The 62,405-nt window shown below is 41.5% G+C and overlaps 2 protein-coding genes and 2 gene segments (V, D, J or C); 2 read left to right on the top strand and 2 right to left on the bottom strand.

The window, feature by feature from the left end:
* Positions 1–16,281: 16,281 nt before the first annotated feature.
* Positions 16,282–26,711, top strand: LOC146552809 (uncharacterized). The gene is made up of 3 exons (XM_085255061.1): positions 16,282–16,598; positions 18,133–18,370; positions 23,506–26,711. Exons 1-3 carry the CDS (start codon positions 16,401–16,403, stop codon positions 24,330–24,332), a joined length of 1,263 nt encoding a protein of 420 aa, XP_085111187.1. The 5' UTR covers positions 16,282–16,400; the 3' UTR covers positions 24,333–26,711.
* A 2,314-nt stretch (positions 26,712–29,025) lies between these two features.
* LOC146552808 (T cell receptor alpha variable 19-like) lies at positions 29,026–29,980 on the bottom strand. The segment is given in 3 exon segments: positions 29,026–29,065; positions 29,561–29,849; positions 29,935–29,980. Coding segments are annotated over 3 exon segments (375 nt in total).
* A 578-nt stretch (positions 29,981–30,558) lies between these two features.
* LOC146552807 (uncharacterized) lies at positions 30,559–53,324 on the top strand. Of its 4 annotated transcripts, XM_085254373.1 has the most exons (5): positions 30,559–30,858; positions 36,584–36,862; positions 43,587–43,594; positions 43,702–43,798; positions 50,208–53,324. In XM_085254373.1, the coding sequence occupies exons 1-5, from the start codon at positions 30,687–30,689 to the stop codon at positions 51,263–51,265; spliced, it is 1,614 nt and encodes a 537-aa protein (XP_085110499.1). In that variant the 5' UTR covers positions 30,559–30,686; the 3' UTR covers positions 51,266–53,324. The 4 variants fall into 4 exon arrangements, with proteins under 4 accessions (XP_085110499.1, XP_085110500.1, XP_085110498.1 ...); XM_085254374.1 differs by lacking the exon at positions 43,587–43,594 and having other exon boundaries at positions 36,584–36,849; positions 43,654–43,798; XM_085254372.1 differs by lacking the exons at positions 43,587–43,594; positions 43,702–43,798; positions 50,208–53,324 and adding an exon at positions 38,385–39,347 and having other exon boundaries at positions 36,575–36,880.
* LOC146552806 (T cell receptor alpha variable 38-1-like) lies at positions 51,601–59,865 on the bottom strand. The segment is given in 4 exon segments: positions 51,601–51,691; positions 53,557–53,762; positions 59,477–59,607; positions 59,729–59,865. Coding segments are annotated over 4 exon segments (471 nt in total).
* Between the last annotated feature and the right edge of the window lie 2,540 nt (positions 59,866–62,405).

Here is a 62,405-nt window from a genome sequence, read left to right as displayed (position 1 = left end):
CTTGTGAAATGGGATGGTCTAGCCTCGGTTGCGCTGCCCAGGTTGCCTAGCAACCATGATACTAACAGCTGGAAACATTTCATACAGCTTTGTTTGACAGAAATGAAGGAGAAAACCTTTTGTTCATTTGTTTCTACATGAGCTTTGTGTGATTTTAATAAGTATCTGAGGCTGAGATCACGGGACTGTGAAAACATGATTATTGGGCTTCATTACTGCACTGAACACCCATTTTAAGATTAGCTAGTAAATAACAATTAGCTAATGTTGTTCATGAGACCAAAGTCCTCTCACTTTGGGTGAATATAATATGGCCAATATTAAAGTTATTACAGCAGTGAACTTGGACTCTGTGTCAAATACTGAGCTTCAGTAAAGATTCAAGTTGCATTTATTCAAATTTCCCATCACCTTAAATCTTCACTCAAAGATAAGTATCTTTGACAGTGTATGTCTAGATGTATTATATATAAGAGACAAATATATTGTTCATTTAATATGTTGGCATTATTACTTTTGGCTCAATGCTTACATATACAGTGGGGCAAAAAAGTATTTAGTCAGCCACCGATTGTGCAAGTTCCCCCACCTAAAATGATGACAGAGGTCAGTAATTTGCACCAGAGGTACACTTCAACTGTGAGAGACAGAATGTGAAAAAATAAATAAATAAATAAATAAAAATCCATGAATCCACATGGTAGGATTTGTAAAGAATTTATTCGTAAATCAGGGTGGAAAATAAGTATTTGGTCAATAACAAAAATACAACTCAATACTTTGTAACATAACCTTTGTTGGCAATAACAGAGGTCAAACGTTTACTATAGGTCTTTACCAGGTTTGCACACACAGTAGCTGGTATTTTGGCCCATTCCTCCATGCAGATCTTCTCGAGAGCAGTGATGTTTTGGGGCTGTCGCCGAGCAACACGGACTTTCAACTCCCGCCACAGATTCTCTATGGGGTTGAGGTCTGGAGACTGGCTAGGCCACTCCAGGACTTTCAAATGCTTCTTACGGAGCCACTCCTTTGTTGCCCGGGCGGTGTGTTTTGGATCATTGTCATGTTGGAAGACCCAGCCTCGTTTCATCTTCAAAGTTCTCACTGATGGAAGGAGGTTTTGGCTCAAAATCTCACGATACATGGCCCCATTCATTCTGTCCTTAACACGGATCAGTCGTCCTGTCCCCTTGGCAGAAAAACAGCCCCATAGCATGATGTTTCCACCCCCATGCTTCACAGTAGGTATGGTGTTCTTGGGATGCAACTCAGTATTCTTCGTCCTCCAAACACGACGAGTTGAGTTTATACCAAAAAGTTCTACTTTGGTTTCATCTGACCACATGACATTCTCCCAATCCTCTGCTGTATCATCCATGTGCTCTCTGGCAAACTTCAGACGGGCCTGGACATGCACTGGCTTCAGCAGTGGAACACGTCTGGCACTGCGGGATTTGATTCCCTGCCGTTGTAGTGTGTTACTGATGGTGACCTTTGTTACTTTGGTCCCAGCTCTCTGCAGGTCATTCACCAGGTCTCCCCGTGTGGTTCTGGGATCTTTGCTCACCGTTCTCATGATCATTTTGACCCCACGGGATGAGATCTTGCGTGGAGCCCCAGATCGAGGGAGATTATCAGTGGTCTTGTATGTCTTCCATTTTCTGATGATTGCTCCCACAGTTGATTTTTTCACACCAAGCTGCTTGCCTATTGTAGATTCACTCTTCCCAGTCTGGTGCAGGTCTACAATACTTTTCCTGGTGTCCTTCGAAAGCTCTTTGGTCTTGGCCATGGCGGAGTTTGGAGTCTGACTGTTTGAGGCTGTGGACAGGTGTCTTTTATACAGATGATGAGTTCAAACAGGTGCCATTCATACAGGTAACGAGTGGGGGACAGAAAAGCTTCTTACAGAAGACGTTACAGGTCTGTGAGAGCCAGAGATTTTCCTTGTTTGAGGTGACCAAATACTTATTTTCCACCCTGATTTACGAATAAATTCTTTACAAATCCTACCATGTGGATTCATGGATTTTTTTTTCACATTCTGTCTCTCACAGTTGAAGTGTACCTCTGGTGCAAATTACTGACCTCTGTCATCATTTTAAGTGGGGGAACTTGCACAATCGGTGGCTGACTAAATACTTTTTTGCCCCACTGTATGTGTAAAAAGAAAATGTACGAGCTGTGATAACTGTTTCTGATAGAATGAAGAGTAGACTGACATATTAAATATTCCTTTATTGGGTGAGAAAATCAGACCATGTCTTAACTAGGGATGGGTATCGTTTAGGTTTTATCCGATACCAGTACCAAACCGGTACTTTTGAAACGGTGCTGGTGCTTAAGGAATGAAGAACAAACTTTGTCCAAAAACCTCTTATAACTGTTTTTTTTTTTTTTTTTTTTGTAAAAAGAAAACAATGTTAGCCTTTTCTGCAGCTATAGGGGATTTATGGTATCACTCTTGGCTGGAAGCAATGCTTAAGCAATGGGGGGGAAACACCAACTTTGTCCAAAAACCTCTCATGTTTAGCTGTTTTCCACTTTTTCTTTGGTCATTTTAGCCTTTTTGGCAAGGGTGGCTGTGGCTATGCTGTAGCTGCCATCACCAGTGTGTGAATGTGTGTGCGAATGGGTAGATGACTGTGTATAATGTAAAGCGCTTTGGGGTCCTTAGGACCAAGTAAAGCGCTATACAAATACAGACCATTTTACCATTTATATGTAGCACTCTTTGGAAGAACTTTATTTTGGAAAAGAAAGAAAGAAATGCTTTTAATAAGAAAATGTCACATTTTATTGTTCCTGCAGTTGGTTTGTGGTTGATGTGGATTTGCTGCTCATGTGAATCCTCCCACAGTGTTTCATTAGCAGCTGTAACCACAGTGACTCTGATAAAACAGGAATTAGCAGAATCCATCTGATATGAAGCTGTGCTTTGAATACCACTTCCCTCCTCTTTGAAGAGTAGTCAGATATCTGTGTTCAGGTTTTTGTACAGCCTCTTCTACACTTTGTATCACTGTGTTTGTAGAGCACAGTAGTAGAGAGCTGTGTCTGCCAGGGTTAGGGCTGTTATGGTCAGATTAGTTGATGTAGAAGATGTTTCTGATTTATATCGATTATCAGGAATATATTCAGCACTGCCTCCTTTTCCTTGTTTCCAGAGTATAAACTGAGGAGCTTGAAGGTCAGAATGATGTCTGTACCAGTGAAGTAAAGCACCACCTGCATCTGTCTCATAGCTACATGTGAGTTTGACAGATTGTCCTTCTGTTTCAGTGACTTCAGGTTGTTGAGGAGTGATTGAGTCTCCAGCTGTTAGTCCTGGAAAAAGAAAGAAGAAAAGTAGTGAAATGCAGTCTGTATATCTGCTTAATGCAGCAGCTTCAACTAAACTTTAATCCCTGTTCTTAAACTCACCTATAATGTGAGATAGAAGCAAAAAGAGGTGCAGCAACATGTCTTTGGAGTTATTAGCTGTGAGCTGTGAGTGGTCTGATGTTCACAGCTGGAGTCAGACCGTTTTCTACAGTCAGGAGGAGGAGCTGCTTTTGTTCTCATGTGATGTGATGCTGCTCTTTAAAGTTTTCCTGCTTCAACTTTGTTCACACAGAGCATCTGGTTCTTCTCTCTGTGGTGTCTGAGCCAAAGAACATCCACTAAACACTCACGTCTGGGCTCCACTTTGAAATACAGTGCATTTCTAGGCTTTTAAAAAAACGCTATGCGTCGCCAGGTGTTTCATCAGATTCGAGGTGTTACCTCCTTTGACAGTATCACAGTATCAGCTTAAAGCACTTGTTGCAGGCTGCTGAGTTTGCATCTTTTGCTGTGAAGTACAGCCAGACTTTTGACCGCTTCGCCTTGGGCATTTTTAATCTGTAGCTCTGCTCTAAAAGAACGTACATACCTGGGCCCGCCTACTATCCTCGGAAAGGTAAAATGATTGGCTGGAATCCAAAGTGTATGACATCTCAGGGGGGGAAAAAAGCACTTAAATAAAGCACCGAAATATGCGCTGCTTTTTGGTCTGGTTACTATCGTTTATGTCAGAACCGGTGGCATAATGGCACCGGATACCGGTACCCATCCCTAGTCATAACTGCTTTAAGTCATACAGAATAGATATCAGAGCCTTAAACAGGCTGACTTCTGCTAAATGGGTCAAACTGGGCAGAAAGTCTACAAACACATAACATCCTTATAGAATATGATGTAACACTATAGATCAACTTAGCTCAGAATATATAAAGCATATAAACAGTTACAGCAATATGATGCAACAAACACAGCAGCTACTGATCCAAAATACTCAAAGCTTCATAGAACTGAAACCAACATTTATTTTAGCTCCATTCTGCTGCTGATACAGCCTTTAGGTTTCTGAACATTAAACTTGTTGCTGCCTTTCATAGTGTGTAACTTGAAGGCCCTGAGTACTCTGAGTACTTCCTCCCACACTGGAAACACTGGGATGATAACATTACGTGAACATTACCTAATAAGACTGATTCAGCACAGACAGTTATGTTAAACTTTCCTAGCAGTCCTTCACAAACAGGGAACAGTCTGTCTATCCTCTCCATCTGTCAGCTGCTGCTGGCTCTTCCTCCTCCTCTTCCTCACACACTGCTGAGTTTGTCCTGGTGGATCATCAGGGGTGCAAAGCCTCACAGATGATGTGCAGCAGTGGGTCCCTCAGTCTGTCCTCACTCTGGACACTTGCAGTCGTCACACATGGACATCAAATGTGTGATAAGCTGCAGGATTCAAACACAAGTGTAACTTATAAACACATGTTCATACTTTTATTCCACAATCAGAGAGAAAGAAACAGAGAGAGAGTGCAGGACAGACAGACAGGTGACAGTCTCAGGTGTACACACTGCTACACAACAGCACAGAGAAGCAGGATTTAGTGTTTGTGTTATTACGAGTGTAAACAAGAAGAGTTCCAGATGGTGCAGTGGACACATGTGTGACTGCTGTGATTAAAGCATCTTTCTTTCAGCTTAACGAGTGAACCGTCAGCTCGTTCAAACACACGTTAAAGTCAGTTTGGCTCGACGCCACCAGCCTTTGAATTGGGACAGCCTTCGTTGCGTCGCTGTGATGTAATCGGCCTTAAAATGCGGCCTTTAAGGCTGCAGACCCTGAATTGGGATACAGCCTGTAAGTTTTTCTGGTGAGCCTCATACACATCTTGAGCGAAATCCAAGCGTTTCCAGAAAGCTGGGCAGGGAGGCAGGCAAGTAAGTGCAGCGGTGAAGCAGCACAACAAACCAGCGACTTAATGGAGGTTAGTTATGGCAGGATGGAGAATTACTGTGAGCAGAGAGGTAAAGCAGGTGGGAACGAGCAATACTATGATACATTAACTTCAGCTATGACGTCCGACACTAAACATGGTTAGCAGGCAATCTGGCGGGGAGTGATTGTGAGCGCTGGTCTTAAAAGCCAGCAGCCAAATTACTCACAGGGGCCGTGGCACGTGGAGATGCGGCAACTCCACCTAGGGAATGAGATCACTGGCACAATGGAAAACTCTAGCACTCACCGTGACCATGACACACACACTGTTAAACTTCTCTGCAGCAGGATTACAGTCTACTTTGCTTTCACTTGTGTGACCGCCTTGATGAAGATCTTTAAGGCCCTTCATGTTTAAGTCTTCCTCTTTCTTCTGCTCTTAGTTTTCATTTCAGTGTCAAATCAAAGCAACCTTTATCTAACTTCCCATGTCCACTTTTCATCAGGACCATAGTCTGTGGGTTCTTTCAATATTTGTCTGTTTGTTTTTTTAATTTATTTCAATCATGTAAACAATATACAAAGTACATTTAGCAAAGAAAAGTAGAGAAAAATATATTCTGTGTTCTGTTGTCTTTCCTCCATAAGGTTTTGGTGTTTGGTAATGTCCTGTCAAGTTCGACATCAAATCTGTTTTGAGAGCTCTTTGGCATTACCCCTGTGACAAAGTGGGTGAGAATACCATTTGTCCATATTAGTTAACATTCTTGTTTTGATTGAACCATATTTCATATGTAGTCTGCAATAGGCAAACATCTACTATCCCGGGTTTGTTTATGTTTTGCACTTTTACAGATTATATAATATAACATCTTTGTTTAAATCAATTCCTACAAGTTTTTTAAGTTAACATGTTCTTTATTTCAACTGTTAATTTGTACTGTTTAAACTTACCCTACCTACCTGTCTTCCAGAAACAAAAGGAGGAAATGTAGTTTTACTTCCTGCTTTATAGCTTCTGGGTCAATCTGAGGTCACAGGAAGAGACCAAGTGCAGAAGGGGAAGAACTCTTGTAATTTAATCAAGTTGATTTTAGAGGGTTTATGGAGAAATAGATTTATTGAATATGTATTGATTCCACCATAGAGTTTATGTTGCTAGTAAAGAGTGGCAGTAGAGGTTTGAATATAATCCTGTTCATCTTACGTACTGAATGGAATAGTTCAGAGGAAAAATTGTTTGGTTAAGTGGACTATTTAAGCAGAACTCAGGTGTTTGAAGAAAGGTTCAGGTCAGTGTAGCTGTGTGCATTTTGACCTTAATTTCCGTTGATTTGAGTTCAGTTATGTTTTATGTTTTTTGTTTGGGTCACAAAATGGTGAATAAATCACTTGCTACACTGGACAGCATCAGTTTCCTGCACTTCTTTGGCTGCTTAAGTCAAGTCCTACCACAGCCCCCATCTTAGCTGATACTCAAAGACCCAGTGCATCATGGCAGTCCTCCAGCAGTCTATGCCTATCTCAGCATAACTAAGGGAGGATTCAGGATCACCTGGTCCAGCTCTAACTATATGCTTTAGCAAAAAGGAAAGTTTGAAGCCTGATCTTAAAAGTAGAGATAGTGTCTGTCTCCTGAATCCAAACTGGAAGCTGGTTCTCTGTCAGTACTCTTGGTGCAGCATTTTGGATCAACTGAAAGCTTTTCAGGAGGTTTTTGGGACATGCTGAAAATAATGAATTACAGTAGTCCCACCTAAATGCATCAACTACTTTTTGAGCATCACTCTGAGACAGGATGATTCTAACATTGGAGAAACTGTAAAAATAGACCTCAGAATAAAGAAACTATGCAGTCGCTCAGCTGCAGTCCTTCTCAATGGCTGTATCCCAATCCAGGGTCTGCAGCCTTAAAGGCTGCATTTTAAGGCCGATTACGTCACAGCGGCGCGCCAAAGGCTGTCCCAATTCAAAGGCTGCTCGAAATGCAGCCCTGAAGTGCGTCCTTCATTTCCCTGAATTTTAAGGCTGTGGCAGTGTAGACTTCGTGGCCCAACATATCCCAGAATACATAGCGCGGCTGTAGGTGTGGATAAATTTGCCGAAAAAAAACAGCAGATCAGGGGCGCCCGAAGAGTAAACTTTAAGTAAGTACTGAATATTATGTCACTTATTTATGTGCAAATGTTTAATAACGAAGAACATTAAAACATTACTGTTGGCCACATGTCGGCAAAGTTATGTGACATCAGTGACGTTTGTACTAACTTGGTTTTAAAGCCTTTACTTTAAAATATACGCCGTTCAATAGCTGAGCTTAATCTCACAGAGAATGATCAAAGATCATGTAGAAACAAACAAATGAACAAAAGATTTTCTCCTTCATTTCTGTCAAACACAGCTGTATGACACGTTTCCAGCTGTTAGTATCATGGTTGCTAGGCAACCTGGGCAGCCCAACGGAGGCTAGACCGTCCCATTTCACAAGCCTCGCACTTAGCTGCGTACTTTAAGGCTGCAGACCCTGAATTGGGATACAGCCCTCATCAGGATGGTTGTGCTTTAAATCCTGCAGACAGAAATCATCTCATTGGTTGAGTTCAACATCAGTGGGTGGAGCCAAAAACATTATCAAGCCTGGAATTTAAATCTGTGTCAATGTATGTAGCACTCTTGAAAGAACAGAAATGCTTTTAATATGAAAATGTCACATTTGAACGTTCCTGCAGTTGGTTTGTGGTTGATGTGGATTTGCTGCTCATGTGAATCCTCCCACAGTGTTTCATTAGCAGCTGTAACCACAGTGACTCTGATAAAACAGGAATTAGCAGAATCCATCTGATATGAAGCTGTGCTTTGAATACCACTTCCCTCCTCTTTGAAGAGTAGTCAGATATCTGTGTTCAGGTTTTTGTACAGCCTCTTCTACACTTTGTATCACTGTGTTTCTAGAGCACAGTAGTAGAGAGCTGTGTCTGCCAGGGTTAGGGCTGCTATGGTCAGATTAGTTGTTGTAGGTGATGTTTCTGATTTATATCGATTATCAGATGTATACAGATTCTTGAATCCCTTTGCTCCTTTCTTGACAGCAAACAGAGGAGCCTGAAGTTCAGAATAATGTCTGTACCAGTGAAGGTAAATATCACTGTAACCTGTCTCATAGCTACATGTGAGTTTGACAGATTGTCCTTCTGTTTCAGTGACTTCAGGTTGTTGAGGAGTGATTGAGTCTCCAGCTGTTAGTCCTGGAAAAAGAAAGAAGAAAAGTAGTGAAATGCAGTCTGTATATCTGCTTAATGCAGCAGCTTCAACTAAACTTTAATCCCTGTTCTTAAACTCACCTATAATGTGAGATAGAAGCAAAAAGAGGTGCAGCAACATGTCTTTGGAGTTATTAAAGCCAGACAGACAGCACATGAACAATGTCCTTCCACTGCAGCACAATGACCAACAAATAATGTCATTGGATGAGCTCAACTTCAGTGGGCGGGGCCAGTTTAATCGCTGAGCCAATCAAATAGTTTTGTGCTTCCACAGCAGCTCTGTCTCTGTCTCTGATCTTTACTGCTTCATTTCTCTGTTGTCTTTGTCATCAGTCCAATGACACAAGAATCAGAGGTTTAACAGTGTGTGGCTCCCTCTAGTGGATGTTGTGGAGTATTCTGTTATCTTTGCTCCAAAGGTTTTTGTACAGAGTTTTGCTGTTTCCTGTCACTGTGGGCCTCACAGCACAGTAGTACACAGCAGAGTCAGACACTGCAGCAGAGGAGATGTTGAGATCGATTTGTTTTTGATCATCCACAACTTGAACAGACAGTCCAGAGATTTCTTGTTTCATTACACTTCCTGATCCCAAATGATAGATCAGGAACTCTGGTGGTTTTCCAGGATATTGTCGATACCAGTAAAACTCGTCACTTCCAGTTGCCTTTTTGGAGTATCTATAGGACAGAGTAGCAGTGCTGCCTTCTACACTGAACACTTCTTTGTTGGTTGGAGTGAGATCTTCACAGCTGACACCTAAAGGAACAGAAACATGTTTTATTCTTTTATAAATCATCACAGTTCAAATGTGTTTCTTTAAACACACAGATTGTAACGTACCTGTTAGAATGGTGAGAATCAGTAAAGAAAGTGCAAAATAGTCCAAAGACAACATGTTGAATGAAGGTAAAGTTTATGGTTTGTGTTGAACTCTGTTGAATGTGGAGGTTTCTCTCTCTTCTAGTTCAGTAACAGCTCAGCTCCTCCCTGAATCTCTCCTCCTCCTCTCTGATCTGGATTTGAACTTCTCTCACTTCCTCCTGCTTTACACACTAGTAGCAGCATCTTCACTTTCAGGTGGGAGGAGCTCTAATATTTTTTGTAACTTCATCTCAGCCAATCAAATGCTTTTCTGATTCCACAGCAGCTTAGTATGATAAACAGAGAGTGGTACTCGTGACCATTGATCAGTGGTTGTTGATCAATGGTTGTGACGATTTGCATATTAATGGTCATAAACTGACCTCACAGCCCAGTGTTCATTCAGTGCTGCTGGTTTCAGTCATTGTGCAAATGTCCTGTTTCTAAGGTTGGAAACCTGCAGTCAGCTAAGACTGAAGACGTCACCTGATGATGATGAAACGTTTCTCCCACTGAAAACATCCAGATGAACAGAATCAACTTTTTGGGATTTGCTTACCTGGATGACTGAGCGTGCATGTTGGTGTTCCAGGATATCGTTAATATCAGAAGATCATTTATACTCATTGAAGCTTTTTTTCTGAGGTATTCATAAACTTGTTCACGTTGCCCCTTCATGTGGCATCCCTGATATCACACCATCATCTTCACACAGGAAATATTCATATTAATTTCTCTCCACTACGATTAATACATGATTTAAATCCCTGGAGCAACCTCTCAGTGTCATGATTACAGGAATGCATCGACTCTAACGCAGCCCACATGAGGCTAAAGCTTTACATGCTTTTATTTTGAGAAGGTTCAAAGACAGGGGGGCAGGTAAGTAGGTTTCCTGCAGAGGGACAGAGCAGGGAGACACCAGAGAACTGCCCGAGAGAACAACTGCTGAGTATCAGTGCAGTCAGAATTGCTTATATAGTATTTATTAGAGTCCTTTCTTGTGTTTCACTTTTAGAGTTTCTGTGTCAGGGAGGTAAGTGAAGGCTTCAGAAGGCTGAGTGGGTGGAGAGTGGATGGGCAGGTGAGTTTTCCAGCTCTGTTACAAGTCAGTCCTTTCCAAACAGCAGACAATGAGAGAATCCTTCAGGTTTCAGGTAACTCAAGTCCACAGAGCTATGAGCAGACACAAGAGAACATGGTGAGGTAACAGAAGCTACAAGCACAAACTCATAAGTCATAAATTAAAGCTGAATTACCACCAGAATGAAGACAACAATCTGACAAAGAGTGGATGTTTCAGCTGGACCTTTCATTCCCCAAAACACGAGGAGTTAATGAGATCTGGTTAGGAGGTTAGCAACACTACAAGCACCAACCAGCTTGCAGCCAAAGCTCTGCACAGCCCCATCAGCAATGAGTCCCCAGCCTCACTCAGACTGCTGCCAAAGCTCTGCTGGAGGTGGGAGTTGAAGATCACCTGAACCACTTTGATACGCCAGGCCTGTCCAGCATTCTCCCCCACCACCTGACTCAACTCACCCCCAGATGGTGATCAGATGACAGCTCAGCTCCTCTCTTCACCAGAGTGTCCAGAACACACTGCTGCAGACCTGATGATGCAATTACAGAGTCAAGTCAAGTCAAGTTTATTTATAGAGCACATTTAAAAACAACCAAGGCTGACCAAAGTGCTGTACAGTAAATACAGATAAAAATACAATAGAACACAATTTCGTAAAACACCTCGTTGATCAAATAAAAAATAAATAAACAAATAAATTAAACCTTTCTAAAAGCCAATGAAAAGAGGTGAGTTTTAAGAGCAGTTTTAAAAGTTTCTAGGCTTTTGGAGAATCTGACGTGAGGAGGTAAACTGTTCCACAGTCTGGGTGCAGCCACAGCAAACGCCCTCTCTCCCTTTGTCTTTAATTTATACCTGGGAACATCTAAAAGCATCAGATCGGCTGACCTCAAAGATCTCCTGGGGCGATAAGTACTAAGGAGTTCTGACAGGTAAGAAGGTGCAGTGCCATTTAAAACCTTAAAAGCCAGCAATAAGATTTTAAAATCAATCCTAAAGGCAACTGGGAGCCAGTGGAGAGAGCAGAGAACCGGAGTGATGTGGTCTCTTTTTTTTGAACCGGTCAACAGGCGAGCGGCAGCGTTCTGCACCAGTTGAAGGCGATGTAGACAGGAACGATCTAGGCCAGCATAGAGGGAATTACAGTAGTCCAGCCGTGAAGTAATAAAAGCATGGACCACTCTTTCTAGATCGTTCCTGCAAAGGTAAGACTTGACTTTGGCTAAAATCCGTAAATGATAAAAAGATCCCTTAACTACAGAGCTGATTTGTTTATCAAGTTTAAAAGCATTGTCAAAAATAACTCCAAGACTCTTAATGGAAGAAGTGCAATCGGAGGTTAGGGGTCCCAAAAAGTCAAGAGAGAAGTTGGGATCTTTAGGAAGCCCAAACACAATGACTTCAGTTTTGCTTTCATTAAGGTGTAAGAAGTTAAGAGTCATCCAAGTCTTAATGTCAGACAAGCAGGAGAGTAGCGGCTGCAAAGAAACATTGCAGTTCAACCTCAGAGGGAGGTAGATCTGAATATCATCGGCAAAGATGTGGAAGGACACATTATGTTTACGGAGCACATCGCCCAGAGGGAGCAAGTACAGAATAAACAACAGGGGGCCTAGTATGGACCCCTGAGGTACGCCACAGGTTAAAGGAGCTCTGGGAGATGACAGTTCACCAAGGTGAACAGAAAAACTCCTATTATTCAAATAGGACTGGAAAAACTTTAAGACAGTGCCCTTTAAACCGACACAATGTTGAAGGCGGGCTAGCAGTATGTTGTGATCAACAGTGTCGAAGGCTGCTGTCAGGTCCAGGGTTACTAAGACAGCAGCACAACCAGAGTCAACAGTTAAAAGCAAATCATTAAAAACTCTCAGAAGGGCGGTTTCTGTGCTATGCCGAGCTCTAAAACCAGACTGGAACTTCTCATAGAGATTGTTGTTGTCAAGAAATAGCTGGAGCTGCGTGAGGGCGGCTCGTTCCAGTACTTTGGACAGAAAAGGGAGGTTGGAAATGGGCCTATAGTTAGAGAGTAGGGATGGATATAGATTAGGCTTTTTAAGGAGAGGTTGAACAACAGCGTGCTTGAAGGGTGTTGGAAAGCAACCAGAACTGAGGCAGGCATTGATCAGGACCAGAAGGAAAGGTCCGACTGAGTCCAGAACCTGCTTCAGAAGCCGAGAGGGGATAGCATCGGTGGAACAGTTGGTAGTCTTAACCTTGCAGACTATTTCATGCAGCTGAGAGAGAGAGATTGGTTCGAACTGATTAAAGGCAGAATGGCACAAAGACAAAACACAGGGATTGGAAGGTGGAGATGGAATGACAGACTGCAGGGAGGAAATCTTGTTTACAAAGAACTTTAGAAAGTCATTACAGAGGGTGGCAGAAGGTGTGAGGCTGGTGGATGTGTAAGGATTAACAATGGAATTTAAAACACGAAACAGAGTCTGAGGTTTATGGACACTACTGCTAACCAGGTTTGATATGTAAGAGGACTTGGCCTCTTTAACGGCTTTCTGATAGGTTAAAAGAGAGTCTCTGAGGATATTAAAAGAAATGTGCAGCTTGTCCTTTTTCCATTTTCTCTCAGCACACCTACAGGTGCGCCTGAGAGCACGAACAGAGTCTGTAATCCAGGGTTCAGCGTGAGCTTTGGGACGGAGTGTTTTTAGGGGAGCGATGAGGTCCAAAATAGAAGTACATGTTGAGTTGAAAAGAGCAGTTAAATCTTCTGCACACAAGGAATCAATCCAGTCCACCGTGGAGAGCTCAGAGTTGCTAAAAGCAGCAGAAAACTGAGATGGTACATGGGTATTGATGATCCGGTGACGGCGTGAGGGAGGTTTAACTGCAGCATCAGAACAATGTGCAGTGGCAGAAAATAGAACAGGAAAATGATCGGAGATACACGCACTCTCACAAATTTCAGAGATGTGGATACCCAAGCCGTGAGACATGACAAGGTCCAAAGTGTGACCCTTCTCATGTGTGGAGCCAGACACACACTGAGTAAGGTTGAAGGAATCCAACAGTGAAACAAAGTCTCTAACCAGGGGTTTAGATGGACAGCACACATGAATATTCAGGTCACCAACAATAAGAAAATGATCAAAATCTACTGAAAGCCCTGAAAGAAATTCCCCAAACTCACTGATAAAGTCCTTGTTAAATTTGGGAGGACGATATACCACTGCAATCAGTAACGGAGTGGATGAGTTTAGTTTAAAAAGCTGTAGTTCAAAGCTGGAAAAAGAGGAAAAAGAAATCTGATGGCAGTCATAAACAGATTTAAAAACACAGGCGTCAAGCATAACCTATACTGTGGTTAGCACACAAGTCCAGTAAAACAGAAACCACCATTGTGTCACTCGGACACATAAAGTCCTCAGAAGCACAATAGAGTTACCAGATGATGCAGCGTCCAGGATCCTGCTCAGAGACCTCAAGAAGGCCAGGCCCTCTGAAATGTTGTTCAGAGCAGAAGCACAGAGGAGAGTCTGGACCTGCCAGAGGGGGAACATCACAAAGTACCAGAGCAGGACAATGATGAAGGAGAGCATCATCATCTGATGTGATGAGTTCAAAGAGAATAAATGGAACAAGCATGAGATGGTCTTCCTGGTTGGACTTTTAGCTTCATGTGAGAGATTTTACCTTAAAGAGATAAACCTCTGTTACTCTGTTTATTTAGCTTCTGCTGCATTTCTGCATGTCCTCATCCACTAAATATAAAATAGTGTAAATGAGCAGCTTTTGATGTTTGACAGTTTTTATTGTGTCTGAACGTTCCTGCAGTTGGTTTGTGGTTGATGTGGATTTGCTGCTCATGTGAATCCTCCCACAGTGTTTCATTAGCAGCTGTAACCACAGTGACTCTGATAAAACAGGAATTAGCAGAATCCATCTGATATGAAGCTGTGCTTTGAATACCACTTCCCTCCTCTTTGAAGAGTAGTCAGATATCTGTGTTCAGGTTTTTGTACAGCCTCTTCTACACTTTGTATCACTGTGTTTGTAGAGCACAGTAGTAGAGAGCTGTGTCTGCCAGGGTTAGGGCTGCTATGGTCAGATTAGTTGATGTAGAAGATGTTTCTGAGTCATAACGTTTATCAGGGATATATTGACGATCACTCCGAGATCTTGCTCCTTTCCAGATTATAAACTGAGGAGCTTGAAGGTCAGAATCATGTCTGTACCAGTGAAGGTAAACTATGTCATCACTCGTCTCATAGCTACATGTGAGTTTGACAGATTCTCCTTCTGTTTCAGTGACTTCAGGTTGTTGAGGAGTGATTGAGTCTCCAGCTGTTAGTCCTGGAAAAAGAAAGAAGAAAAGTAGTGAAATGCAGTCTGTATATCTGCTTAATGCAGCAGCTTCAACTAAACTTTAATCCCTGTTCTTAAACTCACCTATAATGTGAGATAGAAGCAAAAAGAGGTGCAGCAACATGTCTTTGGAGTTATTAAAGCCAGACAGACAGCACATGAACAATGTTCTTCCACTGCAGCACAATGACCAACAAATAATGTCATTGGATGAGCTCAACTTCAGTGGGCGGGGACAGTTTAATAGCTCAGCCAATCAAATAGTTTTGTGCTTCCACAGCAGCTCTGTTTCTGTCTCTGATCTTTACTGCTTCATTTCTCTGTTGTCTTTGTCATCAGTCCAATGACACAAGAATCAGAGGTTTAACAGTGTGTGGCTCCCTCTAGTGGATGTTGTGGAGTATTCTGTTGTCTTTGCTCCAAAGGTTTTTGTACAGAGTTTTGCTGTTTCCTGTCACTGTGGGCTGCAGAGCACAGTAGTACACAGCAGAGTCAGACAGCTGAAGCTTCTGGATCTTCAGAGGAACTGATCTGATGCTGGAATCCAGTGTGGATGAAAATCTCTCCTTGAACTCGGCTGCTGTGTTTCCATCATCCCCACTATAGCGCATCAGGATGAATTTGGGGCTGTTGTTTCCATCCTGTTTGTACCAGAAGAGATAATTAGTTGTTGTACTGCTGTTATAGAGACAGTGAAGTGTCACTGTGCCTCCTGCAGCAGCAGTCTCTTCTCCTTTTGCTTGCAGCACGTTGTCTTTTTGTGCTCTGCATTCTGTAAAACACCAACAAACAGTATCAGTGTGCTGTTAAAGAATCACGTCAATGTTGATATCAAAGAAACAGAGTTGTGTTCATACCGAGGCACATAGCAGCCAGCAGCACTGAGATGAACAGAGGCGTCATATCTGCAGTGTAGAGTAACTGTGAGCTACAGCAAGTATAAAGAAGCTGTGATCTCTCTGTTTAGTCTTCATCAACACTAAGTTGGTGGATTAGAAGGAGGAGCCTGATCACAGTGACAGGACTCATTCACAGCCCTGTGTTATTCCCCCTGCTGACAGCTTCACACTCAGCACGTCTTTCTGCTGCTCTGCTTTGCTTGGAGATCTTGCAGCAGGAAGTCTATAAAGTGAAATCTATCCGTTGGTAGTTTGATCTACCTCTCCTTCAATGCACATGTTGAAGAGTCCCTGGATAAGACTGATGTTCACAGCTGTTCTTTCTGTCAGCTCCAACCTGTCTGATTGTTCTCCTCTGAGCTCTCTCATCACCAAACTAATGCTCACCGGTTTTAGTTTCACACAATGCAACAATGCTTATGGCAAAAGGATAATTTGTTTTTGATGGATCTGTTTTCTCTTCGCACTGTAGCCTTGCTGCTTAGAATCTGTTCATTTACTGCAACGGTGAGTTTAAAAATGTACACATAGGAACTAAAGGCAACACGTGTGCTCTGCCGGAAGCTCACCACGTGACACCAGGCGGAAGAAAACAAAGGAAAGGCGCTAATACCGTTAGCTTTCCACGTGTGTGTGCCTGAGCACAGGGACTGTTGTGTTGTTGTGTGAGCTGAGTGTGTGAGCTGAGTGTGTGAGCTGCGGCAGCAACGATGCCTTCAGTTCAGTATCTGAGAGAGTTCATCAACGAGCGACTAACTGCTGCTGCTGAACAAATATTCTTGGAGTTTGAAAAAACGATCGTCCAGTACGAGGAAGAGATCGACCGTCAGCGCAGACTGCTGGATATCACCTGGAAACCCCAAATCAAGCTGCACAGGACAGGTGAGTGTCCCTCTGAGGGAGGATCCTGATCACAGCTCTGCGGGACGTTTCTGATTGTGAGGACTTTTTGGAGATGTGAGCTAACAAAGAGCAAACAGAGGACAGGACTGCGCTGCGCTGCATTCAAACAGCAGGCGCTGAAATCAGCCTGGATTTCTCTCCTGATTATTTAGTGAAACAAAGTTAGGATCAGGAGATTTGTGAGTCTGGTTCAGAGGGGGGCCCATGTGCCGAAAAGCTCCCGGAAGAGTCAGGGTTGGACTCGGTCCAGGGCCGTTTCCTCCCCGCTCAGTCCCTCTCTTCCTGTTTGAAATCAGGCCGGATTTAAGCATTTTATTCAACCTGATTTATATAGCACCAACTCAAAATAGCCGCCTCAAGCCACTTTATATTGTAAAGTATGGGTCCTGCAGTAATACAAGGAAACCCCAGCAATCATATGACGCAATTTGAGTAAGCGCTTTGGTGACAGTGGGACGGAAAACCAACCTTTTAACAGGAAGAGACCTCCAGCAGAACCAGGCTCAGGGAGGGGCGGCCATGTGGGAGTGAGGGGAGGAAAACAGGACAAAGACAGCTGTGGAAGAGAGCCAGAGATTAATAATTAGTAGTTGTTGTAATAATAATCATAATGATGATAATAACGACCAATGATTGAGAAAGCTAGAGATGATGATGATGATGATGATGAAGTAAAACAGTGTTTAATTGGAAAGTGTTGGAAACATAATATGAGCTGCAATAATAAAATGTGTTTGGTGATTTATCTGCAAGCTGTTTCTCTTTTAACATCTTTAGAATTTTCTTCAGTTTACTATTTCGTCCCCATTTTTCTATTCAGCACCACAAAACTGTCAGGTGGTTCAGGCCATAAAATAAATAACGTCCCTTTGATTGTCTACAATCAAAACCCCCTCTTGACCTTTCTGGGGGAAAGGTCAAGAGGGGGTCTGTTGGGATTTAAATATATTGTCCGACTTATTGTCTGCTTATATTGTTTTATGTATGCCAGACCCACACGAGAACTATGTTAAGGGTGACAGGTTGCCCTGGCAACAGACTTTAGAAAGAGGAAGTGCAAAGCTGCACCAGAACTTGTACCATATAAGGAGTTTGTATCGAAACTGGGTCTGACGTGCTGCAAAAATATATAGCGAGACAGGCCGCTGATGCCCCAGACTTGAGCTGGCGTTTCTGTGCTAAGTCTGCATTTTCCGGAAAATGCAAAATTAAAGATCATCTTTTGAGTTAGACCACTTTGAGCGTGTCTTTCTTGGCCGTTGAAGAATACAAAGAACTGAATTTAATAATGGACAGTTATAAACATTTTTCTCTAATTATACAAAACAACGGTTTTAACAAAGGTTTTCGAACCAAAGGATATTTTGCAAACCCAGTCCTCAGTTGGACTTTTTTTATTTTATTTTACATTTTTAAATATAGCAAAAATAAAATTAATCAGTACACACAATCAGACTGAGCAGCTGCTCAACACACACATTTATTTAAAGGCACGGAGGGTGTGTGAGCCTCTGAAGGTTCCACGTGGTACTTACTTAGAATAAAAATAAGTACTTCTGTCAGCAGCGTGTCTGTGCGGAGGAGGAGGTTCTCCCTGAGCAGCAGCTCTGGAACCAGGAGAGGAGCTCCAGTGTGGAGCAGGAGGAACCAGAACCTCCACAGATTAAAGAGGAACAGGAGGAACTGTGCAGCAGTCAGGAGGGAGAGCAGCTGGGACTGAAGGAGGAGACGGATACCTTCATGGAGTTTGAGTGCAGCACCAACGATGAACACACAGGTATCGCCCAGCATGCAGCAGCAGTGTGTGATTCTCTGCTGGTTTGAATGAACTCCGCATGAACAGATCAGAACAGCATGATCAGAGCGAGCAGATATCCCTGATATGGTCGTCTAAAGTGCACAGCAGCCCCACCTGCGCTTCAGACCTGCTGTTTTCAAAAGGCGGCCAATCACAGTGAAGTTGGATTAAAGGATAAAGGAGCTAAAACATCATGTTTCAGGATGAGCTGAGGGGCTGCAGCAGGTCCAGTGTGACGGCCTCCTCGCTCACTGTGAAACATTCAGAATCCTGGACGAGCGCTTTTGCCAGTGTCATTAAAACAAAGCTCACTTTGTAACTATAAATACATATATATTATTTATTAAAGTGTAGAATATAAATGTTTTACATACTTAGGGCGGCTCGATTATGGCAAAAATGATAATCACGATTATTTTCACTGAAATTGAGATCTCGATTATTTGACGATATTTATTTAACCCTTTAAGACCTACCATAGAACCAAGTCCGCCAGAGCTTATATTATATTTTTACATGTTATAGAGCCATTTGTGAGCATTTCAAGTTGCTATACATCAATACAACTGTTATAGCCCATATTTTAATAATATGTATGCATTAAGTCCATAGTAAGTACATTAATGGCAAAAAAGTGCAATAAACTACAAAAAAATTGAAAATTGTTTTTGTTTTTTTTACATATATTTCTACTTGGAGAAATTTAAGAGGCTTATCCCTCAAAACTTTAAATACAAAAAAGTTGCAAAAAATAGTTTACAGCAACAGCAAATTTATTTTGAGTGTCTTCATAGTTTTATTTTGGAGATACACCAATTTTTATATACTGCAGGAAAAACAAAAAACAATCCTATGATGCAAATTTGCAAAGAAAACAGCAGGTGCATCAAAATAAACTATTTCCAGCAGTGCAATTTGAGTTCTAAGCATCCCAGCAACTATTCAGAAAAGTCAAACATGACTTATAAAAACACCAGTATAGTCTTTTAAGGCCTACAAGTAAAAAACTACATTTTCCGCGAAAATGACATCACTTCCGGTTTCGGACGGGAAATGACGGACATGCGATAGTTCGCGTTGACGTCTTTTTCAATGTGGGAAGTGTTACGAACAGCTGATCGGATCGGCAAAGCGTGTTTCTGGAATATTATGTTTTTGTTCCTGCAAGCGCTTTTTATGCAATTTTTGCAAAGCTTTATGTGGAAGGAAACCGTGACTTGGGACAAGCTGATGGCATAAGATGTAAGTGCAACTCCTCTGGTTTCATATGCAAACAAAATTATTGCGCTAGCTTACACGGTCCAGTTCTACAGGGATTTAAAGGGTTAACAATAACAATGTATTGAATAATGACTTTAAAAAATAATATAAAATAGTGCAAATACTGATAACAGTGCAAATGTTTGCAATATAAAAAAATTAATGAAAAATGTAAACATCTATGTTTAGTGAACTTTGCAGTGTTGCTCTGTGGTGCAGCTACGACACCGTAGCAACGTTTACACACTGTGTCTACTTGATCCACGTCTGACTCCGTGAACCCATAATGTTTCCACACCACTGAAGTTTTTTGTTTTTTTTTTTTACCTCTCTTTTCAACCAACGGCAGTCACTCTCCTCTCCAAGTAACTTCTGCTTAGCTTTCCGAGCTTCCCTCGGGTCCTCTTAATTGTTGTGATGCGTGTTCGAAATGCAGAGAGGTGCGCTTGATTTGCCACACGGAGCAGCGCGAGAGTAAAGCTTGAGGGAGGGGCTAATAATCGGCTCAGTCATTTTTAAAGATCGTTGAAAGCCCAGATCGTAATCGTGATTAAAATTCGATTAATTGAGCAGCCCTATACATACTCAGTTTTCTTTTATCGAGCTCAGTCCAGACCACACAGCTGTCATGTTGCCACCAACATCGATGACTTTCATGTGATTTCTTTGATTCTAAAGTGTTTGTAGCATTGAAGTGTGTGTCAGTGTGAGCTGTACACACGAGTCAGTGATGTGGTTTCTCTGACTTCGTTCTGATGTTTGATGTGACTCAGCGTCTTCAGTTCACTCTGTTTGTAGCAGACTGACAGCAGGTCTCAGGTCTCCAGGCTGGTTTCCAGTTAAAGTTAACATTCGATTTCTGTAACACAGTTGTGTCATGGACCCAGCTTGACTCACACCCCTGAACTCACTGCACCACCCTCCTCTGCAGCCACAGACCACACCCAGTGTTACAGTGAGTTACACAGCTGATGGAGCTGGGCTGACAGCACCTGTCACCTCCATCATAAACAGTGGGTGCATTTGTTCTGGGGAGCAAAGACAGTTTCACTGTTACGCCGATGAATCTCAAATCTACTTTCCTTTTTTTTAAAAATCTACAGACTCTTTAAAAATTGCTGGACTGCCTTGATGACATGAAATCATACTGGGAGTGCAGAATTATTAGGCAAGTTGTATTTTTGAGGAATAATTTTATTATTGAACAACAACCATGTTCTCAATGAACCCAAAAAACTCATTAATATCAAAGCTGAATGTTTTTGGAAGTAGTTTTTAGTTTGTTTTTAGTTTGAGCTATTTTAGGGGGATATCTGTGTGTGCAGGTGACTATTACTGTGCATAATTATTAGGCAACTTAACAAAAAACAAATATATACCCATTTCAATTATTTATTTTTACCAGTGAAACCAATATAACATCTCCACATTCACAAATATACATTTCTGACATTCAAAAACAAAACAAAAACAAATCAGTGACCAATATAGCCACCTTTCTTTGCAAGGACACTCAAAAGCCTGCCATCCATGGATTCTGTCAGTGTTTTGATCTGTTCACCATCAACATTGCGTGCAGCAGCAACCACAGCCTCCCAGACACTGTTCAGAGAGGTGTACTGTTGTCCCTCCTTGTAAATCTCACATTTGATGATGGACCACAGGTTCTCAATGGGGTTCAGATCAGGTGAACAAGGAGGCCATGTCATTAGTTTTTCTTCTTTTATACCCTTTCTTGCCAGCCACGCTGTGGAGTACTTGGACGCGTGTGATGGAGCATTGTCCTGCATGGAAATCATGTTTTTCTTGAAGGATGCAGACTTCTTCCTGTACCACTGCTTGAAGAAGGTGTCTTCCAGAAACTGGCAGTAGGACTGGGAGTTGAGCTTGACTCCATCCTCAACCCGAAAAGGCCCCACAAGCTCATCTTTGATGATACCAGCCCAAACCAGTACTCCACCTCCACCTTGCTGGCGTCTGAGTGGGACTGGAGCTCTCTGCCCTTTACCAATCCAGCCACGGGCCCATCCATCTGGCCCATCAAGACTCACTCTCATTTCATCAGTCCATAAAACCTTAGAAAAACCAGTCTTGAGATATTTCTTGGCCCAGTCTTGACGTTTCAGCTTGTGTGTCTTGTTCAGTGGTGGTCGTCTTTCAGCCTTTCTTACCTTGGCCATGTCTCTGAGTATTGCACACCTTGTGCTTTTGGGCACTCCAGTGATGTTGCAGCTCTGAAATATGGCCAAACTGGTGGCAAGTGGCATCTGCAGCTGCACGCTTGACTTTTCTCAGTCCATGGGCAGTTATTTTGCGCCTTGGTTTTTCCACACGCTTCTTGCGACCCTGTTGACTATTTTGAATGAAATGCTTGATTGTTCGATGATCACGCTTCAGAAGCTTTGCAATTTTGAGACTGCTGCATCCCTCTGCAAGATATCTCACTATTTTTGACTTTTCTGAGCCTGTCAAGTCCTTCTTTTGACCCATTTTGCCAAAGGAAAGGACGTTACCTAATAATTCTGCACACCTGATATAGGGTGTTGATGTCATTAGACCACACCCCTTCTCATTACAGAGATGCACATCACCTAATATGCTTAATTGGTAGTAGGCTTTCGAGCCTATACAGCTTGGAGTAAGACAACATGCATGAAGAGGATGATGTGGACAAAATACTCATTTGCCTAATAATTCTGCACTCCCTGTAGTTGGCATTACATATTTTGAATGTAAACGGTCAAAATACTGAGATCGTACTATTTAGACCTTCTGACCCTCGTTCTTCTCTTAAGGTTGACCTTGGCGCTCTGGAAAAGTCCAGAACTCTCTTTGATGGCAGTTTTTCATTTGACAAACAAATAAATTCTGTTGTAAGAGCCAGCTCCTTCCAGCTCAGGGCCTTTGGAAAAATTATGAACATTATGTCATCAGCTGACTTTGAGAAAGTGATCCACGCATTCATCCAGGCTTGACGGCTGCAACAGTCTTTATTCTGGTATCAGCTCTGCTGTCTCATCTGCAGCTAGTTCAGGATGCTGCAGCTCGACTCCTCACAGGCACTCGTAAACACGACTGTTACGTCAAATTGTTGAATGTTGTCATTGTGTTTCTTAAATTTGTCTAAGTTCAAACTATAAGATCAAAGACATTCCTCTCCAGCCACTCTGTGCTGGGGGAGGTTTTATTGCAGATACATTCTATCTGAAAGATCTGTTTCTTGTCTGTAAGTTACTGTAACTAATAACAGGAGATACATGGAGATGCACTTTATCCTCTTTGCTGGTTGATGTAAACAGCCCACAATAAAGCAGGCTGGTTTACATTAGTGTCCACAGATTTGTTTTTGTTTCAGCCATTGTTTCACCTTGGAATTAAAAAACGCTGATCTGTTGACATTTAGGATTAGGAAAACAAGAATTGACCAAATAATGTTTGGTGTTTTGGTAGTTAGCAGTGTCCAGGAGCTGCTCTTCTTTTTGTGACTCCTGTGCTGCTATGAAAATCATTCTGCTCACTAAGTCTGGGACAAGGCCATTGATACATGTAAAACTCAGTTTAAAAAAAAAAAAGAGCGAAAGGAATCACTGGCTCAACAGTGCTTGGACTTTTTGTCAGGCTGGCTACGGTGCTAAAGAGAAACCATTCATTTTATTCTCAGGTAAATAATACTATGTTCCAGCTTCATGGAGTGCTTTTTTTAAAGAGGGGAAACATTTTTTTTCCAACATCAGCTTGTAGTTTAATGTTGGTTTACCCTTATTGCTGTTCTTTAGTTGATTTGACAGCAAATTTGCTTCTGTTTTTCTGGTATCATATCAGTTTCTTTGTGTTGTCTCCTTTTGTCCCTCCAGATGTCCCACAGCAACATGTTCTTAAGAAGGAGAAGGTACCGACTAAGCAGCAGGTCTGTAATCAGGAGAACAACTCCAGTCTGGAACAGGGGGAATCAGAATCTCCGCAGGTTAAGGAGGAACCGGAGGGAGAGCAGCTTGTACTGAAGGAGGAGACGGATACCTTTATGGTGACCACTACTTGTGACAAAAGTGACCAAAACGAAACAGATGGGCAGCGGCTCCTGTTTCTTAGCTCTGCTGTAGCTGAGAACCAAGATCAGAGACGAAGTGAGAAACTCGATTCAGAATCAATTCGATTTACGAACAAAAGTCCCAAGAATGAAAAAGACTCGACAGCATCAGGGAGTAGGTGTAACTCTGATAAAAGTAAAAAGTATTTAAAATGTGATGTTTGTGGAAAGGTATTCCGATATAATTGTGAAATGACAAGACATTATAGAATCCACACAGGCGAGAAACCGTTTTCATGCACTATTTGTGGCAAAGGTTTCGTATGTACTGGCTCTTTGGGGAAGCACAGAAGAGCTCACACAGGTGAGAAGCCTTATCCTTGTACAACATGTGGGAAAATGTTTGCTTATAACAGTGATTTACTGAAGCACCTGAAGACGCACACTGGTGAGAAACCATATCATTGTAAAACATGTGGGAAATCGTTCAGCCGTGACTCTATGTTGACAGAGCACATAAGAACACACACAGGCGAGAAACCGTATGGATGTAAAACATGTGGGAAAATGTTTAACTCTAGAACTCATTTGTTGCGCCACATGAAAACTCACGCTAAGCGGCGCACTATCGATACAAGATTATTGGCTCAGTGAGCTGCATTGAGCTAAAAGTCAGAGGTTTGTGTCACAAAACTTGCTTTTTAAAATCTGGCTTTAATTATCCTGTTCAGGAATGAATAATTGAAAGAGCTATGAATATAAATATTAATTTAAAGGTCATGGTAACTTAGACTGAACACATAACTTGTTAAAGAGCAGGTAAAGTTGAGAGGTTTAACTGGAATGTGCATGTATTCATTTAGTATGCAGAAAACATACAAGTGTTGTTATACTTGATTCTAATCTGCTGCTAAATCTTTTGCACTAATTTAATTTTAGCTATTAGAAGATGGATCACAAAAACAATACAATGAATTTAGTTTGGAACAAAGTAAAGCAAATATTTTCTTAGGCTTTGGAACTATAAGCTTTAACGTTTAAATGGGTCCAGTTTAAAGTATCAGAGCTCTAGAGAGAGCCACGCGCACACTCTTTTGTCATACTTTCAGCAAGTGTTTTATTGGTATATTTTTTTTATGTTCTCTATAAATTTTTAATCATTTTATTGTCATCTGATAATGGCAGCGTTTATTCTGACTGGGATTTTAGTTTTGTTAATTGCAACCCCCCCTGGCTTCTGCTCCGCGGCTGCTGAGTGAGCCCTCATCTGGGACTCTCCTCAGCTCTTTCTGGGACAGTGGCGCGGCTGCCCCTCTGTTGGTCTTCCTTGGTCTCTTGTGTTCTGAGGGCCTCTGGATGTCTGGAGTTTTGATCTCCTCCATACCTGCTTCATGCCCTGGAGGACGGGGCTGTGGCCCCCCCACACCCTCTAGCAGATCATTACATGAAGGAACCTTTTAAAAAAACAAGCGCGTCCATGCTCACAGGTGTACACACGGGTGATCACACCCACAAACTACACCCTTTTTGGCTCCTACCTCAAAGCACACTGTGTTCTGTCGATCTTATGTGCTGCACAATAATGTTTAACATTTAGTATTTACTGTCATATTCCCATATATCATTGTGATGTTGTTTATTCTATTACTGTTGTTCTCTTCTGCTTGTTTTCTTTTTTCTTTCTCAGCAGGTGATCCAGGTGATCGATAGATGCATTTTTTTTCTTTTTTTTTTTCTGCCCGTTCTGTTGGTTTTTGGTTTTTGCCCTTCTCCCCCGTCCCTCTTCTCAGCTGTTTCTCTTTCCCGCTTTCTTTCTCCCCTTCTTTCCCCCAGTCAAGTCTGTCCCATATTCAGTAAGTGAAAATAAAATAAACAATAAAAGGTGAATCAAATGGACCATTACGGCAAGGCTGGGATGGTCAATTTGGTAAAGTAAATCCGTTGGGCATCTTTCTTTGCCTTTAGACAACAATTCTGATGCAAAAGAGCCAAACGGGACAGGCCAAAAAAAAAAAAAGTTTTGTTAATTTAGTTTATATAAAGCAAGTCTGGTCGTGTTAATCTCCATTGATAGTATATGCTTTCTTTTTCTGAGGAGGGGGGGTGCTCTGTTCCGGCAAACTGAAATCTAGGAGCTGTTTCTATGTTTTTCCATCTACAGCTTAAACATGATGCTGTCCACTGTGGTGATGATGTGGCTGCCAGACTATCAGAGTCAACCAGTTACACTTTCACCTGTGGTCAATATAATCACTATTTAGAACAACATCCATGTCTTTGGACTGTGGGAGGAAGCTGGAGTACCCAGACAGAACATGCAGACTCCACACAGGGAGGCCTGAGCCAACCAGGACCTTCTTACTGTGAGGGGATGGTGCTAGCCACTGCACCACCGTGCTGCTAGTTTCTTTTTGAATATATAAAAGATGTTTGTTTTTGTTTTAATTGAGATGGCCTTTATATTGATATTTGTTTTCTTTATTTAGCTCATTTAGTGCATTTACATGAATTTACTGGTATTTTTAAGTTGCTTAAGAATCTAGACTTTCTGTGAGAACCCCAGGTTTGGTAGGCAGGTATAAGTGTACAATTTTCATTTGTTGTTCTGCAAGTATTAAATAAAGCATTAAACCTGTATTTATACTCTCCTGTACTATTCTTCACTTGTAAAGTTCTGTACATAAAATAAGTTAAAAACAATAGAATAACAGAAAACAGCAAAAGTAAATAAATAAAACACATAATACATAAAAATTAAAACAGCCCTATACTAAAAAAAACAAGACAAAACTGCGTAGAAACAACTAAAATAAAACAAAAAAATAAAAACCAACATCTCACGTGGTGTCAAAGGCCAGGGTAAAGAGGTGGGTTTTCTGGAGTGACTTAAAAACAGGTAGGGAAGTGGCCTGTCTAATCTCTAAAGGGAGTCGTTCCACAGTTTGGGAGCTGATACAACAAAAGCACGATCTCCTCTAAGTTTACACCCAGTCCTGGGTACATTCAGGAGGAGCTGATCAGCTTACCTGAGAGAGCCGGTAGGTGTATAAGGCTGTAGCAGCTCAGAGAGATAAGATGGGGCTAGGCCATGCAGAGCTTTAAAAGCAAATAGAGGAAGTTTAAAATGAATCCTAAAAGAAATGGGCAGCCAGTGAAGTGAAGCTAAAATAGGGGAAATGTACTCAAACTTTTGAGCACCCGTTAAAATAGTAAATGGCCTGCATTTACTATCTATAAAGCACTTTACACTACATTCAGTCATCCACCCATTCACACACACATTCACACACTGGTGATGGAGCTACATTGTAGCCACAGCCACCCTGGGGCGCACTGACAGAGGCGAGGCTGCCGGACACTGGCGCCACCGGGCCCTCTGACCACCACCAGTAGGCAACGGGTGAAGAGTCTTGCACAAGGACACAACGACCGAGACTGTCCAAGCTGGCAACCTTCCGATTACAAGGCGAACTCCCAACTCTTGAGCCACGATCGCCCACTCGGGCGATACAGACTGAAATATATATTACAAGATTAAAGAGATTAAACAAGAATATTTCAAATACACAGTAAAGATGAAAAAACAATATTTTCAGTTGTTCACACAGGATTAACCTGATTGACCTGTTCCTGGACCGTTTCTTTAACAACTGTAATAGATTACAGGAAGTCTCTGGCAGTGTTGCTGAATCTGCCCGAGCAAGATCAGACGTGGATGGGCTGCTGCAACTGAGACCTGCGGTTGGTCTTTCCTGGTCGGCGAGTGGAGAATCACACAGGGTGGTCTGCAAAGATATTTAGTTTATATATTTTATATGATACAGCACATGTGTAAGAATGACCGATGTTGTGCCAAAAACTGATTTCTGGTTTTTGCCCTAAACTGATTGCTCATATTTAACCTGCTATAAATAACTTGTTGGTCTATAATACGTGAAACATGTCAAATGTTTCCCTCATTAATGACATCACGTCACTTTGAGCCACCAGGAACATTCCTGTAACAGGTAGAAGCTGCAATCAGTTTTTGGCAGTGACTTTTATATATCCTTTATTTATCCAGTTCACAAACAATCTTGTTGACATTACAAATTTATTTTTTAAGTGTAATCTGGCCGAGTGGACAGCAGACAGCGCAACAAATGTATCAACTGTACCTACATTATAACCAGTTATAAAGATACTTGAACAACAGGTAGTTATTGTATATATAAAACCCCTCTGTAAACCATGTTCACCAACACTTATTTACCGACATACATGAAGATATTAAACACGGAAACATTGGAAATCAGTTTTGGCAGGCAAACACTTTTTTGGCACAACGCCGGCTTTTAAGACCAGCGATTCAGGGTCATTTGGTTGAGCCCTAATTTTATGCTTTAGCAAAAAGGAAAGTTTGAAGTCTAATCTTAAAAGTAGAGATAGTGTCTGTCTCCTGAAACCAAACTGGAAGCTGCTTCTCTGTCGGTATTCTTGGTGCAGCATTTTGGATCAACTGCAGGCTTTTCAGGGAGTTTTTAGGACAACCTGAAAATAATGAATTACAGTAGTCCCACCTAAATGCATGAACTACTTTTTCAGCATCATTCTGAGACATGATGATTCTAACATTAGAGAAACTGTAATAGACCTCAGAATAAAGAAACTATGCAGTCTCTCTGCTGCAGTCCTTCTCCTCAGCATCAGGCTGGTTGTGCTTTAAATCCTGCAGACAGAAATCATCTCATTGGTTGAGTTCAACACCAGTGGGTGGAGCCAAAAACATTATCAAGCCTGGAATTTAAATCTGTGTGAATATATGTAGCACTCTTGAAAGAACAGAAATGCTTTTAATATGAAAATGTCACATTTGAACGTTCCTGCAGTTGGTTTGTGGTTGATGTGGATTTGCTGCTCATGTGAATCCTCCCACAGTGTTTCATTAGCAGCTGTAACCACAGTGACTCTGATAAAACAGGAATTAGCAGAATCCATCTGATATGAAGCTGTGCTTTGAATACCACTTCCCTCCTCTTTGAAGAGTAGTCAGATATCTGTGTTCAGGTTTTTGTACAGCCTCTTCTACACTTTGTATCACTGTGTTTCTAGAGCACAGTAGTAGAGAGCTGTGTCTGCCAGGGTTAGGGCTGCTATGGTCAGATTAGTTGATGAAGAAGATGTTTCTGAGTCATATCGATTATCAGGAATATATTCATAACCACTGAAGTCTTTGGCTCCTTTCCAAAGTATAAACTGAGGAGCCTGAAGGTCAGAATCATGTCTGTACCAGTAAAGGCGTACATACTCTGATGTTGTCTCATAGCTACATGTGAGTGTGACAGATTCTCCTTCTGTTTTAGTGACTTCAGGTTGTTGAGGAGTGATTGAGTCTCCAGCTGTTAGTCCTGGAAAAAGAAAGAAGAAAAGTAGTGAAATGCAGTCTGTATATCTGCTTAATGCAGCAGCTTCAACTAAACTTTAATCCCTGTTCTTAAACTCACCTATAATGTGAGATAGAAGCAAAAAGAGGTGCAGCAACATGTCTTTGGAGTTATTAAAGCCAGACAGACAGCACATGAACAATGTTCTTCCACTGCAGCACAATGACCAACAAATAATGTCATTGGATGAGCTCAACTTCAGTGGGCGGGGCCAGTTTAATAGCTCAGCCAATCAAATAGTTTTGTGCTTCCACAGCAGCTCTGTCTCTGTCTCTGATCTTTACTGCTTCATTTCTCTGTTGTCTTTGTCATCAGTCCAATGACACAAGAATCAGAGGTTTAACAGTGTGTGGCTCCCTCTAGTGGATGTTGTGGAGTATTCTGTTGTCTTTGCTCCAAAGGTTTTTGTGCAGAGTTTTGCTGTTTCCTGTCACTGTGGGCTGCAGAGCACAGTAGTACACAGCAGAGTCAGACAGCTGAAGCTTCTGGATCTTCAGAGGAACTGATCTGATGCTGGAATCCAGTGTGGATGAAAATCTCTCCTTGAACTCGGCTGCTGTGTTTCCATCATCCCCACTATAGCGCATCAGGATGAATTTGGGGCTGTTGTTTCCATCCTGTTTGTACCAGAAGAGATAATTAGTTGTTGTACTGCTGTTATAGAGACAGTGAAGTGTCACTGTGCCTCCTGCAGCAGCAGTCTCTTCTCCTTTTGCTTGCAGCACGTTGTCTTTTTGTGCTCTGCATTCTGTAAAACACCAACAAACAGTATCAGTGTGCTGTTAAAGAATCACGTCAATGTTGATATCAAAGAAACAGAGTTGTGTTCATACCGAGGCACATAGCAGCCAGCAGCACTGAGATGAACAGAGGCGTCATATCTGCAGTGTAGAGTAACTGTGAGCTACAGCAAGTATAAAGAAGCTGTGATCTCTCTGTTTAGTCTTCATCAACACTAAGTTGGTGGATTAGAAGGAGGAGCCTGATCACAGTGACAGGACTCATTCACAGCCCTGTGTTATTCCCCCTGCTGACAGCTTCACACTCAGCACGTCTTTCTGCTGCTCTGCTTTGCTTGGAGATCTTGCAGCAGGAAGTCTATAAAGTGAAATCTATCCGTTGGTAGTTTGATCTACCTCTCCTTCAATGCACATGTTGAAGAGTCCCTGGATAAGACTGATGTTCACAGCTGTTCTTTCTGTCAGCTCCAACCTGTCTGATTGTTCTCCTCTGAGCTCTCTCATCACCAAACTAATGCTCACCGGTTTTAGTTTCACACAATGCAACAATGCTTATGGCAAAAGGATAATTTGTTTTTGATGGATCTGTTTTCTCTTCGCACTGTAGCCTTGCTGCTTAGAATCTGTTCATTTACTGCAACGGTGAGTTTAAAAATGTACACATAGGAACTAAAGGCAACACGTGTGCTCTGCCGGAAGCTCACCACGTGACACCAGGCGGAAGAAAACAAAGGAAAGGCGCTAATACCGTTAGCTTTCCACGTGTATGTGCCTGAGCACAGGGACTGTTGTGTTGTTGTGTGAGCTGAGTGTGTGAGCTGAGTGTGTGAGCTGCGGCAGCAACGATGCCTTCAGTTCAGTATCTGAGAGAGTTCATCAACGAGCGACTAACTGCTGCTGCTGAACAAATATTCTTGGAGTTTGAAAAAACGATCGTCCAGTACGAGGAAGAGATCGACCGTCAGCGCAGACTGCTGGATATCACCTGGAAACCCCAAATCAAGCTGCACAGGACAGGTGAGTGTCCCTCTGAGGGAGGATCCTGATCACAGCTCTGCGGGACGTTTCTGATTGTGAGGACTTTTTGGAGATGTGAGCTAACAAAGAGCAAACAGAGGACAGGACTGCGCTGCGCTGCATTCAAACAGCAGGCGCTGAAATCAGCCTGGATTTCTCTCCTGATTATTTAGTGAAACAAAGTTAGGATCAGGAGATTTGTGAGTCTGGTTCAGAGGGGGGCCCATGTGCCGAAAAGCTCCCGGAAGAGTCAGGGTTGGACTCGGTCCAGGGCCGTTTCCTCCCCGCTCAGTCCCTCTCTTCCTGTTTGAAATCAGGCCGGATTTAAGCATTTTATTCAACCTGATTTATATAGCACCAACTCAAAATAGCCGCCTCAAGCCACTTTATATTGTAAAGTATGGGTCCTGCAGTAATACAAGGAAACCCCAGCAATCATATGACGCAATTTGAGTAAGCGCTTTGGTGACAGTGGGACGGAAAACCAACCTTTTAACAGGAAGAGACCTCCAGCAGAACCAGGCTCAGGGAGGGGCGGCCATGTGGGAGTGAGGGGAGGAAAACAGGACAAAGACAGCTGTGGAAGAGAGCCAGAGATTAATAATTAGTAGTTGTTGTAATAATAATCATAATGATGATAATAACGACCAATGATTGAGAAAGCTAGAGATGATGATGATGATGATGATGATGATGATGATGTAAAACGGTGTTTAATTGGAAAGTGTTGGAAACATAATATGAGCTGCAATAATAAAATGTGTTTGGTGATTTATCTGCAGGCTGTTTCTCTTTTAACATCTTTAGAATTTTCTTCAGTTTACTATTTCGTCCCCATTTTTCTATTCAGCACCACAAAACTGTCAGGTGGTTCAGCCGAATTAAAATAAATAACATCCCTTTGATTGTCTGCAGTGCAGATCACATTATTTTCTGTTTGATTGTTTTTTGGAAATTGTAATAATTGTGTTCTAACGGTAAATATTTCTGTTTTTATTCTTCAATGTAGTATGTAAACACAGAAAAATACAAATATAAATGCATAAAGTATTGTAGAGAGTACAAAAAAACGATTATTTTGTGATTTTAATTAATATTTTATTTGATTACACCACCTGACAATTATTAGCTCACACTATGAGAGTTGCCTGTTTGTTTGTGTGTGTGTGTGTGTGTGTGTGTGTGTGTGTCCTCCCCCTTTGGGCTTGATGAGGCGTTTCCAGCGTTGGCAGGGAAACTGGACTCACCTAACTGCATTGTGTAACTCTGGTGAAGGAGGTTGTTTTTCGGGAGTTGGGTTTTGCCCTTTAGTTCCAGTCAAAGGAACTTTTATTTCTTCAACATACCAAGACATTTCAGATAATTTCATGCTGGTACCATGGAAGGTCTTCACTGTGAGTGAAGACACAACCATCGCCAAAGTAAACCACGGGAGGACCTAAAGGAAACTGGTAGCAACAAACTTGATCTGATGCTTAAATCTCCATTAATCAGCAAAATATGGACATTTTAAAGAATCTAACAAAGGCAAAGTGGCTAAAGCTAAAGCTAGCCAGAGCTCGCAGCCGGCAGCCTCGGTATGTCCTGTTATTTTAACTGACATTATACACATGCTGTAAAATAATGGAAGTACCTGTAGTTTGTTTGTATTTCTATAAATAAATTCAAATTTTATTTGTCACATACACAGTACGATATGCAGTGAAATGCTTAGACATCTGCTTGTGACCTAAATTAAAAGACTGAATAGGATAGGAAATAAATCTGAAAATTAAAATGAAGGGTAAATTTAACTAGGAAAGAATAAAATAAAATAGAACAATAAGAGCAGCAGTACAAGTAATGAAAGAAATGTAATGTCCAGCGTTGTGCAATCCACATATTTAAGTGTCTTGTGTAGTGCAAATATAATAATAATAATGGATAGGATTTATATAGCGCTTTTCAAGGCACCCAAAGCGCTTTACAATACCACTATTCATTCACTCTTGCATTCACACACTGGTGGAGGCAGCTGCAGGTGTAGCCACAGCTGCCCTGGGGCAGACTGACAGAAGCGAGGCTGCCATATCGCGCCATCGGCCCCTCTGGCCAACACCAATAGGCGGTAGGTGAAGTGTCTTGCCCAAGGACACAACGACCAGGACAGAAAGAGCTGGGGAGCAAACTGGCGACCTTCCGGTTATAGATACGCTTCCCAACCCCCTGAGCCACGGTCGCCCCTAAATATGCTTAAAAGTGATTTATTTAAGTGACCTGTGACTAAGTGAGTGATCTGATTAGATGACCAGGTAGTGTAGTTGTGCAGTGGCCACTAGTGTAAACAAATGTCCAGAATGTCCAGTGTGTGTGTAAGAACTGTATGTGTGGGTCAGTACTGTGTGGTGGTGTGACCGAGAGACCGTATCGCCTGCGGGAAGAAGCTCCTCCTCAGTCTCTCTGTGTTGGTCTTCAGGGAGCGGAATCGCTTTCCTGACCTCAGCAGAGAGAACAGTCTGTTGTTGGGATGGCTGAGGTCCTTCACCATCTTCCTGGCCTTGGTCCAGCACCGCCTGCTGTAGATTGAGTGCAGGTCAGGGAGCTCGGAGCGGATGGTGCGCTCAGCTGACCGCACAACCCTCTGTAGAGCTCGTCTGTCCTGCATGGTGCTGTTCCCGAACCAGGTTAAGATGTTTCCCGTCAGGATGCTCTCTATGGTGCACGAGTAAAAGTTCCTGAGCACCTTGGAGGGCAGTCGGAAGTCTCTCAAGCGTCTGAGGTGGTAGAGACGCTGTCGGGCCTTTTTCACCATGGTGTTGATGTGATGTGACAGGACCATGACAGGTGAGTTAAGCGCTTCCTCTGAACTCATTCCCTCTAGCTGCCAGTTTTTCAACTCCCTGCGGGAAAGTGGTCGTGGCGGAGGTTTTATGCAACTGTTTTTAAAAAACTTTTAAATGACGACAGCTCACCGCTCATTTATGGCAGCTTTGAACAACAATTATTTCTGTTGGATCTGCATTCGCCTGTGCTGTGTGCACTTGCTTATCTTACACCGAAGTTTAACGAAGATTTTATTCAAGACTTTGTATTTTTATCGGGGATCTTACCAAGATTTGACAGCGTTTTAATCCTTGGGAATTTTAATATTCATGTTTGCTGCTACCAAAAACCTCTGGTTAGAGACTTCCTGAATCTTATTGACTCTGTTAATCTTGTCCAGTCAGTCAATCGTCCCACCCATGAGCGTAGATCTAGTTTATCTTGTGGTCTGCAGCTGTGTGACATTCAAATTTGCAAGTTCAATTTCTGGGCATTCCTCGCTGCACTGTACAGCATACACCACATTGTTAAGTCTGTGTTTAGGAGTTTTGTCTTTTGGGTGAACCAGTTTTTGACAATACACCCCATTGTCTTAACAATGTGGTGTATGCTGTACAGTGCAGCAAGGAATGCCCAGACCTCTACATTGGAGAGACCAAACAGCCACTTCACAAGCGCATGGCACAACATAGAAGAGCCACCTCCACAGGACAAGACTCAGCAGTCCATCTGCATCTAAAGGTCAAAGGTAGGGCTGGGCGATATGACCCAAAACTCATATCTCGATATTTTTTAGCTGGATGGCGATATAAGATATATATCTCGATATTTATTTTTTAAGCCATAAGTTAAGAACAAAAAGAGAGTTCTTAGTCACACTGTGTCCCAGATGTCACACGGGCACTTTTCTTTACATACAGCGTAGATGTACATGAAGAAATTACTCAAAAATTAATTATCAGCATTTATTAAATAATCATGGTCCACAAATAAAAGAAAACAATGTTGTTTTTGTGCATAACAAAAAGCTCACAATTGTGCAGTCAAAATGTAAACTAATAGACGCTGAGCATAATAACAAAGAGACAGATTTCACAGCTGCACCACGTCTCTGAACAGGTGCCATTTGTGGTCCTTATACACACAGTACGTATCACTCCGCGAGGCTCCTCCTCGGTAGCCGTAATCCTCCGACAATCCATCAAGCGGTGCAGCTCCGTAGCTTAGCAAAGTCATATTAAAACATTTTTTGACAGATTGCTGAGCGCTGTGTACCACATAAAATCGGTTCGCGGTCAGTAAGCACAACCAGAATTCATACATAAGGCGCACTGTCGATTTTTGAGAAAATGAAAGGATTTTAGGCCGTGCAGCTCCTCCTGGCTGCATGTCGTTAGCGCGGTTAGCTCGCTAACACGTTGACGCCGTCCAGCCCCACGCACGGTAACTCGCTAACGGAGATTTTCCGCTTTCATCTTGTTATTGCCTGCAGGTGAAGCTATGGGGGAGGGGAAGTTGTGTTCAGTGAAGGAGAGGCGAGGCCGAGTAACGTTGCGTAAAGACGAAAGTGGACGAAAGAGAGGCAAACTTGCGGCTCCGCAAGTATAATTATAACGTAACATAGACTATATCGATATAAACGATATTGTCACATCTTATATCTCGTATGAAAATATATTGATATTTTTAAAAACTCGATATATCGCCCAGCCCTAGTCAAAGGTCACTCTTTCGAAGATGCCAACGTTCACATTTTGGACAGAGAGGACAGATGGTTTGAAAGAGGAGTGAAAGAAGCATCTATGTCCACTGTGAGCGACCATCTTTGAACAGAGGGCGGGGCTTACGACACCAACTGTCTGCCATCTATAATCAGTTTGGAGATCCTTCCCAGACTCCTTAACGCCCACTCACATCCTGGGCCATCTGACCTCAGGAAATCGCATGATAAGGTGGGGCCAGGTTTCACAATGAGCTCACCCGAAACTCTGGCTGATTGGGACCCACACCCAGTTTCACACCTTGGCTCAGGCGATTAGAGGATCATCAGGGGGTCCTTTTGTCCCTCTGTGGGGGGTTACTCCCACTGGGTTTATATCTGGGACTCTCCACCATTTGACCTTAGAACTGAAGAAGCTTCTCGGATGAGAGGTGAAACGTCTTCAAGCAACTTAAAGAAGTCCAGACGCTTTTCTTTGCAAGCTCCTTTGACTACGATGACCTGGATGACTGAGAACCTTCACAGAGATTTCTCCTTGTATATGTTATCAGTGATAGTTTTTAGAAAGAAAATTGAAATCAGCAAAAGTCTGTATTAACAGGTCACAAACATCAGAATCTGTCCTCCTTTTACTTTATAATCCAACTGTGACTGTTTGCTGTAATCATTTGTTCAGGATGATCGTCTCCTGGAGGAACAAAATGCATTTGTATAGCGCTTTACAGTCAGTTATTTCCAAATCACAGCCTCTTAATACTCTGCAAGCTTCCCGCCCCTCCCTCTGTCTCTCAACTCTGTACACGCAACATCTGAGTGCCTGTGTGTCAGTTCTTGGTTTGATTTAGCAGCTCACTACAGTAAATGTATTACCTAACCTCACTTGACCCTTATTGGTCTTATTGGTCTAATGGTGAGCTTAACTCTACAGTAGGATGTGTATTCTCTGTTGCAGCCTTCATTTGTGGTCTTTCTCCTTGTAGCTGAATTTTCTTTAACTGTGAGGATTGTGCGAACAGCATCCATTTCTCCAGTGGTTTCAAAAGCAGACGTGAGTGATTGTCAGCACTGACGAGAGGTGGCAACTTTCTGAGGAACATGTTCTCACTGTAGAGCCTTATTTTGACGGTATATTTGCTCAGATATGTTTTTCTGTTGTCACATTACTTTTCTTTTTTCTTTTTTTGTCTCCTTCAGTTCCTCCAGACGTCCCACAGCAGCCTGTCTGTGAGGAGGAGGAGGAGGTTCTCCCTGAGCAGCAGCTCTGGAACCAGGAGAGGAGCTCCAGTGTGGAGCAGGAGGAACCAGAACCTCCACAGATAAAAGAGGAACAGGAGGAACTGTGCAGCAGTCAGGAGGGAGAGCAGCTGGGACTGAAGGAGGAGACGGATACCTTCATGGTGACTGCTGCTGAGGAAAGAGACCACAGTGAACCAGGAGGAGACGGGGAGCAGCTCCCCTCTCCCAGCTCTGCTGGAGCTGAGAGTCAGGATCAGGAAGGAGGCAAGAATTCAAGATCAAGTAGAAAAAGAAATAAAAATCACAAAAATAAAGAAAGCCCCACTGCATCAGGGAGTCGGTGTAACTCTGCTAAATGTAAAAAGTCTCTAAAATGTGATGTTTGTGGAAAAACCTTTGAGTTTAATTATCAAATTAAAATCCATTACAGGATGCACACAGGTGAGAGGCCGTTTGCTTGTAAGATGTGTGGGAAAATGTTCAGATGTAATAATTCTTTGTCAAAGCACATAAGAACCCACACAGGTGGTAAGCCATTTTCTTGTACAATATGTGGGAAGATGTTCAAACGTAGCTCTCACTTAACAGAGCACATAATGACTCACACAGGTGAAAAGTGTTGTTCTTGTCCAACATGTGGGAAAATGTTTGCATATAATAGGGATCTACTAAAACACTCAAGAAGTCACACAGGTGAGAAACCATATCATTGTAAAACATGTGGGAAAGTGTTTGGATATAGTAGTTCTTTATTCAAGCACATGAGAGTTCATGCAGGTTTGAAACCATCTCATAAAACATGGAAAAATATTCAGAAGTAGCTTTAATCCTCCAGAGTCCCGCCCCCTTTCCTTTAGTGTTCCCAGTCAGAATTGACCGGTCTGTTTTCACAGCTCTTAAATTAGCATAAGGCAATTGTATGTAAAACACAATATTTATGAGTGCTTTAAGTTGTAAATCTGTCAGATTTGACCCCAACATGACAGGAACACAAAAACACACATGCTGTAAAACATGAAAACTCACAGAGAGAAGTGTTTCCTCAACCAAGATTATTGGCTTAGTGAGCTGCTTTGAGCTGAAACCACATGTTTGTGTCTCTAAAGTCTTTACCTGGCCAGTTTTTACCTGGCTAAATCACCATGGTAACTTACACTGAACATATAAATAAACTGGTCGAAAGCGGTAATGTTCGGAGGTTCAGTTTAAAAGTGGCCAGAATGTGACCCCCGTATGTGTAATTTAATAATGCAGCAAATGTAAAGTATGTTGTTGTACTTGATTCTAATCTGCTGCTAAGTCTCTTTTACACAGATTGAATTGTAGCTATTACAAAAACACAAAAACAATAAAATGAATTTCACTTTGCTACAGACTGAAGCAAATCTTTTGTCAGGCTTTGGGACTGTAAGCTTTAATGTTTCATGGGTCCAGTTCAGAGCTCTAATGAGAGCTGAGCGCACACTCAAAGAGAAAATAATTATCACATTAAAATGTTTATTTTACTGCTCAATGCACTAGTTTTTTGCTGCGTTAACCTTTTATCATATCTTTACGTCGTGTTCTGTTTAACTTACATTTCTATGTTCTTTATAGAGTTTTAAAATCACTTTATCGTCATCTGTTCATGTCTGATGGAGTAGGTTATACTCACACTTTGGAAGAAGTGAGCAGGCTCAGAGTCGGAAGCAGAAAGCCCGGCTTAAATAAAAAGTTCACGTCGACTGTCGTAAAACTGTTTTCTCTGCCTGATTTTACTTTTTGTTAGGTCAGTTTACACAAAGGGAGCCTGGCTGTGTTGATCTTCATTCATCGTCTGCCCCTGAGGTCAGAAGTCGGAGTCTTTCTAGAGAAAACGGTGTCTGGAAGGCGAGGCTGAAAAAACATGTACAACGTTATAAAGGTTCAGAGTCAAACAACCTTTGGCTGGTCTTCCAGTTTGTTACACTGTGAGATCAGTCTGACCTCTCCAGCTGTATATTGAATTTACAAATGTGCACACTGAAACAAATATGACTTATAAAGTCAGAACTTCTGGCCTGTCGCTGAGATTTCATAAGGACTAAAAAGGCAAAGGCAGGAGCTGCAGGGGTTGGGGTTTCTGACTTTGTTACCGGAACAGGTCTGATGGGCTGCAGACTTTGTCTTCCTGCCTATTCTACTTGCAGAATCGGAGCCATTTCCAACCCTTCAGCGTGTTTCTCTCTTCTCGAGGCCACATTAGACTCCTGTAACTTTCTCATTTTCACTTTTATGACAAGAATGTTTTTAAATGTGCTGCTGGAGTCCACTCAGCTGGATTTCCATTTGCATCCTGAGCCAAACATAAAATCAGATCATCTTTTTTCATTGTTACTGTTAAGAAATAAATATATATTCTTAATGCTCATTTGCTGATTAGATTGTTTTATGAGAGGCCCAGACTTGACTAGGTCACAGGCTGACAGGAAACTGCATGTTTTTGCAGTATATGAGGAGCAGACCGAGTGAATCTAAGTTCAGATGAAGGGTGACAGGTTGCCCTGGCAACAGACCTCAGAAAAGGGAAGTTATTGCAAGCTGCACAGGAAGTAAGACACAAAGGAACTAAGTAGGAGTTGTTTGTGTTGAAACTGTGTGTGACGTCTGAAGTACTAAAATAACATGCATATGAGACTCATCTTGAGCTTCTAATGTTAGAGATTCTGCAGCTGGCTTTGGGCTGTGCAGGGAAGATGATTGAATAAAGAATTATAAATGTTTTGACCACTCTGAGTCGGGTCTTCTCTGTTCTATCATGGGGATCAAAGAATCGGGTTTAATATTACTGAGAAACTTTATGATTCCTAAGATGGAGCAATGTGATTTTATTGTCCAGCTCTGTAGGGTTTAAATGTTTTAGGTCAGCCACAGTGGAAGCTTTGTTACTAATGGCGGTGCGCTGTAGATTGAAAAGCATTAAAATCAAGGATGAGTCACTGATTCCTGTTTCCTTTTGAACATTTGTTCATGAATTTCTTGGTTATTGTCTTTCTCGCTACTCCCAAGTTAGTGAAACAGTCTGAATGGTTCCTCGACTCATTGTGTGTTACAACTCTCAGCACAGCACACAGTCCATGCTGTTAATGAGCATCATTTTATTTACAATATGTACAACACATACAATTCATTGCAGTGGATTTGTTTGTCTGCTTCCACTTAATCTTTGCAGAGTCTCAGCTCTCTCCCTAACTGCTAGCAGACTATTGCAAAAACAGTGAAGGCATGATGAGGCAGTTAATGATAGCTGCCTCCCCTGGCACTGCCTCTGAACCTGCTGCACCACCCCTCCTCTGCATCCAAGGGGCAAGACCACACCCAGCCAGCCTTAAAATGAAATAATTAATATACACATTATTTTGTGTTGTTTTAGGTTGGTCAGCCTACAGTTGGTTTATGGTTGATGTGGATTTGCTGCTCATGTGAATCCTCCCACAGTGTTCTTAAACTCACCTATAATGTGAGATAGAAGCAAAAAGAGGTGCAGCAACATGTCTTTGGAGTTATTAAAGCCAGACAGACAGCACATGAACAATGTTCTTCCACTGCAGCACAATGACCAACAAATAATGTCATTGGATGAGCTCAACTTCAGTGGGCGGGGCCATTTTAATAGCTCAGCCAATCAAACAGTTTTGTGCTTCCACAGCAGCTCTGTCTCTGTCTCTGATCTTTACTGCTTCATTTCTCTGTTGTCTTTGTCATCAGTCCAATGACACAAGAATCAGAGGTTTAACAGTGTGTGGCTCCCTCTAGTGGATGTTGTGGAGTATTCTGTTGTCTTTGCTCCAAAGGTTTTTGTACAGAGTTTTGCTGTTTCCTGTCACTGTGGGCTGCAGAGCACAGTAGTACACAGCAGAGTCAGACAGCTGAAGCTTCTGGATCTTCAGAGGAGCTGAATTTTCTTTCTTGTTGACTTCGGCATCAAATCTGTCTTTTGGGAACTCCTGAGCGTTATCTGCTGTTCCAGTAGTTCCACGCTGTAAAACATACTTTGGAAAGTCATTTACTTCTTGTTTGTACCAGAACAAATATGAATATGAAGCAGATGTTTCAAAGTTACATCCAAGTGTAACTGTGTCTCCTTCAGCAATTCAATTTCAATTCAATTCAATTTTATTTATATAGCGCCAAATCACAACAAAAGTCGCCTCAAGGCGCTTCATAGAAACTGCAGCAGCTTCTTTTTCGGCTGCAATGACATCTCCTTGTTCCTGGATCACTTTGTCTTCTCCTTTACACTCTGAGGAAGAACAGAACATGCAGAGGAAGAGATGGATCAATAAACATGATTGACTAAAGGAGAACAATCAGCAGCTTTGGAGAGTAGAATTACATGTAGAATATCAGGTGTTTTTACAAGCTAACAAACGGCAGCAGAAACGATCTTCTGACCATTCTAACAAATTTCTTCTCTTGTCTAACACTCACCTCTGATATGAGAGAGAAGTAAAATGAGGTAAAGCAGCATGTCTTTAGTTGTTGGGTTAGTCAGACAGCAGAATGAAGAAACTAAGCAGCCTCTCTGCTGCAGTCCTTCTCCTCAACGTCAGGCTGGCTGTGCTTCTGCAGACAGAAATCATCTCATTGGTTGAGTTCAGCATCAGTGGGTGGAGTCAGAAACATTTTCAGGCCAGTCAGTGCGATTATTCCTGCCTCAGAGGAGTGTTTGCTGAAGGTTCAGTTTCAGTTCTTCACCGCACAGTTCGACCAAAGCAGGTCAAACCAGGATGGAGCTCGACTGAAGGTGGAATTTAAATCTGTGTGAAGATGTGCAGCACTCTTTGGAAGAACTTTATTTTGAAAGAACAATAAGGTAATATGAAAAGGCATCATCCTAAGCATCAACATCAGCGAGGATCTGAGCTGGTCACACCATGTTGATGTGATCACAAAAGCAGCAAGACAGCAGCTCTTCTCTCTGCGGCGCCTGAGAAGATTCAGCATGAACCCCAGAATACTTACAAACTTCTACAGAAGCACCATTGAAAGTATTCTGACTGTTTGCACCACCACCTGGTACGGCAGCTGTAACACTCCTGACCCCAAAGCTCTGCAGAGGGTGGTGAGATCAGCACAGTGCATCACCAGCAATGCAGGATCTGTACAAACGGCGCTGCATGAGGAAGACGCAGCGGATCCTCTCTGATCCCAGCCACAGACTTTTCACACTCCTGCCGTCCGACAGGCGGTTCAGGAGCATCCAGACCCGCACTAGCAGACACAGTTTCTACCCACAAGCCATCAGGCTTTTGAACCGCTGACATTCTGGACACAACATTACACATTTAAATGCTCATTGCAACGATTTCGGTGCAAACTCTAAATACCAAAAATTGTCTTAAATTCTCTAAATATTTAATATTTTAGTATTTTGTTATTCTTCTTCTAATCATTATTATTGTAATTGTTATTTTCTCCTTTGCACACTTCTATATGTTCATGTAAAGCTGACGAGCATGAGCCAAAGAATTTCCTTATAGGTAAATGTGGCTACACTGTTTATCTGCATATGACAATAAAACTCTAAACGTCAAACATCACATTTGAACGTTCCTGCAGTTGGTTTGTGGTTGATGTGGATTTGCTGCTCATGTGAATCCTCCCACAGTGTTTCATTAGCAGCTGTAACCACAGTGACTCTGATAAAACAGGAATTAGCAGAATCCATCTGATATGAAGCTGTGCTTTGAATACCACTTCCCTCCTCTTTGAAGAGTAGTCAGATATCTGTGTTCAGGTTTTTGTACAGCCTCTTCTACACTTTGTATCACTGTGTTTCTAGAGCACAGTAGTAGAGAGCTGTGTCTGCCAGGGTTAGGGCTGCTATGGTCAGAGTAGTTGATGTAGGTGTTGTTTGGGTTTTATAACGTTTATCAGGAATATATTCACCCGAGTTTCCTTTGGCTCCTTTCCTGAGAATAAACTGAGGAGCCTGAAGGTCAGAATCATGTCTGTACCAGTGAAGGTAAATATTTCTGTAACCTGTCTCATAGTCACATGTGAGTTTGACAGATTTTCCTTCTGTTTTAGTGACTTCAGGTTGTTGAGGAGTGATTGAGTCTCCAGCTGTTAGTCCTGGAAAAAGAAAGAAGAAAAGTAGTGAAATGCAGTCTGTATATCTGCTTAATGCAGCAGCTTCAACTAAACTTTAATCCCTGTTCTTAAACTCACCTATAATGTGAGATAGAAGCAAAAAGAGGTGCAGCAACATGTCTTTGGAGTTATGAGCTGTGAGTGGTCTGATGTTCACAGCTGGAGTCAGACAGGTTTCTGCAGTCAGGAGGAGGAGCTGCTTTTGCTCTCATGTGATGTGATGCTGCTCTTTAAAGTTTTCCTGCTTCAACTTTGTTCACACAGAGCATCTGGTTCTTCTCTCTGTGGTGTCTGAGCCAAAGAACATCCACTAAACACTCACGTCTGGGCTCCACTTTGAAAATAAAACGTTACATTTATGTAAATCTGTAAAAAATAAACATTTACAGTTTGTGTAATAATAAGTGTAACACTGAGAAAACTGAGTCAGATTTGAAAGACCTGAAAACTAACGCAATGACACAGATGAAGGAGATTTTGCTCCTTTTATCTGATACAGCAGCCGAAAAATAAGCTGCTGCAGTTTCTGCTCTTTTGTCTTTGATATTTTTGTATGAGTATGATGGATTTGTTTAGTTGTGTATTAAAAATTAAATGAAAGTCAGCACTGAAAGCTAAACAGTCAAAATAACTTCCTTTGTTTTTATTCCACATCCTGCATGGAGCTTCAGTCATTCATGGATCTGTTTTCTCTTCTCACTGCAGCCTTGCTGCTCACAATCATTTATTCATTTACTGCAACAAACTGAGATGTTAAAGGAACTAAAGACAACACTCGTGTACTGCCGGAACCTCACCGCGTGACACAGGCGGAAGTAAACAAACAAAGGCGTCATTACCGTCCCACGTGTGTGAGCTGAGTGTGTGAGCTGAGTGTGTGAGCTGCGGCAGCAACGATGCCTTCAGTTCAGTATCTGAGAGAGTTCATCAACGAGCGACTAACTGCTGCTGCTGAACAAATATTCTTGGAGTTTGAAAAAACGATCGTCCAGTACGAGGAAGAGATCGACCGTCAGCGCAGACTGCTGGATATCACCTGGAAACCCCAAATCAAGCTGCACAGGACAGGTGAGTGTCCCTCTGAGGGAGGATCCTGATCACAGCTCTGCGGGACGTTTGTTGGATTGTGTGTCCACAGGTGTTTGTACTTTGCGTCGTAATAAAATGACGGTAAAAGGCTCCGCCCACTCTCTATCCAGGTCTTACCATGCAACGACTCTGTGAATGCACTGGAGAAGTGTAGTGGTAGAGTCCTCCGTCAGGAATGAGATATGTGTGTCGACTTTTTATTCTCCCTTAAGATTATCGTGCCATAACGCTGCCCAGAGCAGCTCTGCTAACAGGTTATGGGCCCAGAGCAGCAGTAAAGAGATCCTGTAACTGCCAAAGGAAGGGCAGCGTTTCCTGAAACCGCAAGTTACCGGCAGGTGTTAAAAGTTTGGCACGATTGAGTGAGTAAGCGTTTTTGTGCATCATGAGCAGACGCACGGCAGAGTCGGGCAGTCGATATTCCCGTTTGCAGTTTGATGGAGATGAAAGGAAATATGAGATATGGGAAACGAAGTTCCTTGGTCATCTCAGACTACAAGGTTTGAAAGATGTCATCTTAAAGGCTGAGGGTGATGAAGAAGCCGATGGTGAAGATGATGACAAAAATGCAGAAGCATATGCAGAGTTGATACAATTTCTGGATGACAAAAGTTTATCGTTAGTTATGAGAGATGCAGTTGATGACGGACGGAAAGCCCTAAAAATTTTGAGAGGTCATTATGCAGGAGTGGGCAAGCCAAGGATCATAAGTCTGTACACCGAACTTACTTCTCTCACAAATGAAAAGAATGAAAGTGTGACGGACTATATTATCCGAGCAGAAGCAATTATCACAGCGTTAAAAAATGCGGGTGAGTCATTAACTGATGGACTTCTGATCGCAATGATAATGAGAGGTCTACCAGAGAGGTTTAAACCCCTGATTGTGCACGTTACACAGAGCGAAGCAAAAATCACATTCTCAGAGTTTAAAGTAAAACTCAGAAGTTATGAAGAAACCGAGAGAATGCGTGCGGCTGTAACTGATGACAACGTAATGAGGACAAAAGTGCAATTAGACCAGGATTCTACTTCATGGCGAGCAGATGACCGAAGATCAAAGAATAATGAGATTGTGTGTTTTAAATGTGGACTAAAGGGACACACTGCAAGAACGTGCCGATCCAGAGTATGGTGCAGTTTTTGCCGGAGTAGTACACACAAAGATGCGACCTGTAGAAGGAAGCTAAGACGGGATGAAGCGAGAGGGGTTGTGGAGAAGGACTACGCGTTCAAGACGGGCTCCGAACCCCAGAGGGTCCCGGACGGCGGCCAAGAGATGCTGAATAACCAGCTACTGGTGGATACGGGAGAGACGTCACATATCTTTACGAAGATCGAGAGTTTTAAGACTTTTGATGACACATTTCGACCCGAGGCTCATTGTGTAGAGTTGGCTGACGGAAGGCGGAGCAGAGGAGCTGCAAAGCGGCGAGGAGATGCTGAGATAAGTATGATTGACAGTAAAGGACGCAGTCACAAGGTAACATTGAAACAAGCACTCTACATTCCATCGTTTCCACAGGACATTTTGTCAGTAAAAGCAGCTACTAGTAACGGAGCCACTGTGGTTTTCAAACACGGGGACAGTTTTCTTAAACATGTTGATGGAACAAAATTCCCTATATATGAACACGAGAGACTGTTCTTTATAAACACTGTGCAAGAGTTTGAAGAGAAATGTAATGGATGTTTTGATATGCAAACGTGGCATGAAATTCTAGGACACTGTAATTATGAGGATGTTCAAAATCTGCAAAATGTCGTTGATGGAATGGAAATTAAGGGTAAAATCAACAAAAATATGCAATGTGAAGCCTGTATACAAGGGAAGTTTACTCAAACTAGGAACCGAGAACCAGATGAAAAGGCCAGGGCAGCATTAGAGTTGGTACATACGGATTTAGCTGGTCCGATTACGCCAAACTCTAAAGAAGGGTTTAAGTATGTTTTGTCGTTTGTTGATGATTATTCAGGTGCAACATTTGTATATAATCTGAAACACAAAAGTGATACAACTCAAGCAACTGAAAGATTTATTGCAGAGGTGGCGTCATATGGGAAAATCAAGTGCATTCGTTCTGATAATGGAACTGAATTTACAAGCAGACAGTTCAGAGATTTATTAAGTAGACACGGCATTAGGCAGGAAACTTCGGCGCCATATTCGCCTCATCAAAACGGAACAGCAGAGAGGAACTGGCGTACACTTTTTGACATGGCGAGATGCATGTTAGTTGAGAGCGAATTGCCAAAGTCTTTATGGCCATATGCAGTACAAACCGCGGGAGTGATTCGGAACCGATGTTTTAACAAACGCACAGGTCAGACAGCGTATAAGATGTTAACTGGAAAAAGACCTGATCTTTCTAGAATGAAAAAATTCGGATCATTGTGCTATGCTTATAAACAAAATAGGGGAAAGCTGGATCCAAGATGCGACAAAGGTGTTTTCTTGGGATATGACAAAAATAGTCCAGCATATTTGATCTATTTCCCAAAAACCGGGAAAGTTGAAAAGCACAGATTGATAAAAATACTAAATCCCGCGACAATGGATCAACAAACACAGAGTGATCAGATGTATGAAGATGAGGTTTATGAATCCAGAAAAGATGGTGAACCCAAACAGACGAAGGATGAGGATATTCCAGATGGTAGTGAAAGCAGTCAAACTGAGTCCGAGGTTAAAACTGATGATAAAGTAGATGCTGGAGCTACACGTTATCCATCCAGAATCAGAAAGAGACCTGATTATTTGAGTGATTATATCACGGATGTGAAAGAGTGTGAAAATGAACAGATGACGAAACCAGTTTCAAAGTCTAAGTTAGACAAATTCTCTGTATTTGTGTTTGGAATATAAGATGTTTTTTCGGAGGATTGTTTTTCCCCAACCTGTGTACAAGTGGGGGTGTTGGATTGTGTGTCCACAGGTGTTTGTACTTTGCGTCGTAATAAAATGACGGTAAAAGGCTCCGCCCACTCTCTATCCATGTCTTACCATGCAACGACTCTGTGAATGGACTGGAGAAGTGTAGTGGTAGAGTCCTCCGTCAGGAATGAGATATGTGTGTCGACTTTTTATTCTCCCTTAAAATTATTATGCCATAACGCTGCCCAGAGCAGCTCTGCTAACAACGTTTCTGATTGTGAGGACTTTTTGGAGACTTAAGTAAGAAAAGTGTACTTATGTACCACTTGGTTATGTCCTCATGTGCGACGCGATCGCGAAAACAGCAAACAATTAACGCCACGCCGATGTTGTTCACGGGACAGACTCTTGTCGCCGTTATCGTTTTATTTCTCCGGTTTCAGCGTTTTTGCTCCACAACTACAGCGAGCAGTTTACTTTGTGCACTAACATGGACTCAAGTCAACCAGCGCCACCTCTGGCCACGTGCCACAGCCTACAGCCAGATCAGCCTGTGACACACATCTGCACCACGTTTGAATTCGTGTCATGCACATTTGTACCTTTCAATTGTGTCTGTTTGTGCGTCATGCAAAGAAACCTTTGAAGAATGAAATGATATCATATATTCCTTATTGGCCTACATTTGTACAAAATTCCAAATTATATACACAAAGTCATAGAAATCACCACTCCAATTGGTCATCATGATTTTAATATTCTCTTTTTCCATAACAATGAAATACACCTTGGACAAATATGACACATCAATATTTCATTAGTGTTGTCACATCACATCCTGTAAGCATCGTCTGCCTGTGTCCTTTCCTCCGGAAATGAATATTTCCAGCCAATATAGGCAACCCATCAACATGGCTGGAGTTATATACAGTCTGTATAAGTGTGTAAGGAGACGGCAGTTACTGTGAATTTACAGGACTTTCTCTGTTCATGGGCTAACTTGTGGAGTAGGGTCTGTATTCTCTCTGTATTCATTTGTGGCCTTTTTCCTTGTAGCTGATTTTTAATGAGAGTTGATTTATCTGTTAACTGTGAGGATCCAGCCAACATTTCTGCATTTCTCTCGTATTTTCAACAGCTGATGTCAGTCATCATCAGCACTGACAAGAGGTGTAAACTTTCTGTGTTTTTCTGACTGACATTCCTACTTTTAAGCCTTGTTTTAACAGTATGCACTGCTTGAAAAAGTAAAGGAATGCTTTTTAACCAGAGTATAGCATCAGGTCAGTCAAACTACTGGCATATTGATCTGGTCAGTTAAGTAGCAGAGTGGGTTAGGGACGGGAATCCAAGGACCTGGACTGCTGGGCACTGGCTGTCCTCAAGAACTGGTTCCTGGTAATCCAATTCAAGTAATTCAATTGTTAGTCTGTCTGGTTATTGATCCCACTGTTCTTGCACTACAATCAGGTGATTTTAGTTTGCGTGTGAGAGGAGTGAAATAGCGGCGCACTCTGCAACATGATTATGGACATTACATTTATTTTTATTGCACAAAAGGATGAGAACATGATGGTAAAGTAGAAACTGGATCCAGGACAAAACGGCTGCTAACACAACTATGACTCTGCAAGCACCTGTGCAGTCAGCATGCTAATGCTAAGCTAGCCAAGAGCCCAGAGTGACGCTGCAGCTGAGAGCTGACCCCATTAACATTAAAGTTTTGTAATGACTAGTACAATGAGTTACTTTCTTCTAGTAGTAAATACTGCAGTACTGTACTAATTCAAATTAATTTTAAGTGCTCCATGTAATATGTGTAGCAACGTTTTGTTTTGTTTTGGGGTTTTTGTCATTTACCACCCCAGCACTGATCACAACAAAGGAGAAATACCTCTTACATGCACAAATTAATTTGTATGAAGTAATGTCTTTGATGTGCTGCTTAATGATAGCGGTGACTCTCAAAGCAGAGGCAATAAGGATCGAAGACAGAATTGATACAAAATTGGAACATTAAGCGTTATCAATAATCAGTTGGAATCACTAAATTCTTCTTAATTTCCATTCATATCTGGGATGTTATGTTTCATTCCATCTGGTACTACGAGGTTACAACTCTGTCCAGGAGCTCAGTGATGGGCAGATCGAGATCTAGGGGGGGATTCCCCTGGACGCATCTGTCATTTCATGCCCTACAACAGGGGTGTCCAACTCCAGTCCTCGAGGGCTACTATCCTGCAGCTTTTAGATGCATCCCTACCCCAGCACAGCTTAATCAAATGGTTGGAATACCTCTTCAGCATGCCATCAAGTTTGGCAAAGGCCTGGTAACAAGTCATTCATTAGATTCAGTTGCGTTGGAACAAGGCTGCATCTAAAAGCTGCAGGACAGTAGCTCTCAAGGACTGGAGTTGGACACCCCTGCCCTACAAGCAAATAGGGCCAATTGAACTACTGAGTACCATTTTGAGTGGTTACAGTAAAATTTTTAGGGAGTCCTTGAATTCAGCCACACGGCATCCTTTCATTCCCAACTAGGGCTGCACGATTTTGCATAAAATGAGAATCACGATTTTTTTTTGGCTTAGAATTGAGATCACGATTCTCTCACGATTTTCTTTTCCAGTATAAATATTTATTGTACTTATTAACTGCACATCAACTTCGTAACAGTTGAGACTGAACATAAAAACAATAAATAAACATAAAAACAACAAATGTCTCACGTTTTGTTGTTGCCGTAAAATGTTGTACTGCTTGTAATTCCGTCTCTACCGTTGCTCGACGCTGCGTGTACAGAGCAGGTAGTGCAACAATAGAAAAATAGTTGCGGGACGGCACTGTGTAGCGTTTGTCTAGGGTGTTGATCATTTTCCTAAATCCCTCGTTTTGCACAGTGTTGATGGGAGCCATATCTTTGGTCAGGTGATAAGTGATAGCCTCCGTGATTTCTTTGTGCCTGCAGGAGTTCGACGGGTATAGGGAAGCGCTGTATAAGGTTCCTGTTATTGATGTTTGGGTGGTTGACCGGGACGGATTTTCTCCTGTCACTTTCTCGTCATCCCTGACGTGCTCTCCATTGTGTTTTCCTGCTAATTTTAGCATCACACAGCACAGCTTCTGTATCACGTGGTATAAGGCTCCGCCCTTGTCATTTGTTGAGCAGGAAGAGTGAGCGCTTGTTTTCATGCAGATTATGTCCCGGATCAAAATGCGGTACAATCGTCGTCTTTTTATTTTTTATTTTTTTAAATCGTTGTCATTTGGAAATGAGATCGCACATAAGTATGAATCGAGATCGCGATTTTCCAACGATTAATCGTGCAGTTCTATTCCGAACACATACCCAGTCCATGGCACTATAGATATCAAGCTTAATTTAATTTTCCATTTTGATCTGATACATGTTCAAAGTCTTCCTTTATTTTTTGTGCAGTATATTTGCTCAGTATGATTTTTTTTCTATTTTCACATCACCTTTCTTTTAATTGTCTCCTTTTTCCCCTCCAGATGTCCCACAGCAGCATTTCTGTAAGGAGGAGGAAGTTATCGCTGATCAGCAGCATTTCTGTAGGGAGGAGGAAGTTATCGCTGATCAGCAGCATTTCTGTAGGGAGGAGGAAGTTATCGCTGATCAGCAGCTCTGGAACCAGGAGAGGAGCTCCAATCTGGACCAAGAGGAACCAGAAGCTCCACAGATTAAAGAGGAACAGGAGCAACTCTGTAGCAGTCAGGAAGGAGAGCAGCTGGTACTAAAGGAGGAGAATCATACCTTTATGGTGACTGCTGCTGAAAAAAGAGACCACAGTGAACCAGAACCAACAAGAGACCAACTCAACTGTGTCAGCTCTGCTGTAGCAGTGAGACAATATCAGGGAGGAAGGAAGAAAGATTCACAATCACGAAGAAATAAAAAAAAAGGTCACAATAATGTAGAACACCAACCTACGCCAGACAGTCAGTGCAAGTCTGACAAAAGTAAAAAGTCTTTAAAATGTGATGTTTGTGGAAAAGCCTACAAATATAATTATGAAATGGAAAGACATTATAGAATCCATACAGGGGAGAAGCCGTTTTCCTGTAAAACATGTGGGAAAATGTTTGCACGTAGTGGTTCTGTAGTGCAGCACATGAGAATCCACACAGGTGAGAAACCATATTCTTGCAAAGTGTGTGGGAAAAGTTTTAGACAGACAAATGGTTTAACTGTCCACATGATCACGCACACAGGTGAGAAGCGGTATCACTGTGAAATATGTGGGAAAATGTTTGCACGTAGTAATGGCTTATTGAGGCACAAAAAAGTTCACACAAGTGAGAAACCTTATTATTGTAAAACATGTGGGAAAACATTTCCACTTAGAAACTTGTTTTTGATACACACAAAACGTCACACAGGTGAGAAACCATATCATTGTAAAACATGTGGGAAAATGTTCAAGCGTAACAGTCATTTAAAAGAGCACATAAGAATACACACAGGTGAGAAACCATATCATTGTAAAACCTGTGGGAATTCATTTAGATATCGTGCTCACTTGTTGCGTCACATGAAAATACACATATAGAGGTGTACTCTTTTAACAAAATTAACAGTTTAGTAAGCTGTGTTGAGTGCAAAGTTAAACATAAGTCAGCATGGGAAATAATGGTAAGCACAGCATGGTAGTGAGGAGGTCATGGTTAGAGTTTCATTTTAAAAGCAGGTGGAAGTGGCACATTTTTACAAATTATTCCATTTACAAAATGTTTTAAGAGCATTATCAATTCTTTACCCAAGCAACAGTGATGGGGATAACACCATTGCTTTTTTCAGTAATTAGTAATCTAACTAATTACTATTTCTATCGTTATAATGCTGTTGCTGTTACTGTTACTATGAAGAAAATGCGGTGCAGGCACGTTACAGTTTCTCAACACACAGTTGGTTGAAGCTGTGTTCATCTTGCTGGGAGCTAGTGGGGCGAAACAGTCCCACAAGTCCCACTGGTTGGCTGAGGAAGGATAAAGTAGTCATGGTAAACCAATTACATGACCAATTTAAGATAACGTGGTGGCACAAATAATTTGTGTGGCATCTTATTTGATGCAGAGTGTTCTGTAAATAGTTTAAAATGGTTATTAACAAAGTCTTTGCTGCATTTTTTTGGTAAATAGTTGCATATAACTTTTTTATTTGCAAAACTCCTGCATAGGTTTTTAAAATGTACAATGTCTATTTGCATTTCATGTTATGAAAATGATTTGTTAAATGTTTATTGTTGTTACAGTAAAAAAAAAAAAAAGATTTCATGGGGGTGGGGGTTGTTTGTTTTGGTTATTTACATATTTTTTTAATCAATTGTATTATTGAAAACATAACTGTAAATTCAGATGTGAGTTTGTGCTGAAAAGAATGATACCAAACAAGGCATGATAAATAGTTCTTGAAAGGTGAAATGTAGAGGTCAAATCAACCCTGGACCTCAGAGGGTTAAACTTTTTTTTCTAAAGTAACACCATAGTTACTTTTCTTTGTATTTAGTTACTTTTATAATATTGTAACTTAGTTAATAACTTACTTTTTTCAAGAAGTAACTATAGCTAATTACTTTTTCAAAGTAACTTGCCCAACAGTACTGAGGAATACATTTTCTATGTAGAAGTCTTTAAACTGTTTCCTAACCGAATGAAGTGCAAACATTTGGTTTCTGCTCTTATATCTCTTTTGCATTGCTGTCATTGCAGCTACTACATCACAAAACAGAACACACACCGAGAAGACCTGCTTCATCAATGAAATTAATTTCTTTTTGATTTTTTTTCATTTCAGGTTGTTTGTTTGTGCTCTGGTTCTGGACAGTAACCTTTGATGTTTAAAGGTGTCTTGTAAAAATTTCAAACGTGCATCCAGCAGCATGGACAGGCCAGTGAGTGATAAAATAAATGGAAATACAATATTTATTTTAGATTTGTGTTTCCGCAGAGTACAGCTTTACCCTGTGTTCTAGTTTGTTGAGTGGAATCCTGTGAGATCAGTCGAACCTCCAGCTGTCAGACTACACTGTGATAAATTTGAGATTTTTAAAAAATGTGCTAACCACTGCACCATCATGCTGCTTTTCCAATTCTTTTAATAAGAATAACTTGAAAGCTCATTTAGATATAATTTTTTAATGTTGCTGTTTATATCATTCATTTGTCTCATTTTCTTTTGGTCATTTAATTCATTGACACTCGTTTTCTGTTACTTTTAGCTTTTTTGTAGAGTTTTAGACTCAAGACGTGGTGGGACGCTCATATATAGAGGTAGTTAGCATTTTCATTGATGATTTCTGTTCCTCTGCAAGCGTTAAATTAAACATTTCACCTGTTAAAATCTCCTGTACTTACTGTGTTTGAGAAAAAAGTTTCTTGTCAGTCTATCCTCAGTGAAGAGACAATAACTCACATCCTTATTTATTGGGTTGGGTTTTCTCTGGCTTCCTCCATGCAGTTAGTGGGGTTAGATTCATTGTATTCTTGCAGAATGTGGGCAGCAGCTTTTGCAGAAACATCTGTGGTCATGTGACACAGTTCTGTCTTTCTGTTTCATCCTTACCTCTGCTGCTGTATGAACAAACATTTTGAAGAAGCAGGAAGTAGATTCATCACAAAATAATAGAAGTATGACGTTAGCTAGCTGTTATTGTATTTCAGTGAGTAGCTTGTGTCACATGACTGATTATCTTGAATAATTTCTGTTATTTTACACAATAAACATTATTCACTCAAATTGTCACTACAACAAACCCAACTGGGCAGAGGTTTAACAGTGTGTGGCTCCCTCTAGTGGATGTTGTGGAGTATTCTGTTGTCTTTGCTCCAAAGGTTTTTGTACAGAGTTTTGCTGTTTCCTGTCACTGTGGGCTGCAGAGCACAGTAGTACACAGCAGAGTCAGACAGCTGAAGCTTCTGGATCTTCAGAGGAACTGATCTGATGCTGGAATCCAGTGTGGATGAAAATCTCTCCTTGAACTCGTCTGCTGTGTTTCCTTGATCCCCACTAACACGACTCAGGATGAATTTGGGGCTGTTGTTTCCATCCTGTTTGTACCAGAAGAGAGAAGTACCTGTTAAACTGCTGGTGTTATAGAGACAGCCAAGTGTCACTGTGCCTCCTGCAGCAGCAGTCTCTTCTCCTTTTGCTTGCAGCACGTTGTCTTTTTGTGCTCTGCATTCTGTAAAACACCAACAAACAGTATCAGTGTGCTGTTAAAGAATCACGTCAATGTTGATATCAAAGAAACAGAGTTGTGTTCATACCGAGGCACATAGCAGCCAGCAGCACTGAGATGAACAGAGGCGTCATATCTGCAGTGTAGAGTAACTGTGAGCTACAGCAAGTATAAAGAAGCTGTGATCTCTCTGTTTAGTCTTCATCAACACTAAGTTGGTGGATTAGAAGGAGGAGCCTGATCACAGTGACAGGACTCATTCACAGCCCTGTGTTATTCCCCCTGCTGACAGCTTCACACTCAGCACGTCTTTCTGCTGCTCTGCTTTCCTTGGCAGCAGGAAGTCTACAAAGTGAAAAGTCAATGATCCTTAAACACATCAGTGTGTGAAGGGCGAGTGTGGCTTGTAGTGTTCGGCACTTTGAGAGTCTCAAAGACAAATTTTTTTAATAGAAACACAATTAAAACTCTGCTGAAGCTGAAAGTCAAGATCAGATAGGAAGTGAATATTAGACTCAGGATCAACTCCAAATGTAGCGCTGTATGTGTCCAAGCCAAAAAGAAGACATCACCCTCCCTGCCTACATATTCAGTGTGACAATGGAGATAGGGAGTTGATGTGTTTCTGACACATGGGATATTTGGGAATAAATCTGAAAGAATAAGTCCTGAATGTAAATACACAGCTCAGAGTCCACACAGGTAACAATGATCACTGGGGCTGGGTATCGTCACTGATTTCTAGAATCGATTCGATTCACGATTCGGTTAGATTTGAATCTGGGAAATTTTGCCTCAGACAGTCAGAAATATTATTATTCAGATCAGTACATTTATATATTTTTGTATCTATAAAAAAGGAAGCTGACACTTGCAAGACTTTATCAAAGGTGTGAGCATCACAGCAGAGGCCTTTGTGTCAAAGTAGCTGAAGATAAAACACAGACACGTTTTGCATAATTTTTAAAAGTTTACATTTGTTCAGAAGCCTACTGAACAGCAGAAATTTGGTTTATTTTTCGGAAGTAAGTCAAAGAAAAAAAAACAGCGACCGACAGCGCTGTAAACAACGGTAGACTTCTGCGTAACAAGCAAGCAAATAATGCAGAAAACATTTTTAGACAGGAAACTGTTCTTGAAGTACAGAGAGACAGAGAGAGAGCTGTGCATGAAGTGTGATTTTATCCTGGTGGAAGCAAAACAGCAAAAGTCAGAGGGAGTCCATGACAATGTTTATGTGAAGTTTGGATCTTCTTTTGCTGCTGGTTCAGTCAATATTGTTTGGAGAGAGATAAAACTAACAGCTTTAGAATCAGCGCAAAAACGACGTAAACACAAAGCGCGGACCCGCCGAAACATCAGAATCAGCGAGCTGTCGGCTTTCAGCCCCGACCGTGTCCGTGCCGTCGGGTGAGAAACGCGACATCTCAGTGATTCTGATCCGTCGGCGGGTCCGCGCTTTGTGTTTACATCTTTGTGCAGAAGCCGTGTTCCTGCTCTCATTCACTGTTTTAGCTGTTTGGTGGTTGTTGAAATTTTGTGAGGTTTAACCTGAGATTCTGGCATTTTGGGCAAAATAAATTTATATTAAAAAATCGATTCAGGATTTTAATGAATCGATATCACGTTATCCAAGCCAGAATCGATATTAATCGATAAATCGATTATCAAAGCCCACCCCTAATGATCACCTCTTCTGTGAAGACAGCAGAATGTATACTGGGGGAAAATCGTAACAATCGTAAGCCACATTTCTGGTGACACCAACAAACTGAATAAAGTGATGAGGAAGGCTTAATGCAAACTGGATATACAGGAAGCTGTGGTGGAGAGAAGGTCACTGCACAAGCTGTTATCTATCAGCCTCTTACAGTAAGAGCTCCTTGTCTAACAGGCTGCTCCAGCTCCACTGACACAAGCACAGATACAGATAATCTCTCACACTTCATGAAATAATTCTTTATGACACAGAATCAGCTGTTTGTCTCAGCCGGAACCAGTGTTGGTCAAGTTACTTGAAAAAAGTAATCCGTAACTAATTACTGATTACTTCCCCAAAAAAGTAATCCTGTTACTTTACTCATTACTTATTTTCAAAAGTAATTAATTACTTAGTTACTTAGTTACTTTTTAAAAACACGATTTACAACCTGAATAGGTGATAAAACGATAGATCTTTCAGCCCAATTCTACTTTTTCTGCATAATCAATCATACAAAATGTAATCAAATGGAAAAGTCTCTTTTTAAAACTTGTTTATTAGTTTTAATCTTTTAACTTTATGCATCAAGCAAAAATTTAATTATCTGCAACATTCTCTGACTGGAAGAAATTAGTTTAACAGTTAAACCTATTTTCTGCACATTCCAGCACATAAAATAAAATATTTTGTGTGTTTACACTCAGTCTTTCAAATAGATGCAAGTAAAACACAGCAGACAATAAATAAAGTCAAAGACTCAGCGGTCCTGTTGCTCTATTTTCACCTGTAAAGCAGGACTGAGGTAGGCGGAGGTTTACCCTGGTGCAGGTGTGCCGCGGTCAGTGGAAGAATCCGCGAGTTTCTCTGTGAGTTTCCCATCACGTCGTAGCTACTCGGTGCTTGTTGGAAGTTTAGGGGTTTTTTTCGCTGTAAAAAGAAGTTTTCTTCCCACGCACAGCGGACACTAATGTTTTTGTCACTTTTTATGGAATCAAACTCAAAGTAAGGTCAGTACTTCCACGCTTTAAACGCTGCACGCTCATACTCTCTCTGCACTCGATATATGATCCATTGTTGATCTGCACACAGCTGTTGTCACTAACGTCACACTCGCTTACGTCACTGTCATGAGACATTCTCACAAAAAAAAATCACGGTTTTAGTAACGCAGTAACGCAGCGTTCCTACGGGAAAGTAACAGTAATCTAATTACCTTTTTTGCAATAGTAATCCCTTACTTTACTCGTTACTTGAAAAAAGTAATCAGATTACAGTAACGCGTTACTGCCCATCCCTGGCCGGCACCGTAACAACACTTTACACTCAGTTATTACCATACACTTTCAGGACATCTGACATGTGCTGTGTGTCATAATTAGCTATGTGGTGATATCTTATGGACACAAATGCAACATGGTGGTGGCAGGACTCCAACAAGTACTTAGTCTGGATTTGTCAGGACAACTTATAAAGCCAAAAAATGCAAAGAGAAAGTCAGGTATTACAAAATAAGCAAACACAAGACAGAAAAAAACAAAAGCTGCCAAAAAAGGGAAAACAGCACAACGAGAACAAATAAAAGATAAACACAGAGACTGATGGAAAAGAATGGGAACAGTATATAGAATTAACTAAATAAATCATAAAAGACACTACTAAGCATTTTAAGATAGAAAAACTCAAAAAAGAAGAAGAAGAAAGAACCCAAACCACCATAGTCACATTTTACATGTATTGAATTTTAATCAGGTTTTCATTTTCACTTTTAATCGGAATCAGAATCAGAATCAGAATACTTTATTGATTCTGATTCTGATTCTGATTAAAAGTGAAAATGTTTAACATGTTTTACATACTTGACTTCTTTGCTAATTGTGTTATTATTATTACTGTTCTCATGCTGTCCTACCATGGAAGCACAGCATGAGTAGAGGTCTCTTTTTTTCCTCTTGTACTTTCCCATTGTAGTGTATATTTCAGTGTTTTTCTGTAACGCTACCGATCTCCAACCTGTATCCCCATGTGATGTCTGTGTTGTGTGTGTGTAAGGTCGGGGGGGTCCCATTTCACTGCAGAGAAACCTGCATGTGGCGAATAAAGCTTGGATTGATTGATATTATTATTATTTCTAATTATTTATGAAATATCTATTGGGGAGCGAGTGAGTGAACAATGAAACGGCAGTAAACACCCAATCAGAACAAACACACAGGTGAGAAACTATATACATGACATCACTGAAAAATCAGACTCACACAGAGGATTTGTGTCAAATGTAAGGAAAGTTTAAAGCAGATGTTCAAGCCACGATAGAAAAACACTGTGAGAATGTCAAAGTAGGTCATGCAGGCATGAAGCACCTTTAGATTAGATTATTATGTTGTGACTTTGTTACATGTGAAACTGAGTTATTTTATTTTGTTTCTGATTTTTAAACACTGTCATCCAATAAATAAGAAAGTTATATCCTGATGACCTTTAGGGGGGGCTGTAGCTCAGACGGTAGAGCAGGTCAGCTGCTGATCGGGAGGTTGGTGGTTTGATCCCTGCCTCCCCCAGATTGCATGCCAAATGTCCTTGGGCAAGATACTAACCCCGATTTGCTCTCTGATACATCCATCGGAGTGTGAATGCATATGAATAAAAGTTAGAAAGCATATTGTATACTGTACATATTTCACATGAACAGTTTTTACTGTTTGTAGTTATTTCATTATTGTTTCTTTGCGTCTGAACGTTCCTGCAGTTGGTTTGTGGTTGATGTGGATTTGCTGCTCATGTGAATCCTCCCACAGTGTTTCATTAGCAGCTGTAACCACAGTGACTCTGATAAAACAGGAATTAGCAGAATCCATCTGATATGAAGCTGTGCTTTGAATACCACTTCCCTCCTCTTTGAAGAGTAGTCAGATATCTGTGTTCAGGTTTTTGTACAGCCTCTTCTACACTTTGTATCACTGTGTTTGTAGAGCACAGTAGTAGAGAGCTGTGTCTGCCAGGGTTAGGGCTGCTATGGTCAGATTAGTTGTTGTAGGTGATGTTTGGGATCCATATCGATTATTGGGAATATAATCACTTGTGCTGTCTTTTGCTCCTTTCCAGAGTATAAACTGAGGAGCCTGAAGGTCAGAATCATGTCTGTACCAATAAAGCCAAGGAGTATCATCACTCGTCTCATAGCTACATGTGAGTTTGACAGATTCTCCTTCTGTTTTAGTGACTTCAGGTTGTTGAGGAGTGATTGAGTCTCCAGCTGTTAGTCCTGGAAAAAGAAAGAAGAAAAGTAGTGAAATGCAGTCTGTATATCTGCTTAATGCAGCAGCTTCAACTAAACTTTAATCCCTGTTCTTAAACTCACCTATAATGTGAGATAGAAGCAAAAAGAGGTGCAGCAACATGTCTTTGGAGTTATTAAAGCCAGACAGACAGCACATGAACAATGTTCTTCCACTGCAGCACAATGACCAACAAATAATGTCATTGGATGAGCTCAACTTCAGTGGGCGGGGCCAGTTTTGTGCTTCCACAGCAGCTCTGTCTCTGTCTCTGATCTTTACTGCTTCATTTCTCTGTTGTCTTTGTCATCAGTCCAATGACACAAGAATCAGAGGTTTAACAGTGTGTGGCTCCCTCTAGTGGATGTTGTGGAGTATTCTGTTGTCTTTGCTCCAAAGGTTTTTGTACAGAGTTTTGCTGTTTCCTGTCACTGTGGGCCTCACAGCACAGTAGTACACAGCAGAGTCAGACAGCTGAAGCTTCTGGATTTTCAGTGGGACTGACTTTTCTTTGAGTTCAGCATCAAATCTGTTCTTTGGGAATTCTTGAGCATTATCGTCGGCTGTTTTATCACGTCGTAAAACATATTTTGGAAAGTCATTTACTTCTTGTTTGTACCAGAACAAATATGGATATGTATCAGTTGTTTCAAAGTTACATCCAAGTGTAACTGTGTCTCCTTCAGCAGCAATGACATCTCCTTGTTCCTGGATCACTTTGTCTTCTCCTTTACACTCTGAGGAAGAACAGAACATGCAGAGGAAGACATGGATCAATAAACATGATTAAAAACTCACCATTAATCAGACTCACACATTTATTTAAGCAGAGGAAACATGTTGATGTTTGTATCTCACCAAAGAAAAGAGCAGCAAGAATAATCCACAGCCAATGTTCCATCTGTACAACAAGGTTTAAATCAACAGGAGAAACTAGCTGATGTTCAACATTCAGTCTGAGAATTGTTCTCTTCACAGCAGCACTTATTATTGACACAATGGTTGAACACAGTGCAGAAGGAGAGCCCCGCCTACTGGATGATGTCGCCCTCTAGTGGAGCTGAGCAGTGTGGAAAATGCTTCCTGTGTTTTGTAGACAGACTGTGGGTTTGCTGACACTTACAGTACGATTACAATCAGCCCATTTATATTTTCAAAGGAAAAAAAGTATGTCAGCCAACATACTGGACATTTTTCTACTGAACAATAAATATGCTGCCACTACTGTAGTTATTGTACAGTACTGTTATTCAATAATACTTCAAATATGAACCAATTATTATTATTTTATTTCATTTTTATACAATCAAAACTTTACAAACGTTGCTATAAAAAAAGTCTGAAATGTAATAATTTTGAAATTCATTTTAAGCTTCCAATAACTTTATTTTGTAGGTTACATTACTGATAATCAATATGTCATTTAATTATTTTTCAGCCACACACGCGCGTTCGAGCTCAACAACGTGTTTGTTTTGCATTCAAACACAGAAGCTTGGTATGTTATAATATTTAAGGATGGTTTGTTTCCCAGGTCTGCCATTACTGCCTTAATGACTCTCAAGCTCCATTATTACACTGTTGCCAAAAATACTGTAAATGTGATATACAAACAGTAATGGCTCCATTTTCTTACCCTAGCTTACAATATAAAGCACTTTGAGGCTGTTGTTGTGATTTTTCTGTTGTATAAATAAAACTGAATTGATTTTTTTCCATTTATCAGAGGCGGGTAGCGGGGGCAACAGCCTAAGCAGACAATCCCAGACCCAGCAGAGCGCTGCTTTCCTCCCAAGTCGTCTGATGGTTTGCCAGAATTGCTCGTCTTTACCACAAATTCAGAGAATCTGGAGACTTCTCCACGCATGGGACAAAACTGAAGAACTAAGAACTGATTAGGTTTTTGGTTTTACCATGGATTTAGAGAGTTACTGTTGGATTTCAGTATGAATTCATTTACACATGATGAGGCACATTACACTCATTGGGCCGAAGTCCTCATTTTAGGTTTAACGGCGTTTTTATCAGGTAAAGTTGAATTCTTAGACATGACTTGATCTGCAGTTTGGGGAAGGCCTTGAAGAGGACTGGCGGTGGCACCCAGACCGGACAGATGCCCAAAGAAGGCATCCCCTAGAAGCAGTACTAACTGTACGGTCAAAGACCTCTGCAGTAATTATTCAATTTTCAATTCAACTTATTTATACAGCGGCAAATCACAACAACAGTCTCCTCAAGACCCTACAATAATACCTACAGAGAAAAACCCAACAATCACATGACCCCCTATGAGCAAGTATTTTGGCGACAGTGGGAAGGAAAAACTCCCTTTTAACAGGAAGAAACCTCCAGCATAACCAGGCTCAGGGAGGGGCGGGGCCATCTGCTGTGATTGGTTGGAGTGAGAGAAGGAAGACAGGACGAACACCAAGTGACATCACCACCCAGAGGAGAGGAATATAACTGGTGGGAAGGCTAGCAAAGATGAACAGTCCGTGTCCTCAATAAATCGGTCCAGGATTCCATAGAATCAAGTGGATGGGCTCAGACAATTAGGAATGAATTTTGGGAGAAGAGAAAACCTTAACGGATGAATGAGGGGAACCCTCGATCAGGTATCGACGTGGATCGACTCTGAACGGCACCAATTTCTGAAATGAACAGAGGTGACAGTCAGCAGCTTTGGACGGGTTTGCGAACTGATTAGAGTAAAACCACCTTCTATAATCATAACCCCCAAAACTGGCAGAGAGCCACCTGATTCCACGAACCTCACAGAAGATGATAATTCCATTTTGAATGTCGTCAGAACCGCGAGTCGGCTTGGAGAGTGGTCTCGAATGGCTATGTCAAGGAGGGAGGGTTTAGATGTTGCTAGTGAAAGCACATGAGAACTGAAGGGACACCTTGAGGAATAATGCGCAAGGAGGAGTTCGGATATCTTAAAAGGAGTGATAGAGGACAGAACCTGGTGCCACGAGACTTTGTTGGTGGTTTGCGAGGACAGGCAGAGGTTAATTAAGGGACTGCTATAGTTCGCTGTTGATCAAATGTGATCGCAGAGGCTGTATCAAGACTAATGTGATCTATTAGATGGTTTTTATATTGGTTAGAACTAAGATTATTTTTATTTTTCCAGTTAATGAGGACCATTTTCTTAGCAATGCATAGGGTCGTAAAAACAACGTGGGCTGTGTTTATTTCTGCAGTGACCTCATCCAAGTTGCCCAACAAACACACTAAAGGGGAAGTTGGAATGTTGCGTTTCAGACACTTTGATAAGTCTTCACATATCTCGCGCCAAAACTTCTGAACTGGTGGACAGAACCAAAGAGCGTGGATATAATTGTCCGGTGTATTTGCTTGACAGTGTGAGCAGTTGTTGGTAGACGTAAAGCCCATTTTGAACATCCTATGACCAGTATAGTGCACTCTATTTAATATTTTATATTGCATTAATTGCAAACTGAGATTTCTGATCCATTGAAAGGTTTTTAAGGATATCTGAGACCAAAGGTTTTGGTCTAAGCTGATC

Source organism: Mchenga conophoros, linkage group LG18 (assembly GCF_057382185.1).
Source record: "Mchenga conophoros isolate Kocher_MC1m ecotype Shallow Benthic linkage group LG18, M_conophoros_male_GT1.1, whole genome shotgun sequence".
NCBI classification, from domain to species: domain Eukaryota; kingdom Metazoa; phylum Chordata; class Actinopteri; order Cichliformes; family Cichlidae; genus Mchenga; species Mchenga conophoros.
This window is presented reverse-complemented; position numbering and strand designations above follow the sequence as displayed.

What these genes read in the sequence shown, in the direction of transcription:
- LOC146552809 (XM_085255061.1), top strand. Translation starts at nt 16,401, where the DNA reads ATGCCTTCAGTTCAGTATCTGAGAGAGTTCATCAACGAGCGACTAACT. An exon ending in GTCCCTCTGAGGGAGGATCC is followed by an intron (nt 16,599 to 18,132) that starts TGATCACAGCTC and finishes GTACTTACTTAG; the next exon opens with AATAAAAATAAGTACTTCTG. An exon ending in CACCAACGATGAACACACAG is followed by an intron (nt 18,371 to 23,505) that starts GTATCGCCCAGC and finishes TTGTCCCTCCAG; the next exon opens with ATGTCCCACAGCAACATGTT.
- LOC146552807 (XM_085254374.1), top strand. Translation starts at nt 30,687, where the DNA reads ATGCCTTCAGTTCAGTATCTGAGAGAGTTCATCAACGAGCGACTAACT. An exon ending in AATCAAGCTGCACAGGACAG is followed by an intron (nt 30,859 to 36,583) that starts GTGAGTGTCCCT and finishes CAGTTCCTCCAG; the next exon opens with ACGTCCCACAGCAGCCTGTC. An exon ending in AATCAAGCTGCACAGGACAG is followed by an intron (nt 43,799 to 50,207) that starts GTGAGTGTCCCT and finishes TTTCCCCTCCAG; the next exon opens with ATGTCCCACAGCAGCATTTC.